Here is a 72,089-nt window from a genome sequence, read left to right on the forward strand (position 1 = left end):
GATGTATTCACATTTCTATGTTTTAAAGTGTTTGAAATCACACACACACACACACACACACACACACACACACACACACACACACACACACACACACACACACACACACACACACACACACACACACACACACACACACACACACACACACACACACACACACACACACACACACACACACACACACACACACACACACACACACACACACACACACACACACACACACACACAGAGTTTCTGTGTATGTGTGGTGTTGAGAGAGAGAGAGAGAGAGAGAGAGAGAGAGAGAGAGAGAGAGAGAGAGAGAGAGAGAGAGAGAGAGAGAGAGAGAGAGAGAGAGAGAGAGAGAGAGAGAGAGAGAGAGAGAGAGAGTGTGTGTGTGTGTGTGTGTGTGTGAGAGTATGTGTGTATCCACTAGAGGTCAAAAATAAAGTAGAAGACAAAAATAAAAAGCAGTAGCAATCTTGTGATTGTGAGAGATACATACACTTGAGTGTCTCATTAGGGGGCATCTCCAAAGTTAGAAATTTACCAGAGGAGTTCACCACAATGAGGTTTTTTGAGAAAATTTGAGTAAATCTACAAGTCTAGAAAAATATAAATGTATTGCATTAGCACACCATGGTGGGGTTTTTTAATGAACTTTAGACCAATTTACAAGGTTACACATGTAGAAAGCAACGCTTAATTTTCCCCATGTATTTCTAAGTAAAGAAGGGCCATTTTATTATATCATGACAAAAAGGGGTGCATGAAGCACAAGAGCATGGCCCTTTTGCTATGCAAACTATTTGGCAAAATCAAGCTCTAATAAGGCAAATTTCAACATTCCTAGGAGGCTCTACGTCAGGTTGATTGAAAGTCTCAGAATGAGTCTCTTAACTCAAGTATAATAGGGTAAATTTTTTAATGAAGATCAACCATGCCAGCATAGAATGCTAGTACCATATAGGGTAATGGAAAAGCAACTCTTCAATATAGACCCTCATGATGGTAGGCTTGTCCAAGTTATTCTCTGGTGAGAAAGTAGATGTATGTAGAACATATGGTCTCCCAGTAATTCTACGAGCTAGTTCAAACCTATGTCTTACATCTCTTGATCATTTGAGATGCTGTAAGGAGCATAGTGCTCACTAGAGTACCTATCTAGAGCCGTCTCATGTAGTTTCGGAATTTAGATGACCCATTCGACTTACAAGTGGAATAGAATCCAAACCATTGTTGGGTAGCAAAAAATCATATTGGCTATCATCATAACTAATGATTTCCACATCTTCTACCATTAGGGGTGATGGTTAAGTTCCTAGAAGAAGCTCCATATATTAGGGTTCGTGAAACTATGGTATCCAAATGGGTAAAAAGAGTCTACTAGCCAAGATCAAAGACACGAAAAGCCATGAAGAAAATGAGAGAGATGTTCGAAATGAGCACACAATGCTTTAAGCAAGGCTAACATTAAACAGTAAAAGTCAAAACGCATGTCGCATACAAGGAAATTAACCCCTCCTACGGATGAGAATGCAACCCATCATCTACTCCACCTCCTTTGGACCAGCGGCAATACACACCTTATTCCCTGTAAGACCTTACCAGACTACCGTTGGGTATCCATTGTATCTTAACCTCAAAATGCAGATAGCCGCAAAGAACTGCCCTTGTAAGAGTCGACACGTTAGTATCAAGTGGTAATATCAGTGAGATCCATGCCCGTTCAAAGTCTGGCTTGGGGGCGAACATAATAATCGGATATATGGCACGGGAGGCTTCCAATTTACTTGAGGACAATAAGGGTACATACATGAAGCTTCATTCAGGCAGGCGGATTTTTGAGACGTCTGTGCGGAACACAAAGCTAAGCTGGCGTTGCTGATTATTGTAATACCTATACGGAGAGCCATTAGTACACAAGATATCAGGCGATTACGATCAGAGCTCCGAGCTGTATGTTACATCTTGAATGCCCAGCTGGAAGGTGGCCTTGATGGAGTCAAGGGTGGTGTCGTCGAGGAAGAAGGTCTTGCGGAGGACGGCATTGGGGATGTTGGGCGTGAAGAGGGAGCTGGCTACCAGTTGGAAGCCCGGCTGTTGGCTGTTGAGGGCCACGACAGCGTGGGCGGCGCCAGAGCCGACGTTGAGCTGGAAGTGCAGGAGGCCGCGTGGGAAGATCATGACGTCGCCTGGGCTGAGGACCTTGGCGAAGAGCTTGTTAGAGGTGTCCCGAAGGCGCAGTAGAGGTTGCCAGACAGCACGAAGATGATCTCGCTGGCCCTGGGGTGCGTGTGGGGCACGATCACCCCGCCCGGCGCAAAGTCCAGGCGCGCTACCGACAGCCCTAGTGTGTTCAGGCCCGGAAACTGCTCCACAAGCCCAAACGTGGCCACTGCCAGCACCGGGCTCTCGGTCACATTGGCCGCAGCCTGGGTTAGGCCGTGGAAGATGAAGTCCTCCTCCGTCGCCTTGGCTGCCTCCTTGCACGGATACCCGTTCACGTTGAGCTGCTGCGACAGGTCAGCCACGCAGTAGTCCTGAAGTGGATCCGGATCGGAGGCCTGCACTACCACGCTCATATAGTTATTGTTGCAGGGGCACAGTAGTATTACAGCTATCAAGACCAGGTGGCTGCTGCTGCAGATCAGTCTCGACTTCATCCCTGCATTTCTCCGGCTGCTCATTATCGTCATCATTATCATCATCCACATCAAGTAGTGCTGTGGATACAATTATAATATTGTCTACCAAATACTACTGGATCCCGTGGAAGGTGCAAAGGACTAGCTAAGGAATGAGGGATTGGGTGATTGATACAAATCACACGACGCTGATTGCATACCCATCAGAGACCCGCCTACATATATATATAACTTTCCTCGCACGGGCGAGTACTCCCCGCCTACAAGCTTTCTCATCCTCTTGTCTTTACCGCTCACTGTTACCTTGCCCGATGATCACAAAATGATAACCCGTCTTAATTCGTTCTTTCCACGCCAAAGCTTCTGACTCCAAACAAGGCTGGGACATAAGCTTTCTCACTCCTTGCAGACGCTTTGATGAGCTGTTTTTCCGTAGTGTGACTCTTTACATGCACACATTTACGTGATCGACTGTATACTTGCCCCTTCGCTATGACGTTTCCATGAGATTGCCTGTCAACCGTGCACAATCAGACTCCCTCTTTTTGATGTCGACGCACTCCGACACTACAAGTCTAGCTGCTGGAGAGCTCCCACCCGCCACGCTTCCACGCCAACGTAGCCTACACCCTCGAGTCATTCAGTTAAACGTTATACTCATGTGGAACTAATATACGTTCGAGTTAGCGCTCAAGTAAACTAGATTCACACACTGCTTCAACCGGGATCGTTAGTTCTTACGGGAACACAATAATTTCCTAATGAGTGAAGCCCAACCTTGGACCTTAGCCACAATAGGTGAACAAAATTTTTGGTGGACGTGTTTTCACTCTAAGTAATTGGAAGCTTCAATCTGGCCGTCAACAATCTCATGCAATGGTGAACTCCCTAAACTACCTAGTGCGCATGACAAAATCTAGAGACTCTGCACTTTGAATAAGTAATTTACATGCCCTTGCCTTGAGCAATGTTGAAGGACTATTGGTTTGTAACTGGTTCACAACATTGAAATTGGAATATGATATGTATGGCTTGATATGGGGCTCCCAAGGTGACAACTAGAACTTTTCAATACTTAATTTGGATTACAATTCTCTTTATGTAGCCAAGGAAGCCATGGTTTTGAAATGGTAGTGTTTTACAACTATTTGCGCATCCTTACCCTTATAGATTGAATCTCTTGTTTCAAAGAGCAATGGCTTAACATTGTCTCAATATATCTCTATTGAAAAGTGACAATTCATATGAGCTTGACATGGGACTTTGAGGATGATAGCTACACGTTGTGGGCACAATTCGATGCATGTAGTCCACTACAACATGGAGGGTACACCAATTAGAAATAAGACAAAGATATATGCCAATGTGTTTCAAAATATCAAGCCTTGCCATCGAAATATGGGTCGGTATAAGCTTTGGTTTATGTACGTCGATATGATCGTTGGAACTACCAGTGTATATATAACATATATAACTATGCAAATACTAGTGCATATATTGACACATTGTTAAGGGGGATATATGTCAAACCAACAAACCACAACGGTTCAAGAGGATGGACAAGATGGAAGGAAGAATGGAGACACCGAGAAATACTCACTGTATTACTTTGTAAAATAATTCATACATTGTACACACCCTCTTGGATTACAAACAATCTTTTGATAGCCCAAAGCATCCATCAATAGTAGGCAAGTAGAAGCCTTAAGCAAGATTACCCTATATTAAAACCCTAGGATCAGTAGTCCTTTTGCAATCACATTTTAATCTATCTACCTATCTCTAAGATTGTAGGAGATAAACATGCCCAAGGTCTCTCAAATTGCAAGCAATGTGCCCTTAATGTGTGCTTCAAGGCCTCACAGATTGCTAGCAATGTGTGTCCATGGCATTGAGAAATCGAAGGTGGAGACATGACCAATAGGTGGATGCGGGATCAACACCTGATGGGACCTAAAATGGGCTAGCATTGGCTATAGCACTAGCCGGACCTCATACTCATGACACACAAACACCCTCACGGCCTCGCGGACCAGGAGCGTCAATCTAATGCTAAGGGACACACTGCCCTAAAGCTTAATTCCTGCGTTTATAGATTATCGTCCAACATTTCCCTTAAACTCCTCAGAGGGAGAACCCTTAATACATTGGCAATGCCACGATCACACACATATAGGAGGCACTCCACCGACTAATAGTCGGAGCCCCACTGCAGCTCTCCTACATCTCAGAGATTGGCCCTTTGATGCACTGCTAAATATATAACACAAACGAACACAAACTCCTCTCTTTTATATTTCTCATATTTCCACGAGATATACCTGCATGCTTCCTCACTTCACAGTCCCTTAGGAAACTGACCCTCTACGCTACGGCAAGGGATAACCTCACACTCTCAATCGTGGGTCAAACTCCTAAGAAAACAATTGCTATGCACTCCAAGAGATGTTCCTTCGATACCATGAACCATGCATAGTGCATAATGTGAATGGTTTAGTGCACAACCAATAGAAAATCAGCATTGTGCGTCGTGCGCAACCAATCTTTTCATGATTTCCATGCTAACGTTTATGTATTGAAACGAGGAGAGACACCGAGCCTTACGCTCATGCTGCATTTTCCTTTATTTTAAAACAACGTCCTATAGCCATGATGCAACACATAAATTGGATTTAAGATTGTACTTTGACTCTCAAACTCCCCTCTCACCCTACCGTTTATTGTTTTGCAATCGTTGATAGGTGTAAGAGTCATTTTATGTGTATTTCTTTGTGGAGAAAGTAATAAATACGGACAAAACATAGAAATGAGGGTAAACCAAGGCTAACCTCATGCTCTACCTTCATTATACATTGCACAAACACTTATGTAATTTTCTGGAATTTTCATTTTATCGTTTCCTAATTTTCTCCCATTTAAAACCCATTTTTCACCATTTTTTGATATTTTTCCTCTATTATTTTCAATAAAAAATAACTAAAAATTGAGATTCATTATGGGCTGTGGCCCTTAGGTTCTTTGACATCAAAATTCCAAGTTTTATTGATGTTATATCTCATGTTTCCCCTTTATTTTGCAAAAAAATCCCATTTTGCCTCTTAAACACATGTTTTACGGGTTTTATACCATTAATTTCAGTCACAAAACTTATGATTTTCTGATTTTCTGAGCATAAACCGATCAAACTCATAGCAAACAACAACATAATGCATAATCAGCCCCTGGGAACAAATATTCATGAAGCAAATAGCATAAAACATCAATTTCCTTTGTAAAAATAAAATTACCGTTCTTTGCGGGTTGCGGGTTTTTATTTTCCATGTTTTGGGACTGATTTCCAACAGCCATTAATGTCCATGACAACCTGGAATCAACAATCTACCCTCCTGTTGCATCACGGAGCAATCCCATCTCAATTGGATAAGCATACGTCGATCCTTCTTCTTCCCACATGAATCTGCCTCTAGAGGAGAGAAAGGGAGGAGAGAGAAAGACTGAACAATTGAAGTATCCAGTAAGCCACCCGCTTCTGTGGCTAACATCTTGTAAAATCCTTAGTTTTTTAATGGAAAATTGTGTAACTTTTCTTGCTTCTTGATCAAAAATTTGAAGGGGGGGGGGGGGGGGGGGGGGGAGGGGAGGGTAGGGGGGTGGTTAAAATGTCCCAAAGGGCACCCCTTTTGGTCTTCTCCAATGTCCACCTTTTCATATCTTGACCATTTGTTGGCCATTTCCCCGTCCGGTGTCCAAATCGAGTGCTGTAAATTTCTGCGCGTCCGGCTTGACATCCCGCATTGGCTAGCAACTCTTGACAACCTGCACAGCAATCTGAAAACTTATCAAAAATCAACAAGTGTCGCTCAGGCGCCTTTAAAGCACTTGACGCTTAAAATCATCCTAGCTGGAGCCGCCGCCTTTGACGTTGAATATTTTTCCCTTGATATTCGTAATTTTTAGCTATTTTTAAGCACTTATCGGCATCAAAACTCCATTCTCATTGGCGACCACGAGATAGGGCAACTCAGCCCGTCGAATCCCACAGTAGATCTGCACAAAACAACCAAAGGAAGCATCAAGCTGATACAAAATAGATACATATTAAAACACATCACAATGCTCACCCTACCCCTTGACAAAACCAAGGTATGACATCCACAAGGAGTAGGCCTAGCATAATCTGATACAAGGTCCGAAGCTAGTCACTAACCAACTGTTCCAACACGGCCAAACTAAAAAGAACTATCAACGAGGTTGCCCTAAGTGGTGGTCTGAACTACCTGCCTAACTAAAGACAACACAACTAGGAGCTCCTACTAGGCGAGGACTCCTATAGCCTGATCAAGAAGTATTTTCTTTGACACATTGCTTCTTTTAGGGTTTTTATGTTTTATACTCGGGTATGTAAAAAGGAGGGAGCTGAGCGTAGTGACCCAAGGAGAACAGGGCATCGGCCTCAGGTCCTGTCTCAGCACCCAAGGACCTACCAAGCCCTCGCAAGGCGACACTTAATCCTTTTCTGATGCTCACTTTTATTTTCGCTCCAACCATCCTTAATTTCTTCTTTTCCAGCAAGATGCCTCCCCTAGGAAGACAAGGCATCGGCCCCGGGCCTGACTCGTCCCCAGGAACCTACCAGGCCTTCGCAAGGCGATGATCAACTGCTTATAAATTTTCCTTTCTTTTCTTTTCTATTTTGGCAGGGGTTAGACTTTGTATATATTTATTGTCTTTTGGGATATTCATGGTTTCTTTTCCTTTATCCTCATTTTCCTTTTTCGGCAAGCTTCTCTAACTGCCTCACAACTAACAAGAACTCCTGGAATAGCTGCCTAGCAGGCTAGCAGAACAGGGTCACTAGGACCCCCTTCTAAAACAGGTCTTTCAATGCTTGACAATGTCTTTATGGGAGGCAACGACTACTCAGACCTCCCTTCAGACATACTTAACCTAAACCTGGGACTTCATGCCTTGGACGCCGTCCCCAACAAGAAAAGAAAATTCCCCAAAAAGTACACAGACACATATAGCAGAAAAACATGGTACTCATAAAGGAGAGATATCACCTGGATAGGGCCATGAGAAGCTTCCGCACAACAAAAGGCTCCTTCCAAGCTCTTCTTCAAACCTGTCTAGCACAGAACTACAACAAGAAACCATTAACCGCACCCGTACTAAACAGACAAATGGCCCTCTTGGCCTAACGAAATCTAGATGTAATATCCAAAGCAGCTAGCCTTCCTAGCTTAAAACTAGATAGGTCATTGTAGTCCACGTAATATTGATATCCTTGGCATATACATCACACCCTATCAGACTACCCAAGGTGCCAAGGATAGCATATCATAGGTCGACTAACCCCATGCTACTCATGCAAGTTAGCTAAAAGCTTGATCTTGTATTTTTTGATCTTAGGTTTTTTTTATAAAAAATTTAGAGATACAAGTCCAAGCCTTTCCACAAATAACTCATCAATAAGGCCGATCCCTTCTTCGGCACTACGAGCTGAATGAACGGCCTCCATGGGCTCGCATGTCCCACATTTATTGTCAGCCGAATAAACTGGTCGTTCAAGCGGCTGAGTGGCTCCTTTGGCAGAAAGAATCATAGCTTTGTACTTATTCGAACCGCCCCTATATGGGTTTTCACATAAATCAGTGCTGCGACCCAAACTAGGTAGAGCTTCAAGCCTAGGCAAATCACATGGGTGTATCCCAAGGCAGTGTATATTGTCAGATGTATATCTAGTCTTATCCTCTTGGGGGTTCAACAGAATATATCTAGATGGGATCCTTGGCCTTGCATCTGACATTCCTGCCACACTTTTGGAGATTTTGGGTCTCCAAACCCATCTCACATCTCCCTTAATATTCTTGCACTCCCTCCATTTGCTGCACTGGTCTAACGAACTCAATGCAAACTTATCCCTATGGCCAAATGGCCTCACATCCTTATGACCTTTGTGAAGCACAGGTGGACTTTTAGCATTTTTCATCCTCTTTACAAAAGATGCCTTTACTTGTTTACGTCCATACTGCAAATTTTTCCCCATAAGAACCATGCTTTCACTGAAGGGAACAACATCCACCCGGAAGCATGATTCCAATACCAAAGGTCTCTCAAGAGCCTTACTAGCAACAAAATTAGAACCACACACAGAATGCTTATCAACACTCACAGGCCCATTGGTTCTATCCATGTTGCCATCACAACCACTTCTCGTGGAAGTGTTGCAAGCCCTAATGGGACTTACATGGGTTGGCACCTGTTCACTGAGAGGCATGTCATTACTACTCATAGGATGGCCATTTTCTGCTTTGAGATTTTGGCCACCAAGTTTCCCCTCATAGGCTGCCTTGGTATCAACAAGTGAGTTGTCTCCTTGCAGAAATGATTGGAAGCTAGGATGCACTTATACTGAGCGGGGAGAACTCCAAAAGTTTTCCTAACATCTCTGAATATGACCCTCATAATCAATGGCACGCATTTTTGCTTCCCTTAACGACTTAAGATTCTGCTGTTCCACTTGGATTTGCGTATTAATCTCTAAGCCATTCAGAAAGAGCTCACATAGCACATCATCCGGTAGTGCATTGGCTCTTCTTGGCCAAAGCCTAAGAGTATTATCAAAGGCTCTAGCATACTCTTTAACAGAAAGATAAGACTCCTATCTAAACTGCATAAGGTTCCCTAAGACCTGAATCATAGGGAGCTTCTTTTCATACTCATCTAGAAATATATCACAAGTCTCCTCAAATGATTTGATCGACCCTCTTGGGAGGCTCCAGTACCATTTCCTTGCCTCTCCCTTTAGGGTACTTGGGAATACGAGCATCCGATGTATATCGTCAAACCCACTTGCAATGCAAGTTAGGTCATATTCTCTTAAATGAATCATTGGATCCTCATTTGGCAACCCATAAAACACTGGGAGATCCCTATAAAGAGGAGGACATTTAGTCCTCCCTTTTGGGATCAAGACTGGGTCATTAAAATCTTCGTATTCCTCTTGACCTAATACCAGTGTGTTAGGGTCTTTAATCTCTTCCATTTCCACCTTTACTGGTGTGGAAGAGTCACTAATTCCATGAACTTCCCTTTCTGCCAACTCACAAAGTGGTTTAGGGAGTCCAACACTATGCAATAGGGAATCTATCCCATCATCTGCTAGTGGTGGTCTAGTAAGGCTATTCTCATCTACCACCACTTTGCTAGAACTTAGGATAGGTCCTAATGAAATCTTCCTTACTAACAATGGTTTTCCACACACATGGACATCATCCAATGATTTATGGATCTTGGCAATCACACTATGGTAGCCAACTGCGTCGGGCACTAGCATTGGATGTATCTTTAGATCATAATCATCATGCCCTCCTATGTGCATATTAACCATCATTGTCAAAGTCTTTTCTATGACATTATCATCATGAATGATCATAGATGACTGTGTCATCTTAGCACTTCTTTCACTTTCCCTTTTCTCTAATCTCCATGGGCTGTTAATCTTAGAGGTAGCTTCATGGGTGTTTTCCCATAGTGACCCAAACTCAAGCATGGTATCACTTTCAGGGCAAAGAGTAAAATAGTCAATCACCCGACCTGTCAAAGATCCCACTAGACTGTTCAAGATAGACAACGTATCCTTTGGGTGTTGGGGATTTCTTGGATTGACCGTCATACTGATGACCAAGGTTTTTATCAGACTAGCTTGATATCCACCACTTCAAGGCCGCTATCGACCAATAGAATAAGACTAATAGGTCCCTTATGAGACCAAGATTCAGAGACCGCCACTTATTGGCAGCTCCCAGCAGACACACCACTGATGGAACCTAAAATGGGCCGACACTGGCTATAGCACGAGCCGGACCTCATGCTCATGATACACAAACACCCTCACGGCCTCGCGAACCAGGAGCGTCAATCTAATGCTAAGGGACTCACTGCCCTAAAGCTTAATTCCTGCGTTTATAGGTTATAGTCCAACATTTCCCTTAAACTCCTCAGAGGGAGAACCCTTATACATTGGCAATGCCACGATCACACACATATAGGAGGCACTCCACCGACTAATAGTCGGAGCCCCACTGCAGCTCTCCTACATCTCAGGGATTGGCCCTTTGATGCGATGCTAAACATATAACACAAACGAACACAAGCTCCTCTCTTTTATATTTCTCGTATTTCCACGAGATATACCATGCTTCCTCACTTCACAGTCCCTTAGGAAATTGACCCTCTACGCTACGGTAAGGGATAACCTCACACTCTCAATCGTGGGTTAAACTCCTAAGAAAACAATTGCTATGCAGTCCAGGAGATGTTCCTTCGATACAATGAACCATGCATAGTGCATAATGTGAATGGTTTAGTGCACAACCAATAGAAAATCAGCATTGTGCATCATGCGCAACCAATCTTTTCATGATTTCCATGCTAACGTTTATGTATTGAAACGAGAAGAGACACCGAGCCTTACACTCATGCTGCCTTTTCCTTTATTTTAAAACAACGTCCTATAGCCATGATGCAACACATAAATCAGATTTAAGATTGTACTTTGACGCTCAAACTCCCCTCTCACCCTACCGTTTAACGTTTCGCAATCGTTAATAGGTGTAAGAGTCATTTTATGTGTATTTCTTTGTAGAGAAAGCAATAAATACGGACAAAACATAAAAATGAGGGTAAACCGAGGCTAACCTCGTGCTCTACCTTCATTATACATTGTACAAACACTTATGTAATTTTTTGGACTTTTCCTTTTATTGTTTCCTAATTTTCTCCCATTTAAAACCCATTTTTCACCATTTTTGGTATTTTTCCTCTATTATTTTCAATAAAAAATAACTAGAAATTGAGATTCATTATGGGCTGTGGCCCTTAGGTTCTTTGACATCAAAATTTCAGGTTTTATTGATGCTATATATCATGTTTCCCCTTTATTTTGCAAAAAAATCCCATTTTGCCTCTTAAACGCATGTTTTACGGGTTTTATACCATTAATTTCAGTCACAACACTTATGATTTTCTGATTTTCTGAGCATAAACCGATCAAACTCATAGCAAACAATAACATAATGCATAATCAGCCCATGGGAACAAATATTCATGAAGCAAATTGCATAAAACATCAATTCCCTTTGTAAAAATAAAATTACCATTCTTTGCGGGTTGCGGGTTTTTATTTGCCATGTTTCGGGACTGATTTCCAGCAGCCATTAATGTCCATGACAGTCCAGAATCAGCAATCTACCCTCCTCTTCCATCACGGAGCAATTCCATCTCGGTTGGACAAGCATCCGTCGATCCTTCTTCTTCCCACATGAATCTGCCTCTAGAGGAGAGAGAGGGAGAAGAGAGAAGGACTGATTTCTGTTCTCTTCATCCAGGCCACCACTGGACGGGCGAAGACAGGCGATAAGATCGGCCAAGAAGGAGAAGATCAGCCCCAAGATTGGTTGTATGGGGTACTCACAGCCTGCCATCTCCATATCCATCCATGGAGGCGCCAAAAAAATGGCGTGAAGATGGCGCCCTCTTCCTCCATTCTCTCTCCACGTTTTTTCATGCTTCTTGATCAAAAATTTGAAGGGGGGGTTAAAATGTCCCAAAGGGCACCCCTTTTGGTCTTCTCCAATGTCCACCTTTTCATATCTTAACCATTTGTTGGCCATTTCCCCGTCCGGTGTCCAAATCGAGTGCTGTTAATTTCTGCGTGTCCGGCTTGACATCCCGCATTGGCTGACAACTCTTGACAACCTGTGCGGCAGTCTAAAAACTTATCAAAAATCAACAAGTGTCGCTCGGGCGCCTTTAAAGCACTTGACGCTTAAAATCGTCCTAGCTGGAGCCGCCGCCTTCAACGTTGAATATTTTTCCCTTGATATTCATAATTTTTAGCTATTTTTAAGCACTTCTCGATATCAAAACTCCACTCTCAACACCAATAATACATTCTTCAAGGCCTCTTAGATTGCACACCTTGGAGATGTTCAATCATGAAAGAGAGGGACATGACGATGGTGATTGTGCCCTAATCTACATCTCACTACTTCTTTGCATGACTCTAGCACATGTCTAGCCCATATTGTTGAGGACAATGGAGATGGACCTATTGATGATGATAAAAATTGATCCTCAATTTATTAAGGAATCCAACACATGAGAAGTGGTACCTAGTGTGAAGGGCAATGGTGATTATGGATTCCAGAGGCTCAATGTGCTAAAATATTTGAAATGTCATCAATCGTGAAGCCAATCTTGCTCGCAAATGGTAGTAGTGAAACATTAGAGGCCTAGAAGAACCAAATATTGAAGAAATTAAAGCTTGTAGATCTATTGCTATGGTTGCCTTGCTGTATTTTAGGGTTTTCAGCCAAGAGAATGAAGATCAGGGCTTAATTCTTGCAAAAGCTTGTTGTACAAGTTTCCCACTGACTGTTTCAAGGTTGTTTGACAAGCATGGAAGAGACTGGGAGCAACAAGAGTATGAAATTAGAGCAACAATGGCATTTTTGAGCACTATATATTTTATAGATGATCCCTTTAGGACTTCTCCATTGTTTTTTGGGTATCTGAGACCGTTTGGGCCTTGTTTTAAAATCACAAGGTTGCGAACAACAGTTTTAGGGTATACTGTGATTTTTTCGGCTGTATCGACTGAAAGTGGATGGAAAGGTTGTAGATCTTGAATTTGTAATTTTTGAGGCATTTTCTAGAAATAAAACATAATTTTTAGATTCAAACAGGTTTTAGATTACATGTATTGTTGAGTAATCAATGAAAAAGGTTTCTTGTGTATTATTGTGCACTTGTTGTGAAAAGTTGCAAAAGACTTGCTTACTATTTTGTATCATTTTTTGTGATAATGGCAGAGAAAAATGAAAATCCCATCATTAAGAAGCTGGACAAGAACAACTACCCTTCATGAAAGTTTTGTGCGACCAACTTCCTCATTCGAAAGGGCCTTTACGAGTTCATTTCAAGTGAGGAAAAGGACCCTATGACTCCAAATGAATTAAAGGCATGGAAAGAATGGAATACAAAAGACAAAACAGTGATGTATTGGATATTCACAGTCATTGATAATACTATGATGGGATATATCATGAATGCAGAAACTTCACTTGCAACTTGGAAAATTTTTGAGAACATGTTTTCAGTAAATATGAAGGCACGAAAGATTCAAATCAAGAAAGATTTGAATACCTTGAAGAAAGAGAAAATGTATGTGAATGAGTATGTTTGAGGAGCATTGTAGATGCTTTAACATCAATTGATACAATGCTTAATGATGATGATTTGGTTTCAACTACTTTGGGTGGCCTTATTAATGAGACGATTTGAAAATCATTTGTCACTTTTGTATATGTAAAAAAGCCATTTCTAGATTTGGATGAGTTGGTCTCTCTCATAATTACCAAAGAGATCAATATGCAAGGTGACTCATCTGAAAGAAATGGTGACTAGGTCCAAGCATTTTACTCAATTTCAGGAAGGAGGCGTGGTAGATCCTCTTTGAGAGGTCGTGGTATGGGATGTCATGTTGGTGATAACCAATAAAATAGGTTAAATTAGCAATTTGGTGAAATGCATGTTTTAGGAGGCCATGGAAACTTTAGGGGCAGGGGAAGCTTTAGAGAAAGACTGCAAAATAGAGGTTCTAAAAGTTTTGCTATTGTTTGCCATTATTGTGGAAAAATAGGTCATATTGCAGCCCATTGTTATGTTAAGAAGGATGATATTCGCAATGGTAAATTACATCAAGGAAACTATGCATTGTCTTCACAATAGAATGAAAACAAATATGAGGGTCTGTTTGTTATGCAGCATATGTTAAATGCTATCATAGGAAAAGGGACACATGATGATGTATGATATGTTGATTCAAGTGCATCTAATCATATGACGAGTCGTGTTGAATGGTTTGGAGAGATACATGACTTACAAAATGCAGGTTATGTGCAGACGAGTAATGATTCATGCTACCCAATTTCACACATTGGAAAGGCTCCCTTGTTCTTGCATGGTGACCAAATAAAGATTCTATTAGATGTATTACATGTGCCATCAATCACAAATAATTTAGTGTCTATTGACCAAATGATAGAGTAAGGGTTGCAGGTTCGATTTAATACAAAAGGTTGTTTTGTTGAAGACTTAAATGATAAGTAGAGGTTGATTGCAAAAGGAAGTAGAGTTGGCCGCATGTTCACTTTAGCTGCTAGAATTCATGCAATGAATGCTACTATGTATGCTGCAAGAAAAGGAGTGGTTGTTGCAAATATTGAAATATGGTATAAATATATTGAACATATAAATGTGAAAAGGCTAAAATTAATGCAATCCAAAGGATTGGTTACACGGTTGCCTGATTTTAGAGTTGTAGAATTTCATAAAGTGTACTAGCTTGGTAAGCAAGCAAGACAACCCTTTTTGTATGATAGGGATGCGAGGAATAAATATACTTGATGTTGTGCATACAGATGTTTGGGGACCTACACGGAATGTATCTCTTAGTGGCAGCAAATACTTTGTTACGTTTGTTGATGATTGTTGAAGAAAGCTACGGATATACTTTACGAAGGAAAAGAGTGATGTATTTAAGCACTTCAAATCTTTCAAGGTGGCTATTGAAACAAAAATATGCTTGAAAGTTAAGTGCTTGAGATCATATGGAGGGGGAGAGTATCTCTCTAATTAGTTTAGTGACTTCTTGAGGTCTCATAGCATAAAGAAATAGTTTACTTGTAAGTATATCCCACAGCAAAATGGAGTTGCAAAAAGAAAAAATAGGCATATTGCAAAAGTTGCATGGACATTAATGGCTAAAAAGAATATGCCAATTTTTTTTTATATGAAGCTGTTCATACTATTATCTATACTATGAAAAGAACTCCCACAACTACAACTTATGGGATGACCCTCAAAGAATGCTTTTACAGGCAATAAGCATGATATATCACATTTAAAAGTGTTTTTTTGTATTGCATATACTCATCTACTAGATGAGATGTTAAAGAAACTTGATTCAATGGCTAAAAAATGTATTTTATTGGATACTCTTTAGAGCAGAAAGGGTATTGTTGTTATAATCTTGTCATAGGTGAGTTCAAAGTGAGAAGGATGGTATTTTTTATGAGATGAGTACTTGGTATACATCTACTGGTGATATATTAGATTATGATAATGGTCATGATAGCCATGTGCAAAAAGAAAAGCAAGAATCATGAAGTAGTAGTGAACCAGAAATATCATTTGGTACTACACCTATAGTTAGCCCTTGGAGTGGGAGACTAGGGAGTAGCCCCACATCTTTAGGTGAATCTACAATTGTTGCAGGTAAAGACAAAGGAAAAAAGAAAGATTTGAATGGTAATGATACATCTACTAGTCATTTGGGATTTGATGGAGATTCTAGTGGCTTAGAGAGTTTAGATGATGAGCTTGGTATTCCTTTAGTCAGGACACTAGGTGTACATTGAGCAAATAGTAATGTAAAGGCTCCATTGAGTGATCTAGTGGCATATAGGTCTAGTAGGGTCAGATACCATGTTAAAAGATTTGATTTTGAAGGTTATGTAGCTCACCATTATGCTTATATGGTGAAGGTAGTTGAGGATGTTGAGTCCATTTGTTTTGAGGATGTTGTTGGTCATGCTCATTGGAATGCAACAATGGATGAGGAGATGGTTGCATTAGAAGCCAATAAAACTTGGGATTTGGCACCTTTGCCTAAGGGCAAGAAAGCTATTGGATGTATGTGGGTTCTACAAAGTCAAGCATAATGTAGATGGTTCAATTAGTAGGTATAAGGCTAGGCTGGTTGCAAAAGGCTATGCTCAAACATATGCCATAGATTATGAAGAGACATTTAGTCCAGTTTTGCTAGGATGTCAATTTTTAGATACATGATATCCTTGGTAGCAACAGCCAAAGGTTGGAGTTTGTAGCAAGTGGATTTTAAGAATGCCTTCTTACATAGTGAATTGCAAGAAGAGGTGTATATGGAGCAGTCAACAGGTTATGAGGATTTAGAATATCCCACATATGTGTGCAAGTTCAAGAAGGTGCTCTATGGTTTGAAGCAAGTACCTAGACATGGTTTGACAAGATTGGAGAGTATCTTGTCAATATTAGCTTTTATATTTTCAATGTTGATCGCTCATTTCATGTGAGAAAGGGAGATGTAAGTTTGGTCATCATAGTCATCTATGTGGATGACTTGATTATTATAGAGGTGATAGTGAGAATGGGATTGCTAAAGTTAAGGACTTCTTGAGGAAGAAGTCTGAGATGAAGGGTTTGGGTGAGCTGAGATACCTTCTTAGTATTGAGGTGATCAGATGTGATGGTGGTACATGGCTATCCCAAAGGCAGTATGGCTTGGATATATTATTCAAGTATGGTATGACAGCATGTAAGTCTCTTTCAATACCCTTGGAGCAAAAGGTGAAACTGAGTGCTAACGTTGGGGATGAGATAGAAGATTCTACTATGTTTAGGAGGTTAGTAAAGAGTCTCATTTACATGACTATCACAAGGCTAGAGACTTGAGCTATGTGATTGGCCTTGTTAGTCAATTTATGCAGATGCCTAGAAAGCCTCATTTAGTTAGAAGCATGCTGAGGTATGTAAAGTCCACTTTACATTATGGACTTTTTTATGAGGTAGATAAGGATGTACATGTGTTTGGATATATAGATGCGGATTAGGCTTGTAGCATGTCAGACAGAAGATCTACTAGCATATTCATGTTTTCCCTTAGTGCAGCAGCTACATGGAGCAGCAAAAAAAACCTACAATTTCTTTATCGAGTACAAGAGGTTGAGTATAGAGGTATTGCTATGGCAACATGTGAGGTGGTATGGCTACAAAAGTTATTGGGTGATATGGATGTGCATGAAGATGGTCCACTTGTCATTCATTGTGACAACATGAGTAGCATACAGCTAGCTAGGAACACCTTGTTCCATACTAGGACAAAACACATTGAGATGCACTACCACTTTGTGAGAGAGAAGGTACTTGCAAGAGATATTGACTTGGTATCCGTCAGCACACATGATCAAATAGTTGACATTTACACAAAGGCATTGGATGTAGAGAAGCTTTGAAAGTCTTAAAGCTTACTTGAAGTTGCAAAGATAGAGTTGAGATTGAGAGGGAGTTTTGAGATAGCAAGCTCAACAGTTGCGGACATTGATGATGGACCACCTGGCTAGATGGAGTCGCACATCTACATTTAGCACATCAATGGTCATTATGATCCTTACATGGCCACTAACTTATCACTTATTATATTTAGTTTGTTGCACCTACCTATAGCTGGCATAGTTATAGTGCCAGTCCATTAGTATAGTCAGTTATTCACTGTATGACTTAGTAGGCCACTCTCCTTTATGTTGTATCTTATCTATACTTTGTGTACATTATATAGTGTGTGGAAGAAGAAGAAAAAAAAACAACAAGAAAAAGTTTTTGCCTCCATTTCTCTTTTTGTGTTCTTGAGTGAGCATCCTCTTGTGTGTACAGTGTGTATTTGGTGAAGCAGCTCAAGCAAGTCCCCCCACCACACAATTCCTGAGTGAGCTTCCTCTTATGTACAATTTATATTTGGTGAAGCAACTCAAGCAAGTCCCCCCACCATGCAATTCATAACAAGTAGCGGGCTAACCTGTATTACTGTTCCTCTTTGAACTTAAATAAACCAAAGCCTATATATGCCATAATATGTAATTCAATTAGAAGCTATCCAGATCTTATCTCTTTTTAGTTCTTTTTTCCTTATTGCTTAGTTTTTGCTTCCGTTCATAGATGTAAAAGAGTCTTGTTGTCATTTTTTGTATGAATAAGCAAAAAATGCATACTTTTCACATATCAATGGAGGTAGTCTAAGATAAATCCTCATATCTTACCCTCATTATACATCCGTATACACTCTCTTAATTTTTAATAAATTTTAGCACACTAAATTTAAATTTTCCCTTTTTCTCTCTTTAAATATATTTTTTAAATTTTTTTCTTTTATTTGAATATAAATGGTTGATTTTTCTTGATTTTTGAATTTATATGATAAGTATGGACTATGTTCCATTAGCATATCAATTACTATTCCATGCAAACAACATTGAACCCTCAAAATCTAGCAAACTTTTTATTTTTGTATTAAATCTCACATCTCAAATTTTTATTTTTAATATTTTTAATGTGAATGACTAAAATTGAGTAGGTTTTTTATGTTTTTAGGCATTGGCAAACATAAATCAACCATTTTACAATAGACCTAAGAGATCAGACATACAATGCAATAAATCCACACTTGCACTAAATCTTATATAGGTGATCCATTATATTTCAAAAAATAGATCCACTCATGCCTTCACACAGTCATTGATACTCACCTTCGAGCTTCCTCACTCCATTTCTTACATCTTGCCATGAACTGTCACCCATTGCCTCTCATCCTCTCAACCCATACAAACAGTGATTATGGCGAGAGAGAAAGAGGAGAGAGAAAGACTAGATTTTGATATTTTCATTCATGCATCATTTCTCTTGATTCTTGCGGCAAAATAGAGTAAAAATTAACAAGAAGCCATAGCTAAGCCTGATCCTTATGATTCAACTAGTCAGAAAACTCCCAAATCCTCTCATGAAATGATGTGTCTAAAAATTGCAACCCTTCTCTCCCAAATCATGAGTTTTTAGTTGTTTAAAGCTTCTTAAGGTTAATTACTCAAAAAATTGGTTCATATCCTTTGAGTTTGCACTATTGGTGGCAAGTGATTGCTTAAATTGAAGACCCAAACTAGTTCGAAATTGAAATTTGAAAACACAACCATGTTCTTGGCATGGAAAACTACTGAAGGGAGCTCTCTTGCTTAACCCCCAAGACCTATGGACTGCTTATTGGTCAAGCATTTCAAGCCGACCGGCCATGGCTACCTCTCACATTACCGATGCACTCTTCCTATCTATGGGGTGTAGTAAGCTTACCTTGATGCTCGATCGAGTACTCTTCTCTTTCCTGCACACCGGTAGCTCCACAATCCTTGAGGCAAGCTCAAGCAACGTCAATCCCTCTTCGTCAAGCTCCATCCTCCATAGTCATGCAAGACAAGAGAAGACAAGAGAAGAAGATGAAGAGAGGAGATGGGGAGCTTCTTTTCTGGATCCCTCACTCTCACACACTCACTCCCTCACTCCCTCACACTCTCACTCAAGCACAAGCAAGAAGAAAACAGAAGAGAATAAGAATAAGAAGCTTTTTGCCACACACCAAGAATGAGAGTTTCCATTAACTTTTTGGCTTATATACATGTCCTTTTTCCCTTGGGCAGTCATCCCCTTTTTACATGGCCAGCCTTGGCCAAGGCTCTTTTTTCCTTTGCCCTAACTTCCTAGCTTAGTCCTACTGCCGATCCATGGTTACAAATTGCACAGGAGGGAGCCTGGCGCTCTTTTACAAAGATTTTGGTTGTGCCTTTATATTTAGAGGTGTTCCTTTTCGCTTTTGGCTCTTTTGTAGATTCCCTAGTTGCGCCTTGGACTCTTGTTGGTTGTTCCCATGCTTTTGGATTCTTTTCAGGTCCGTTCCCTTGTAAGGCGTTTTTTTTTTCCTTCACCTTGCCCTTGTCAAGATTGTGGGAGAGAAGGAAGGAGTCTCACTTGTAGCTTTCTTGCTTGCAGAATGGGGGAATACACACAAGGGTGGAGGCTGAAAACAGTTTTCCTCTTTCTTAGTTGTGTAAGCCAAAAAGAATTCTAATACAAAGAAATAGAAGAACCCTATATATGGGTCTCAAACCAAACTCAACTAACTAAGGTGGCATACTAACTGAGCCACGAACTAGAGTAGATAAGGATAGCTGTCATGTAGCTATTATTCATGGGCGGTGTACCAACCGCATCTGCAACTGACAAGTCGGTGACATAAATGCACAACGGTTACCCTAGCATATCGCGAGTGGAGCTCGATATCTCAACACTCCCCCTCGAGCTCAATCCCAATTCCTGCACACCAAGCAGGTCTCTGAACTTGCGCAGCTTCTCTGCGCCCAATGCCTTCGTAAATATGTCAGCTACCTGATCCTCTATGCTGACATAAACTAGATCAATAAGACCTAGTAAAACCCTCTCCCACACATAGTGATAATGCACCTCAATGTGCTTTGTTCTAGCATGATAGACTGGGTTATTTGCCAAGTGTATACTACTCATGTTGTCACAATAAATGACAACTGGTCCATCTGTAGACTGATGCATATCATAAAGTAGCTTATGCAACCAAGCTACCTCACATGTAGTCATTGCTGCATCCCTGTACTCAGCCTCTGTGCTGGATAAGGCAACTGTAGACTGTTTCTTGCTGCTCCAAGTGACTGCAGCACTCCCAAAAGAGAACACATATCCACTGGTAGATCGTCTATCAGAAACGCTACCAGCCCAATTAGCATCAGTGTATCCATGCAACTGTATCTGAACCCCAGTCTCATAAAATAGTCCATACTGCAATGTGGACTTCAGATACTTGAGTATGCGTCTAGCCGCATCCAAATGCGGTTTCCTTGGAGCCTGCATAAACTGACTTACCAATCCAACAGCATAGCTCAAATCTGGCCTGGTAATAGTCATATAAATCAAACTTCCTACTATGCGCTTGTACATAATAGGGTCTTCCAGAAGCTCACCTGCATCTATGCTCAGCTTCACATTCTGCTCCAAAGGAACTGAAATAGGCTTACAGCTTGTCATCCCATATTTGGACAGCATGTCCAATCCATACTGCCTTTGCAAGAGCTGTATCCCACTTGGTGATCTAATCACCTCAATGCCCAAGAAATAACGCAACTCTCCCAAATCCTTCATCTCAAACTTCTGCTTCAATAGCATTTTCACATGAAGGATATCTTCATCACTGTCACTTGTCATAATCAAATCATCAACATAAATGACAAGTAGCATAATACCTTTCTCTGTTTTTCTCACATAAAGTGAGAAATCTGCCTTGGAAATCTGAAAGCCAATAGTGACAAGATACTGTCCTATCTTGTCAGACCATGCTCTAGGTGCTTGCTTCAAGCCATACAAGGCTTTCTTCAACCTGCAAACAAACTCAGGATGAACAGCATGCACATAACCTGGTGGCTGCTCCATATAGACCTCTTCTTGCAAATCATCATGCAAGAAGGCATTCTTTACATCCATCTGATGTAAAGACCATCCCTTTGATGCAGCCATAGCAATGACTGCTCTTACGGTTGCCATCCTTGCAACCGGACTGAATGTTTCTTCATAGTCAATGCCATATGTTTGTGCATACCCCTTGACTACTAATCTTGCCTTGTATCTGTTCACAGAACCATCTGCATTGTGCTTCACCTTATAAACCCACTTACAGCCAATTGCATTCTTACCTTTAGGCAAAGGTACCAATTCCCATGTAGCATTTGCTTCCAAGGCATCCATTTCTTCATCCATGGCTTTCTCCCATTTTTCTTTTCCCATGGCTTGCTCAAAAGAAGTGGGTTCTGGTTCCTATATCACTTTGACCATATATGCATAGTGAATGGCTGTAAATCCATCATATTTCAGCCTATCCACAGGATACCTAGCTCTCGTAGACCTGCGCAAAATAGGTTCACTCCCAGGTGCTCTCAAAACATCCCTGGTCTTCCTTACTCCAGGTGTAACAATAGAAGGAATACCCAACTCATCATCAATGCTCTGTTCTGAGCCACTGGATTCACCATCCACATAAGAGTGACCTGCATTCACATCAAACATGGGTTGATCAACCTTCTCTTTTCCTTTTCGTGATACCTGCATACCACTATCTGCATTGCTTTGAGAAGATTCTCCTGATCTCAATCTGTCTGTCCATGGCGAAGAATATGAACCAACCTTCTCTTTTCCTTTTCGTGGTTCATATTCTAGCAGTGGTTCATATCAATATCTGCAACTACACCAGTCCCATGTGCAAACATTGCTGCACTCAATTCAAACATGTCTGCATCCAATGTAACCATTCTGCCCTTCTTCTTTCCTTTTGCTATCAAGCGACCTTTATTTTTCATATCCTCAACAAAGTATCCATGAGGATTAAATCTGACCTGCAAGCCCTGTTCAACCATTTGACCAACAGAAACTAGATTCTTGGTGATATTCGGGACATGAAATACATCGGACAGGTATTTCTTTTTCCCATCCTGCATAGACAAAGGAATTTTTCCAATCTGCACAATAGGATGTGCAATATCATCACCAGTCTCCACAAATCCTGGTTTTTTCATTTTCCTTGCATCCTCCATCCATTCTGCATGACCTGTCATGTGGTTTGATGCACCTGAGTCAACATACCATACATCGTTGCTTTCTTCTGCACTTGTCACAGAATTGTTCATGTGCTGCACCATAAACAAATGTTCATTTCTGTCATCACCCTGTCTACTAGAAGATGCATAATTTCCTTGTTGCAGTTTTCCATTCATGATGTCATTTTGCTTTTTATAGCAGTCTTTAGCCATATGACCCATTTTACCACAGTAGTAGCATTCAACATTGCTGTTTGCATTTTGACCTCTTTGCCATCCACCACGACCTCTTTGGCTCCCCCTGCCTCTAGAGTTACCACGTCCTCCTCCATAGGACTGGTTTTCTTGAGTTTGCTGCATATTCTGATTTCTACCACGGCCTCCAAATCGCCCTCCTCTACCTCTGCCTCTACCTCTTCCAGCATTTGAGTAGAAGACAATTTCTTTTGAAGTTCCTCCTGAAGAAGATGCACCACCATTTCTTTGCTCCTCAGAAATTAGAAGAGCAATCAACTCCTCAAAATCAGGAAATCTTTCACGAACTGAAATGGATGTCCGAAACTATGCATAATCCTTTCCTAGACCATTCAAGGTCACAGAAACTAAATCATCATCTTCCACTGGCGACCCAATGGAAGCAAGTGCATCTGCAATCTTCTTCACCTTCATGTGGTAGTCATTGATGCTCATACTTTCTCTTTGCACATTATGCAACTCTTGCTTGAGTTGCATTTTTCTGGCTTTCGTATTTGTGCTATACATTTTTGACAAAGTATCCCATGCCTCCTTTGGCGTACTTGCATCTTGAATATGCACAATCATAGAGTCTGAAATGCTGATAGACAGCCAGTACATAACTTTCCTGGCTCTCTCATGCCATGCTTTAAATGCCTGCATTTGCTGTTGATTGGGAACATCAGGAAGAACTGGTTCTTCTTCATTTCCTGCAACAAATTCCCAATATCCTTTTCCCATAAGGAAATTCGTCATTCTAAACTTCCATGCTTGGAAGTTGTTCTTGTCAAGCTTTTCAGTGACAATCTGTGAAAGAGAATCAGACGCCATTACAGAACATTGCAAAAAATTCTGTCACTGCAAAGAACACAGCTTCAGCCTTACAAGGGCAAATCTGCAAAACTAGCAAAAGTGGTATTTGACCACACAATCACTTCCTAGTGACGATTTTGCATATACAGGAACCAAGGATGATTCTGTAACTCCCAATGTCTCTGCACACGAGTATACGATGTAATATCTGTGGTAACTTTTCACCGACCTGTAGAACAGTGGTCGCACAGCATAAAACAGGGCTTTTTCCTGAGTGCGTGCAGAAAACTTCCGCCTCCAAAACACGCCCCGAAATGGCCTCAAATAAAAAAAACAGGGTCGCCGAGGGCTAAAGACCTCACCCGCAGCATATACTGCCCTCTTGCTTCACCATGAAGGGCATCTCAACCTGAGACAATGCACTCTTGCAATTTTCGGCTGTGCTGCCTGCAGAGATCTGCTCCCAAAACAGAAAAATGAAAGCAACACTGCTCCTCTTACCAGAACACCGCGAGCTTGGCTTGCTTTCTTGAGCTCCTTACCACGAACAAGGCTCTGATACCATGTCAAGATTGTGGGAGAGAAGGAAGGAGTCTCACTTGTAGCTTTCTTGCTTGCACAATGGGGGAATACACACAAGGGTGGAGGCTGAAAACAGTTTTCCTCTTTCTTAGTTGTGTAAGCCAAAAAGAACTCTAATACAAAGAAATAGAAGAACCCTATATATGGGTCTCAAACCAAACTCAACTAACTAAGGTGGCATACTAACTGAGCCACGAACTAGAGTAGATAAGGATAGCTGTCATGTAGCTATTATTCATGGGCGGTGTACCAACCGCATTTGCAACTGACAAGTCGGTGACATAAATGCACAACGGTCACCCTAGCATATCGCGAGTGGAGCTCGATATCTCAACAGCCCTTTTCCTCTTGATGCCTCTTTTTCCACTTTCTCTGATCTACAGTAAACATTACCCCCCTCGTAGCCGATTGCCAGTCCCATGGCACTGCAAGGTTGTGAGTTGGACGGTGGTGATGGGGTAGGTGGGCGGCTTTTTGAGTTTATATACAAGTCTTAGTTGAGGATGTGTTGGAGGGATTCATGCTCGGAATCAAAGATGGTGTTGGAGTGAGTCCCTCCGGGGATCTGGTTGTGGTGGAGGTCTACCTTTGAAATTGACGATTGTGTTAAGGCAAACCCCCTTCTTAAGGTTGGCCATGGGTGGATCTATCCTTGATTAATGATGGATTTGGGTGGATCCTCCTTGGAGAAGCCGAAGATGGTGGACCTGTTTTGGAGGTTGAAGATGTTGTTGGATGGGTTTTCCTCATTGCACCCTCTCCTTGATTCGACATGATCTTAACCCGCACGACAAAGTTGTGCACTTCCTAAGGGGTGTGTCTACCTTACCGTGTAGTGCGTGGTACACGTGCTTGTGGAACTGGAAGATGGGTAAGGCCTCGGCAGTGTCCCATACTTGAGGACCTAGTTCATGCATGGTTGTAAGTGCGGTGCGTTGCTTAGGGAGACAGGTCCTGGAAATGTCCTCACTGTGGGGGATGTGGCTAGGTATAAAATCCTAGATGCAGTGATTGTGGCACTCAAGTTGTTTTTGGAGGATCCATTGTTTCCACTTTTTCATTCTTTGTCTTTTTCTCTTCTTTTTTTAATTTTTTCTTTTTCTTTTTCTTTTTCTTTTTTTTCTTTTTTTCTCTTTCTCTTTTTTGAGTGGATGATTATAGCTCGCATTTTGATGCAAGGGGTGCTCTTAGGCTCTACCCCAATCTTCCTTGGGATGATGTATCGCAAGGAAGTCTTAAAGACTTAATAAAAAAGGCATAGCTTTGCAAGTATTCCTTCATACTAGCCTTTACATTCAGAGGTGTGGTTGACAAGAAAGGATGATTGCACCTCGTAAAATGGCTATCGCTCATGTCCTCAAGGATCTTTATACAAAAAGAGGGAAGCAGGGTTGCCCTCATCATGATCCTAGCCATAGCATAGCTATCTATTCCTAGGTAGTGTCAAAAAAGAGTGGGGGAAGGTGGGCTTCTTCAATTGTTGGTTTTTTCTTAAGTAAAACCCTAATGGTCTTAAGGTAATTACAAGTAGTTATGATGGTTTGGCCCAGGCAGAAAGAGAAATCCTCAAGGTAGCGATTGATGGATGGGTGCAAGTCCCATACTTTGAAGCTTATAGATCTTTGGAAAGTCATATCTTCCATACACCTCCTTGTCATAATTGACTCTGTGTTTGCAGGGGTAGGGCATATAGATAGGATCATTTCCTTCCTCTGGGAATGTGCTGCAGAAGGCCGTCCAGGCATCAAAGTTGGTATCCCAAATCCTCCTCTACCACTTTGGTTGTGCCTCGTAGCCTCGGACCCAAACTTGGGAACCTGATAGACCTTGTCCTGCTAGTAATCCATGGGCTTCCACCTCCATTACATGATTATAATGCTCCGCTCCTCAACCCATTGGTTTGCTAATGTGTTGGCGAGATGAATGATCCTCTCCACTACCTCCAAGGGTAGGACTCGGTCCAAGGCTCATGGGTAGAGGAAGGAGAATACAAGGGGTCTAGATTGGAGCTCCTGATGTTGCCAGATAGTTAGTTCTTGCGGCCAATTGATAGGATGGTGATCCTCACGTAGTGGCATGGGCTCATCATGAAGCTGTCGTGGCCGTGCTTGCACTCTTTGCTGGGCTTGCTCCATAATTCATATTTTCTTCTTCTGGTAGTAACGATGCACTCGGTTGTTGATAAATATGACATATCCTAAGTCATATCTTATGGTTGTATGTATCTAAAGTACAAGCGTATGTAAAGTGTCCTAAAGTTTGGGGTATCTATCTTTTGAGGATACCATTTTGTGGGTGTGAACTGTTAGAGAAATAGAGAAGAATAATGGAGGAGAAGAAGACATTGAGCTCCTGACTTCTCATCCGATTCATCTCACGAACTCCCTCCACTTCGATTTTATGATGGTATTAGAGCCAAGCTCATCCCTCAATAGTACCATAATGTCCATGCTTTGATGCAACCACAGAAATCATCATCTCTTCATCCACTTCTTCTTCTAGCAACATATGGTGGTGTGCACATGATACAGACATCAGATTTGAGAGAAGATAAGCAGCTGATACTACCGCTTTAAGGCGCACTTCATCGAGGACATACAAGCACCAATGCTCGTGGATACCGTAGGGTCGAAATGACATGTTCTCTCCATTTTGTTCCAAGAGCTGCTGAATAATAGGAATACCAAAGGCAAGTGTTTTTCCAGTTCCATCCTAGCCTGTCCAATTATGTCAGACTCGGCAGGGGCAGGCTTAAGCATTGCTTCCTGAATCGAAAGCAGATGAGCTATTCCCCTTCAAGACAAGACTAATACCATGATCGAATATGTCATTGATCTTTTTGATTGCTACCTTCTGTCATGTATATGTATCAATGGCTGAGCACACCAGGACATAGCTTCCTTTGCCAATGACCTCCTGGATTTGGTAACGATTTGCTTCCGCACACTCTGTGAAGAATTCAATCTTTCCCATGCTGTGGGCTCGACAGCCCACATATATTCATCCACTAGAGATGCAAGCTTCCTGCCAGACAGAATCAAGGCATGAGCACGCTACTCACAGGGAACAAAAAAAGTCAATGTCTGATCAAGTTGTGAGGAGCAGCCGCCTCACTAGAGTCAAAGGTTTATCAAGCAAAGAAAATGGATACAATCAATCGATAGGATGGATAAAGTCTGGTAGATCTCACTATGGGGAAAATGTTAATGCTCATCATTGATGGAATATAGAACTGGATGCTCAACAGACATCATATGGTGAAGTTTCTCGCATGCATTCTGATGCAAATTATATCAATATACTCATTGACTCTCATCAAAGGTCAGGACAACATAAAGGCTCAAGTCAATCATCTAGAAACTAGTCAGAATATAATAGAAGTTGCATTCCATCTCCCAACTATCAAAAAGTGACTAAACACTACTGGTCCTCCCCCAGATAATGGCTTGTTCTTGTCTAAGCAGGAATATAAGAGACAATTACAACTAGCACCACCTGTTGGAGAATCAATTAAGGCGTGAAAAGATGACAGCTTGCAAGTGGGAATGCTAGACCTTCCAAACTTGCAGAATGAAAAGGCTAGACCTGCAATGCAGAACAAACATGAAAAGGGACAAGGTCTGACCAACATAGAGTAAAATGCACCTTTTATGAAGAGACAAATAAAGAAGATGAGGAAGAGTATAATTTTGATTGTGCTTGGCAAGTTGTAACCAGTTGTATAAGAGGCATATTTAAGCAAACATCAAAGATGCGTTGTTGTTGGGTTCAGAAGTATTTCTGGCCTTTCTGCAATGAGCCAAAATAGTTGCAAGCAAAGAGAATGCTGCCCTTTCTTAAGTCTCTGGGACTGCTGTCATTGGTGATGCCATGATGCATTTTGGATCATACAAATAATGTTTGGGATCCAAATTGGATGTTTCTTGTTGGAAACTGAACGTATGACATGTTGGCATCATGGATGGATGTATATGACAGATTTTGGACACATATTGGACCATTGATGTTCCGGATTGGGACATACTACTGAATACCATTTTTGGATAATTTGTATTGTCATAATGTCTGACACGAAACAGATCACTCAGATCATGGGAGACAAATAGACCAAAGACAACTATAGTGTTTGGTCTTACATGATGGAGAATTTTTTGATGGATAGAGGTCTATGGGACCTCATAATAGGTGATGATGAATGTCCATAAGTTCCTGAACATCCACCTGAAGAGCAAAAGAAAGCATACAAGGATTGGACAGGGAAGAACATGAAGGTTTTGTATTGGATCTCCATATGTATTTCAGAAACATTGATTCCTCATATCAAAAAGGCAAGTACTTGTAAGGAGGCATGGGAAATCATAGAAAAAATGTATGGAACATGTACAGAGGCTCGTAAGATACAACTCAAGTAGAGATTACATGGTGCATGGAGAGGCAATCGCAGTATCATTGACTATGTGGCAGAAATCAAGCAAATTGCAGAAGACCTTGCATCCATTAATGCACCTGTTGATGATGATGATTTAGTGTCAGTGACACTAAATGGACTTGGACCAGCTTTCAAATCTTTGGATACTTCTAGTTTAGTTAGAGGAGGCTCTATGCCTGACTTTGAGGAGCTTATTAGATTGCTACTTACAGAAGAAATCAAGTTGGGATTAAATGCATCTAGCAGTGGCAAAAGTGCAGGTGGAGACAGTGTTTTCTATCACCAAAGAGGTCGTGGCAGCTCATCTAGAGCTAGAGGCTCTTCACTTGGTCATAGTAATTATGGTTTTTCTCGTGGAAGAGGTAACTTTGGTCATGGTGACTTCATGCATAGAGGCAGGGGGAGATCTTTCCCTAGAGGTAGAGGACGGTCTAGTCCTTCTTCACAAAGAGATGGCACTTGTCATTATTGTGGGCAGTTTGGTCACTTTCAGAGGGATTGTTATCAGAAACAGAATGCCATGTCTAGGGTTTGTGGAAGGACCCAATATGGCCACTATGTAGGCACTTATGATAGTACAGGTTATGGGCCTAGAGGTGGATCACCTAGAGGTCACCTATTTGCTATGGAGCATGTGCTTGGGAGCATGACTCACCCTCTTTGTGAGAATGATTGGTTTTTGTATTCAGGAGCTACAAACCACATGACTCATCATGCTGAGTGGTTTGATAGCAAGTAGAAAATGCAGAATGATGAATATGTTGCCACTGGTGATGATACTTTACACAAAATTACGCATATTGGTAGTGTGCCACTTGTTACTAAAGATGGGATTGAGAACAAGCTTGGTGATGTACTTTATGTGCCCACAATAACTAAGAACTTACCATCGGTTGGAGATCGAGGATTGTAGGTGAGATTCAATAAGTTTGGATGCTTCGTTGAAGAGTTCCATAATGAGAGAACTAGCAGGGTGATTGCTCGTGGTAGAAAGAAAGGGAGATTGTTTGCTTTGGATGCAGGTACTCCAGTGATTCAAAATTCTATGTATGTTGAGAGAGGACATGAGAAAGATAAGGATGTGGAATTATGGCATAGAAGGATTGGTCATGTTAATTTGCAAAGATTGAAGCAAATGCAATCAAAACAGGTAGTCTGTGGTCTACCGCATTTTGGATATGTGAATTTTGATCATGCATGTGAGGCTTGTCAATTTGGCAAGAAGTCCAGATTGCCATTTCCAAAGAGGGGGAGAATAAGCAGCTATCCTTTGGAAATAATACACTCAGATATTTGAGGCCCATGTTAGAATGTTTCCATGAGTGGAAAATGTAGATTCTATATCACTTTCATTGATGATTTTAGCAGAATGACTTGGGTATACTTTATGCAGCATAAAAGTGAAGCATTTGAAAAGTTCTTGGAATTTAAATCTATGGCTGAAAAGCAGTTTGGATGCTACATAAAATGTTTGAGGTCAGATAATGGTGGAGAGTACATGTCATATGAGTTTTGTGACTTCTTGAGAGATCATGGTATCAAAAGGCAATTGACATGCAAGTACACACCTCAGCAAAATGGTGTGGCTGAAAGGAAGAATCGGATTATTGCTGAGGTTGTAAGGGTAATGATGAACCAAATGAACATGCCATTGTCATATTGGGCAAAAGCAGTGTACACTGCAGTTCACATTATGAATAGAACACCTACAGCCTTGGCTCATAATATGTCACCATATGAGAGAATGTATGGCAGGACACCCACTGTTGCATACCTTAGAGTCTTTGGATGTATTTGTTATGTTCATGTTTCAGATGATTTGTGTAATATTTATGCACGAAATATTAATGACCCTAGACCCCTCACATCCCGCACAAGAGCAATTTCGAGTGATCTCCTGCAACAAAAAAAAACTTTGGGCTAAGTGCTCCCTCCACGTGCATCAACAAACACTAGCCCCGCATCATGTATAGGAAGCCATGGCTAAAAACCATAGCCCACATCGTAGACGAACATTAAATGATGTCCGAGTTGTTGCAATACATGAAAAGGATTTATGAACCTTGCAAATTGCATGCGATGATAATTACATTTTAGGTTGGGATTAAGCACTAAATGAAGGATTAAATCAATGATGGACTCATGGCATTCACTCACACATGGAGTTCTTTTATCAAAGTTTGAATGCATCTTCATTAAAATATTAAAGCTTTGAATTCGATGAATCAATGTACGGTTTATAAGAGTTAGCTCTGAATGTCAATCCTTTATTTGTATAAAGGCAAAAAGGTTTATGTTCTCGAAATTGCATGGAATGATGCATCTCACCTATCTTGCAGTTACTTAAATCTTTTAGGGAAAAGTCTTGCAAATTTAGAAGAAAGTATTTGCATCTCTAAAAGGGAAGATCATCTTAAATCGTGGGTTGATTAGATCAATTAGGTAATTCGCGTAAATGAGTAGCCTATAAGAAATTTATGATTAGTTAGCATATGTTGGTCACCTCAATGCGCTAGGTAGGGTTAAGCTATGTTAAAATTTTGCCTAGCATCGCACTTAGGATGCCGATCTAATATTTCCAATCTCAAAGGTCCTACCCACATTCTTGAAATGTTAAGACTATCTAATCACCCGTGCAAGAACGATCTAGGGTTCTCACCCTAAGGATTAGTTAACCAAATGCTAGACTTCTGCAAGGAATCTAGGAACCCTAGGGCCAAAACATTTATCGGCCTAGTACGGTTAGATTTTGGATTGGGTCAATAGGATTCCCAAACCCTACAACGTGATCAAAGGTATTTGTAACGTGTCCCCCTGTCCGCTTGTAGGACGCGTCTTAGTAGCCCATTGGGAAGAGAAGAGAGTGTAGAAAGCGCCGCCTGGCACTCACAAGGAATGTCGTAGGGTTTGCGATCTAGGTTTTCCCGAGTCTGCCATGAAGCGGAAGCATTCCGTCCGTTTTCACTTAGGACCGACCTGAATCAGGGTTTTCCTAATGGTCAAGTTCCTATGAGGTAGCTAGCGATGATCCCTAGATGAACCACTTTGCGTAGAAACGTCAAAGTCAAAGCTGATTTATACTGCACTTGGTTCAAGGATAATGGGAAACGAGAGGGATGCGAAGCTTGACCTCTCTGCCCATAAGGCATAGTCCCATTTTGTTTCCTTAAAACAGCATAAATCTAGTTCTATAGATTCTAGGTCATTGTTACCTCGATGTCAATTGCTTGGAGAAAAGTTCCCGGCCAACCTTGACACTCTTCCGTAGGACGGACCCAGGGTCACATCCATTGCACTTTCCTTGGGTTGCTTTAGTTATCTAATTGCATACCACATTTAGTTTGACAAGCAAAAACTGCTTCCTTAATTAACCAATTAATCACTGGTTCCTTCACCTAACTAGGCACTAACATAGAAAAACAATGTCAAACAAGTTCCTTCTCAACATTTGATTTTTATTTATCAGTCTTTGGAATACATCAAATATCCAGCCCGAAGGCTATTCCAGCAATCCTCAGGGATCGCTATTCTAAGTTCCGCTCGTTGACTAGTATGCGAGCTTTGAGATCCCATCTCGAGTCACATCGGCCTCTTGTACAGGATCTGGAGGCAAGGGATTTACGGCCAGAGCCTCCCCTGGCACCCAAGCATCCTCCTACTCCAAGTAGCACCCACGGAGAGACCTCTCACAGCGGGTTCGGTCCATGTACCCGACGCGTCTAACAACCCCCTTGGATAGAGTCAGGTAGACAGTCGGAGGTAACTGATACTGCCTCTCCCTCCAAGCTTTTAACCTGAAGCATTAGTTATTTTTCTGACATTAGTTCCTTGAGCAAGAAGTACAAACAATACTCCTAAGTGTACAATCACAAGCATTCCAGTGGTCATTTGTACGGCCAACTGCTAAGGTGTAAATCCTTCTCTCTGAATACATCTAGTATTCGATCCGGGATCAATCGCGACTTGGCAAGATCCCCAAGGGTTTCGTAAGCTGAGTTGCTTGTTTACCCTTTTTCCTTGGGTTAGGGTTTATATCTTGTTGACCCAAATTGTCAATACATTAGCTTTTCTTATATTAAGATCAATAAATCCTGGGCAGCCTCGTCGCCCTAACTCGGTTGTTCAACTGCTTCCTTCGCAATTCGTAACTGCCCTAGCTTGGCAAATCAGCCCCAAGGAAGGGTGATGTAGCAGGATGACTACTCATAACACAATATTTGTGAGTTTGGAAATCTCCCAATTCCCATTTTTTGAGTACTAAAAAGGTGGAACCCGAATAACATGCCCATAAGTGGAGGATCGAATGCTAGGAGGAGAAGGAAGACGAAGAAAAGCGGAGGGAATTGCAGTGGATGAGGGGGACAACTATCAAAAGAGCTCTGAAGGTGATGATTAAAGGGACCATGATGAGGGAGACGAGAAGCGACGATCAAAGTAGAAGATCAATCAGCCTACTGTCATGTACTACTTGTCTAGCTCAACTATTATAGGCGAGGTATTAGCCGGAGAAGCACAAGAATAAAGATAAAGATGAAAAGCTTGCAAAAGGTGACATGACGAAGGAGAAAAGACTGGAGTGGTCTAAGTTGGGTCAGAGGGAAGGAAGATTGGGATTATGAAGAAGTAGACAAAAACTATAGCTAAACGAAGTTGATAAAGAAGTAATGACGATGTCAATCCAACAAAACCTCCTCCGAAATTGTCGCTATTTCCAGAGAAGTGATTTGGTACATAATGGGTAGAGGGAATTTGGATGCTCCATTGTTTCCATCATGTGGTTGACGAAGTGTTGTTATAGCTGCTGCTTTTTTTTTGGACTTTCAACTCTCAGCAAATGCTTTGGGTGATTCGACTGTCACTATAGCAGATGTTACTTCTCATGTTCCACCTGAAATTCCCCTTTCACCTAATGAGGAAAGACTGGTGAAGCTGTTTGAGAGAACAACATACTCGGTGGTGAATGTATTTAATGTGACGTTACGTCCTCAAGTTAACTGATCGGCATCTGTTGAGGTTCCTGAAGGAAATGGTTCAGGAATTGTTTGGGATCGCAGTGGTCATATAGTAACCAACTATCATGTGATTGGAAGTGCTCTATCGAAAGATTTGAGCCTTGGTAAAGTGGTTGCACGAGTCATGCTTCCCACTTTTGACGGAACGCGAAACAATTTTGAAGCACAATTAATTGGGGCTAACAAGGCAAAAGATTTAGCTGTCTTGAAAATAGATGCACCTCTTGAGTTACTACAACCTATTACTGTAGGACAATCATCAAAAGTGAAAGTTGGGCAGCGATGCCTTGCAATAGGAAATCCATTTGGATTCGATCACACATGACTGTAGGCATAGTTAGTGGGCTGAACAGAGATATCTACAGCCAAACTGGTGTTGTCATTGAGGGGGGCATTCAAACAGATGCTGCTATCAATCCTGGAAACAGTGGTGAACCTTTGTTGGACTCTGGAGGAAGGCTAATTGGCATTAACACGGCCATTTTCACAAGAACATGAACTTCTGCTGGAGTAGGCTTCGCTATTCCTGCAGATGTGGTATCTAAACTAGTACCTCAACTGATGCTTTACAGCCTGGTGTTAATGTTGAAGCAGGCTCATTTGCTATGGTCCATGTGCAAACTGCTTTTAAGGAGATGTTGCAAGTTTTAACCAAACAGAGTGATATGTTGAGTTCACTTCTTCGATGTAAAGACAAGGATTGCCAAGATTTGGATATAATGGGACTGGAGCAGCTTTCATGCTTAAGCCGGTTGATTGTGGAGGATCATGAGTACTAATGGGTTGGTTATTTAGTGCCATATAATTGTGTTCTACATTTTTCAGCAGAATGCTTACTCCTTGGTTATTTTCAAGGACTCTCTCTCACTCTGAGGTAGAGTGGGATTGCAACTGAGGCTTTACTTCTGTAGGATCACATTGCCCATACTTGTTGCAATGTGTATAGCAAGAGTCTAGTTTTCAGCATACAGATTATCTTGGTGCTTCCTATACAGTACTGATCAGCAAACAACCTGCAGAGTGTTTCTTTCTAAAATAGCAAGAAGGGACGTGAAGGACTTTAGTTTTTGAGCAGCTAGTTTATAAATCAGATTTGTTTCCTTTATGAAGCTGAAGCTGTTGATGTTGAACAAGTTGATTGTAGGGCCATTATCTGAAATTGAGGTGACCTTCTTTCAAATTGAATCGTGATCTTGCTTGATTGATCTTCTATCCTGAAATTAGTCAAGGTCCTCTGTGGTCACGACTTTGCTTTTGAAAACCCTTCGACATCTTTGGTGAACCCGACGTGAAAGCATCGCATTTAAATTTCAGGATGGGAGATACTTCAACATCCATTTCAGCATCTTCTACGATTCCTGCTTTGTCCTCTACTTCAGCTCCATCATTGACTGCTGCTTCAAGTACTTCAACGAATGATTTAAAGCAGATTTTGCAGAATATGTCTATGTATATGCAGCTTCAAAATCAGTAGACACAATTGTATATGCATCAACAATAGTTGTCTCAGTAAAGACAACTATATTCGGAGCAAGAGAATGCAATCAGTGTGACTAAGGCAATTGAAGCAATTGAGAATGAAAAGAAACTATTTGATGGCTGTAATGTATCGGCTTATTTGATGGCCGTAATGTATCGGCTTATTTGAAGACATATGAGATCAAGATGGGATTTTTTGGAGTACCAACAGGACTTATGAGTAAATATTTCCTTCGCCTTGTCACACCCGCCTTGAGGGCAAAAGTGACTGATATTTTCCTTCAAAATTCTCATTAGTAAGATTTTAAGAAGGCCTGAAAATAGGAGTATTTTCTTGAGGACTTTGGGATGGCTACATGGCGGTCATTCTGAGAGTGGGTCTACATGCCAATACATCATACGTTCAGAATTTGTAGCTATCCTTGACCATGGAAGTGCAAGTAATTGCAAATACACGACATGCAACTAACTTGTAGATCGAATGAGTAAATAAATTTCCTAATGCATTTAAACTTCCCTACAAGAATTAAAACATGCTTAATGCCTCTTTTCCATGCGGAAATATTTTTCGGAACCTGGGCATTAAGAATTGGGGTATTGTCCACTCTCATACTCGGGGTGGAAGCTCCCACGTGTGCTCCTCTTTCCTTTTGCTTAGGAGCCATTGACACAGTAGATTTCAACGCAGCGAATCTTCCTTGGCTTCCTTGCGCACTTCGAGGTTACTACTCTACTCGGCAACAGTTCCCCTCGCGCAGAAGAATTAGCAAAACACCTAACTGAACCAGAAAGGGTTACATAAACATGAACTTGGCTTAGAAGCTCCAATAGAAGCTTCCAAATTAGAAGCTTCCAAGCTTTTGAAAACAGGGATGATGTGGAGCGAGAGTGATGATTGCGAAGATGACGACGATGTTGATAGTGAAGATAATGATGATGGTAATGATGATGATGATGCACCGCAGTCCCGTCGACGTTTCCACATGAAATATTAATGACCCTAGACCCCACACATCCCACGCAAGAGAAATTTCTAGTGATCTCCTGCAACAAAAAAAAACTTTGGGCTAAGTGCTCCCTTTGCGTGCATCAACAAACACCAGCCCCGCATCGTGTATAGGAAGCCGTGGCAAAAAACGGTAGCCCACGAGGGAACACCCCTTCAAGGGAAAAAAGAGATAATAAATTAAGTGCAAATTTTTTTATTATTAAACCCCCCTCCCCTTCAGCCATTGCATGGCGGGGAGAGGGAGTATGAGTAATGTTGTGGAGGGGCATGGGGAGGAGGGCATGCACCCTGCCACGTGTGTGGCTACCCCCCCCTTCAAGCTATATGAACCCCCCTCCCCAAGCTTGGGGAGAGAGAGGGGGATTGTGGATCTGCTGCCATCGCCTTGTGGATCGTGCTGCCCGCCCGCCACACTGCCACGCCACTAGGACTACTATGCTGCCGCCAGGCTGCTACGCCCATCATCTTCATCACCATCATCATCATCATTACCATCATCATTATCTTCACCATCAGCATCGTCATCATCTTCCCAATCATCACTCTCTCTCCACGTCATCCTTGTTTTCAAAAGCTTGGAAGCTTCTAATTTGGAAGCTTCTATTAGAGCTTCTAAGCCAGGTTCGCCCACCATGCCTTCCCCGGTTTTTTCAAAACTATGTCTGCAAGGCCTAATTCCTGCGTGAAAGAGGAGAATCTCGGACAGTAGTACCCCCGAAGTACGTAAGGGAGCCAAGGAAGATTCGCTGCGTCGAAATCTACCGCATCAATGGCTCCTAAGCAAAAGGTGAGAGGAGCACACGCAGGGGATTCCACCCCGAGTACGCGAGTGGACAACGCCCCAATTCTTAATGCCTAGGTTCCTAAAATTAATTCCCAATGAAAAGGATGCACTAGGCATGTTTAATTCTCGTAGGAAAGTTTAAATACATTGGGAAATTTATTTGCTCGCCCGATTTTCAAAATTTAGTTGCATGTCGTGTATTTGCAATTGCTTGCACTTCCATGGTCAAGGGTAGCTACAAATTCTAAACATATGATGCATAAGTAAAAAGACGGATTTGTGCAAGGGCATCTTTGTTGCATCACGCATAGGACAAGGAATATAACACATAGTGCATAGTTGTGACTCATGATTAAGGAAATCGTAGACGAACATTAAATGATGTCCAAGTTGTTGCAATACATGAAAAGGATTTATGAACCTTGCAAATTGCATGCGATGATAATTACATTTTAGGTTGGGATTAAGTGCTAAAGGAAGGATTAAATCAACGATGAACTCATGGCATTTGCTCACGCATGGAGTTCTTTTATCAAAGTTTGAATGCATCTTCATTAAAATATTAAAGCTTTGAGTTCGATGAATCAAGGTAGGGTTTATAAGAGTTAGCTCTGAATGTCAATCCTTTAGTTGCATAAAGGCAAAAAGGTTTATGTTCTCGAAATTGCATGGAATGATGCATCTCACCTATCTTGCAATTACTTAAATCTTTTAGGAAAAAGAACTCGCAAATTTAGAAGAAAGTATTTGCATCTCTAAAAGGGAAGATCATCTTAAATCGTGGGCTGGTTAGATCAATTAGGTAATTCGCGTAAATGAGTAGCCTACATGAAATTCATGATTAGTTAGCATATGTTGGTCACCTCAATGCGCTAGGTAGGGTTAAGCTATGTTAAAATTCTACCTAGTATTGCACTTAGGATACCGATCTAATATTTCCGATCTCAAAGGTCCTATCCACATTCTCAAAATGTTAAGACTATCTAATCACCCGTGGAAGAACGATCTAGGGTTCTCACCCTAAGGATCAGTTGACCAAATGCTAGACTTCCGCAAGGAATCTAGGAACCCTAGGGCCAAAACGTTTATCAGCCTAGTACAGTTAGGTTTTGGATTGGGTCAATAGGATTCCCAAACCCTACAACTTGATCAAAGGTATTCTTTACCAAGGAATACCGTGTGATGAGAAAAATAATCCCACAAGTTGGTATTGACACCTATATCGTGCAACGTCATATGATTTTGTGTCTAAATCACAAAATAGTATTGCGACTCCTTAGAACAAGTTTGGCAAGTTTTAAGTACAAGTCTAATTTTCTAGATGATGAGTAGTCATCCTGCTACATCACCTTTCCTTGGGGCTGATTTGCCAAGCTAGGGCAGTTATGAATTGCCAAGGAAGTAGTTGAACAACCAAGTTAGGGAGATGAAGTTGCCCAGGATTTATTGACCTTAATATAAGGAAACCTAAGGTATTGACAGTTTGGGTCAACAGGGTATAAACCCTAACCCAAGGAAAAAGGGTAAACAAGCAACTCAGCTTAAGAAACCGTTGGGGATCTTGCCAAGTCGCGATTGATCCCAGATCGAATACTGGATGTATTCGGAGAGAATGATTGACACCTTAGCAGTTGGCCGTACAAACGACCACTGGAATGCTTGCGATTGTACACTTAGGAGCACTTTTGGTACTTCTTGCTCAAGGAACTAATGCCGGAAAAATAACTATTACTTCAGGTTGAAAGCTTGGAGGGAGAGGCAGTATCAGCTACCTCCGACTATCTGCCTGACCCTATCCAAGGGGGGTGTTAGTTGCCCCGGGTACGTGGACCGAACCCGTCGCGAGAGGTCTCTCCGTGGGTGCTACTTGGAGTAGGAGGACGCTTGGGTTCCAGGGGAGGCTATGGCCATAAATCCCTTGCCTCCAGATCCTACACAAGAGGCCGACATGACTTGAGATGGGATCTCGAGGCCCGCATACTAGTCAACGGGCGGAACTTGAAATAGCGATCCCTGAGGATTGTTGGAATAGCCTTCGGGCTGGATATTTGATGTATTCCAAAGACTGATAAATAAAGATCAAATGTTGAGAAGGAACTTGTTTGACATTGTTTTTCTATGTCAGTGCCTAGGTTACGTGAAGGAACCAGTGATTAATTGGTTAATTAAGGAAGCTACTTTTGCCTATCAAACTAAATGTGGTAGGTAATTAGATAACTAAAGCAACCCGAGGAAAGTGCGGTGGATGTGACCCTGGGTCCGTCCTATGGAAGGGTGGTCCTGGTTGGCCGGGAACTTTTCTCAAAGGAATTGACAGCGAGGTAACAATGACCTAGAATCTATAGAACTAGAGTCCCGATTTATGTTGTTTCAGGGGAACAGAATGGGACTATGCCTTATGGGCAGAGAGGTCGAGCTTTGCATCCCTCTCATTTCCCATTCTCCTTGAACCAAGTGCAGTATAAATCCACTTTGACCCTAACGTTTCTGTGCAAAGTGGTTTGTCTAGGGCTCGTTGCTAGCTACCTCATAGGAACTTGACCATTAGGAAAACCCTAATTCAGGTCGGTCCTAAGTGGGAATGGCCGGAATGCTTCCGCTTCGTGGCAAACTCGGAAAGACCTAGATCGCAAACCCCGTGACATTCCTTGTGAGTGCCGAGCGGCGCTTTCTAGACTCTCTTCCCGATGGGCTACTAAGACATGTCCTACAAGCGGACAGGGGGACATGTTACAATTTGAGAAAGAAGATGGAAAACAAGGCTGCAAAAAGCATTTCCATTGGATATCCTGATGACAAGAAGGGATACAAATGCTATGATCCAGTGAGTAAGGAAGTATACATAAGCAGGGATGTCAGATTCAGTGAATATGAATCATGGTACAAGCCCAAAATTGCAGTGGATGTTGATTCCTATGAAAGCAATGATGATGATGGCTATGGAAGGAAAATTTCAGCAAACAATAAGGCTGAAAATCAGCATGTGGAAGATGCTTCAAGACCTCAAGAGAATGTGGAAAGCAGTGGTAGCTAGAATCCATGGAGTGGTAGATTGAGAAATGCACAAAGGAGTGCAAAAGTTGCAAAAGGAAAGAGACATATGGTTGAAAGTTCAGAAGATGAATCTATAGATGACGAGTATGCCATTCTGCATTTTAAAACACCTGGCATTAGAAGTGCAGGAAAGTATGTGCCACCACATGCTAGATCAGATGAGACACATGGTAGTGCACCTCAATTGAGAAGGTCATAAAGGGTAAGGTATCTAGTTGATAAATTGACTTATAATGGGTTCATGAAGATACATTATGCATACATGGTTTCTTATGTGCAACATGTGGAGCCTACTTGCTTTGAAGAAGCAATAGAGATCAAAGAGTGGAGACAAGCAATGGATGAAGAGATGGATGCACTAAGGAAAAACAAGACTTGGGATTTGGTGAAACTACCTCATGGCAAGAATTCCATTGGATGTAAATGGGTTTATAAGGTCAAATGTAAGTCCGATGGTTCTCTTGAAAGATATAAAGCAAGGCTGGTTGCAAAAGGATATGCACAAACTTATTGTTTGGACTATGAAGAAACATTCAGTCCAATAACTAAAATGACGACAGTGAGATCAGTAATTGCTTTGGCTTCTATCTATGGTTGGAAGCTTTTTCAAATGGATGTGAAAAATGCATTTTTGAATGGCAACTTAGAAGAGGAAGTGTACATGGATAAACCAGAGGGCTATGTGGATCCAAAATACCCACATTATGTATGCAGGCTGAAGAAGGCTTTATATGGACTGAAGCAAGCACCAAGAGCATGGTGTGATAGAATCAGCAAATTCTTATGCAGTATGGGATTTCAGCAGAGTAAAGCTGACTATTCACTCTATGTGAGGCATACAAAAGATGGTATGGTTGTTGTGGTCATCTATATTGATGATTTGATTATTACAGGTACACTTGAGAAGGAGATTACTGAAGTCAAGCATGGGTTACATAAAGACTTTGATATAAAGGACCTTGGTTTGTTGAGATACTTCTTGGGTATTGAGGTTATTAACACACCTCATGGTATATGGCTGATACAAAGGCAATATGCATTGGAGATGTTGGAAAAATATGGCATGAAAGGATGCAAACCGGTTGATACACCATTGGATCAAAATGTTAAGTTGATGGATGATGGATCTTATGTTGAGGATGTTACTATGTTCAAAAAGATGGTTGGTGGTCTTATCTACTTGACCATTACAAGACCAGACTTGAGTTATGATGTTGGATTGATAAGTCAATTTATGTAGAAACCATGCAAATCACATTTGGATGTAGTGAGAAGAGTTCTTAGATATGTGAAGAAGACAACTGGATTTGTCTTGTTTTATGAAAAAGGAATCAAGCCTACATTGTTTGGATACTCAGATGTAGACTGGCTAGGTAGCTCTATGGATAGAAGATCTACTAGTGGCTATGAATTCTCATTTGGATCAGCCATGGTAAGTTGGAGCAGTAAGAACCAACCTACAGTTGCTCTATCAAGCACTAAAGCAGAGTATAGAGGCATTGCATTGGTAGCATGTGAGCACACATGATTGAGATTGATCTTATATGACATGGGGATAGAGATTGATGGTGGAGTCATTATGTATTGTGACGATGTTAGCAGCATTATGTTAGCAAAGAACCTAGTCTACCATGCAAGGACAAAACACATAGATTTCATTAGAGAAAAAGTCATTAATGGAGAGATTGACTTGGTCCATGTGAAAAAAAATGACCAAGTTGATGATATCTTTACCAAAGCATTAGGTAAAGATAATTTTGAGTTCTTCAGGAGTGCACTTGGAGTCTTATGTGTGCAAGCTCATTCTAAGCTTGATGGGGAGTGTTGATAAATATGACATATCCTAAGTCATATCTTATGGTTGTATGTATCTAAAGTACAAGTGTATGTAAAGTGTCCTAAAATTTGGGGTATCTATCTTTTGAGGATAGCATTTTGTGGGTGTGAACTGTTAGAGAAATAGAGAAGAATAATGGAGGAGAAGAAGACATTGAGCTCTTGACTTCTCATATGATTCATCTCACGGACTCCCTCCACTTCGGTTTTATGATTGGGGACATAGACACCTCGGGCTCCTTTGGGGGTAGGTTAGGCAAGGGTGGACTGGGCTCTTTGGGTTGTGGTTCTTCCTTGAATTCTTGCTCGAAGTACGGACCTTCCTTGGTATCATGTTCCATCTTGGGTTGGAGTCGGGGTTTCTCCTGTTCTTTGAATCCAAGTTCCCTGAGCTCATCAGTGGGGGTAGGTTAGGCAAGGGCAGACTGGGCTCTTTGGGTTGCGGTTCTTCTTTGAATTCTTGCTCGAAGTACGGACCTTCCTTGGTATCATGTTCCATCTTGGGTTGGAGTCGGGGTTGCTCCTATTCTTTGAATCCAAGTTCCCTGAGCTCATCAGTGGAGAGAGACCAGCTTGTCATAAGTTGCTGCATTGCTACTCCTTGGTTATGCATGTGCCAATTGGGAGTGTGCATTCTTGCACGGCATACTTTAAGGCTCTAGTCATCAATTCCAGCTTTTTTTTCATTCTCTCCCCTGAATCCTTGCCTTCAACTTGTGTGATATGAAGCATTGTGCTAAAAAAATCTTGCCTTTGAGTGTCTAAGCACACCTCTATAGCTTTTGCCCTAGATTCAACAAGCGCTCTTGCATTCTGCCACGACCAGGTGCTCTCTCAATCCTCGCACTCTTTCAAAATTGCGCCTCTCCCACTGTTGCACTTTCTCTTCCAGATCTTTCTTACCTTTTTCCATCTCTCCTGAGACAACATCATTACCACTATTGATACTCATTCCACACTTCCAGCATTTGGGTCTTCTCTTTGTCTTGGCGGTTTAGTTGCTCTTTGTCTATTCTTCTTCCATGATCAACCATGGTGAGCTACGTGTGGGTTTCAACAAGCCTTTTGTGACAGTTCTTCGTTGACTTGCGCTTGGCTTTGTAGTTTTTCTTAGTGCAGCCTTCTTTCATTCATGGCCATGGCCATCAGTGCCTCCACTTCCTACTGGGCATTTTTCAGGTTCTCTTGCGGGCTCCTGGTAGCTTCCTCAATTGCCTCTTCCTTTTCCTACACCACGGCTTCCATCTCTCTCCTCTCGATCCTTCCCTACTCCTCTAGCTCCATCATCAACCTGAATTCCATGGCATCGTCGTGCTCTTGGCATTGTTCTTTGGATGCCTGGTCTCTATCGCATTGGTTTTCTTGCAATTCTACATTCATCTCTTCCAGTTTTTGCACCCTTAGCCTGAAGTTCATCATATTCGAGGATGAGCATCTTGTGGCTTCGCTTCTCGGCCGTCAAGTATTGTGCCTCATCTTCTAGCCTCTGCCTTAAGCGATCCTCATTCTCTTGAGCCTCCTTTTCCTTGGCATTGAGTTGCTCTTTTAGCTTTCGAATTTCTTTCTAACGTTTTTCTCCTTGCCATGTCATTTGTAGCCTTAGTGCCATAGAAACTTCTCTTTCAGTCTCTAGTTCTGTAGCCGCAGCCTTCTTCTCTTCCTTAGCCTTCTTTAGTTGGGCTAGGATTTTAGCAACATATGCATCATAATCCGCAACACTGTAGAGGATGTTGTGGTGGTGGATGCTTCCAACCTTTGCCTTTTTGTGTCTTGCCTAGACTTCGTGTCTTCTCCTGCTAGCGTTTTGACTCCTACTTTTGGTACCATCTCATGTACTTTCGTGACTAAGAACTACATCATGGATGTGTTCCATGCGAGGAAAAAAACAATTGAGGTGCACTACCACTTTGTGATAGAGAAGATACTTGCAGGAGAGATTGACTTGGTATATGTCAGCACACAGGATCAGATAGCTGACATTTTCACAAAGGCATTGGGTGCAGAGAAGCTTTGAAAGTTCTGAAGCTTACTTGGAGTTGCAGAGATAGAATTGAGCTTGAGGGGGAGTGTTAAGATGGAAAGCTCAATACGTGCAGACATTGATGATGGACCGCCTGGCTAGATGGGTCCACACGTCTACACTTAGCACGTTGGTGGTCATTATGACACTCACATGGCCACTGACTTATCACTTATTATATTTAGTTTGTTACACCTACCTACAAGTGGGAAAGATATAGTGCCAGTCAATTAGTATAGTCAATTATGCACTGTTTGACTTAGAAGGCCACTTTCCTTTATGTTGTATCTTATCTATACTTTTTGTACATTGTATAGGGTGTCGAAGAAGAAAAAAAATCAGGAAGAAAACATTTTGGCCTCCATCTCTCTTCTTGTGTTCTTAGGTGAGCTTCCTCTTGTGTGTATAGTGTGTGTTTAGCACCACAGCTCGAACAAATCCCCCCATCATGCGATTCTTGACAATGGTTACTTGCACCTTACAAGAAGATTCCTTTATTTTATTTTCAATAAAGAAACTTCTCAACCTTTCAAATTTGGAAACGAAACACACATACACTTTAAGGTCATGACTTTATAATATCTAGTCATACCTTTTACAATGCTTATCTTAATATTTTGCAATGAAGTTACAAGGTTAAATTATCAAACTACAGAAGATTTTCCAATAAAGATCATAATTTTGTGCCTAAATTTACACAATTTTGGGGGTTTATCACAATGCACGAGTCATAGAAGATTGGGGCAATGGTTTGATCTTCCTAGGCAACCAAATGGAAGAGGTGAGGGTAGATATGGATACTTGGAAGACTACACAAATCAACCTAGACACCAACTCATCCATGTTGAAGGGAAATGCTTGGATTAGAGAATATTACAAGTCGCTGACTAAGTATATCCCTTGGCTCGAGGAATCGTGATTGGATATATGTGTTAGCCACAATCGATCTACCGTTCTTGGATAATGAGAAGCACGAAAAAGATTCCAAGTTAGTTGGTGAGCCCAAGAACAAACCCTCAGTAGTACACATCTATATGATGGCTAGAAGCTCTTATAACGATGCCCACCCCCATCACGTTCCATGTCCCAAATAATAAATGAGAGCTCCACAAGATCTTAGAGCACATAATGGATAGATTAGCTCGTAACCTAGACGCAAATCTTAAACCACTCAAGGATCTCTTGGACAAGACCAAGTGGTGATGGACCAAGGTGCACGATCTGAATTTGATGTACAATTGCCCTTAGTCACTAACGACAAGCTCTCTGATCATTTTGCTTCTTGTAGCAATCCTTAACTACATGTTTGTATTTGCCACAATAATGGCAATCCTTATTTGCATTTGATTGCTGTCCATGACTCATTTGAGGCTATTGCCAAGTGCCTCTTCCTCTAGGTGAATAACCCCCTTTTCCACAAGCATTTGAGGCACCTCTATTTGCTTGAGGCTGTCTATTTTTCCATCCAGTAGCTTGATGTCCAACCACGGGCTGCATATGCATTTCCAACACCTCTTCCTCTAAAGTTTGATCTTCCTCTTCCACCTCTACCCCTTTGATTGGAGTAGAAGACACTGTCCCTCCTATTTTAAGACCCACTAGAACTTGTATTGAGTCCAAGTTTCACTTCTTCATGCAATAGAAGTGCCACAAGTTCACCAAATTCAGGCTTCTCTCGACGCACTAAAATGGAAGTATCAAACTGCTTATACTCCTGTCCAAGTCCATGGAGGGTAGTAGCCACCAAATCATCATCGTCAACTTCAGCTCCAATTGAGCCTAGTTGTTCTGCAAGGGATCTTATCTCACTAACATAGTCTTCAATAGACCTTCCATTCCTGGATATGTGGCTAAATTTTTGCTTCAGCTATGTCTTTCTTGCATGAGTGACATGCCCATAATTCTTCATCAATAAGTCCCAGGCAGCTTTTAGAGAAGTACAGTTTGCAATTTGCATAGCCTTTGTGTCTAACACACATAACGACAACCAATGCAAGACCTTACTAGCCTTTTCAAACCAAGTCGTGTGTGCCTTTAACTGATCCTGTGTTGGATTTCTATCCTTCGATAGCTTGGGCTCATCTTCAAGACCTGTGACTAGGTCCCAATAGCCTCTTCCAATTAAAAAATTAGACATCTCGAATTTCCATAGAATGAAATTGTTGTAGTTCAACTTTTCACCACTATTTGAGTGATAGTATCCTTCTCTCCTGTGTTTGTCATTTCAAATTCTTAAGCTTTCCAAAACCAATCAATTTCTCAAAATGCCAGCAGGAAATATAATTCAGTGACCATTTAGTGCCATACTACCAACATCTGTAATCAACACCTCTCAACTCCACAAAGACATTCAATTCCAAAAACTACACAGATTTCAACTTATAAGACTGCATAAGATCCAATACATGTAGGAAATACACCCTAAAAAATCCTTCAACTGCTCACTGAGACACCATGATATTCTATCACAGAATGATCACATAACCATGAGTGCTTTACTCCAAATTGTTGATTTCACCATGCATACCTTGCTGATCAAAAACTATTGTAGAGATAGTTTTTACAAGCAACAAACACCAGACTCAAATTTAGAGTGCAGGTGCCACCTAGAGCTGTAAACCTACAATTATACTTCAGCCTGCCTTTAAATTCAAGAATGCCAAAGGCCTCCAGTTACATCTAGAATATCTCTTTAATGCTGATAGGAAATCAGATAAGCAGGATGAAGTAGTCTCTATACATATCCTCTGCTGAACACCTGCACAAGACGTAAGATCACCATCAACAAAACTAATCCATAGATGCAAATCAATAGCCTCTTATTGATCACTAAGGCAACCATTCTATAGCCTTGCCATTAAAAACAGAAGTTGTAAATGTAGCTAAATAAGCCTAGCGACAGTAGGTAGCCTAAACAACATGGGTGGCTTCAGTTGTGCCTTGTCTCCTCTTACAGTCGATCCAATTGAGCTTAGAGCTGGTATGTTTGAACCTGTTCTTGAGATGAAAGTTGGCCTTTCAAAAACAATCTCAGTGTCTGATTTTCTACATAAAATTATTACTCAATTTCCAAGCTTACAGCAAATCCAAATGACTCTAGATGCTTAAAGCAGTTGTCTCATCTTTGACCATTGCACATTGAAAGAGCTACATCACCCTCCAAAGGCATGACATGCATACAATATTGCTCATCTCATAATGTGGTAGCTTTTTACAAATGACATAAAATGGATTACCATTCTGCTTTCATAGAAAAAACATCATATGGATGGGAAGCTGACCTTAATCTGATCAAAATGGAGATTAGGTACCTCATCATGAAGCACCAGTAACCAATAATAGCACAACCTTTGCATTTCAGGATGTTTCAGTTAATTCATGGGATGATGGTAAAAAAAATAAGCCATTAAGTTTAGCAACTGGCCATGCTCTAGCAGATAATGCTATTACATTCACAGTGGCTGACCTTATGAAAGCTACTGATAACTTCTCACCATCGCTCCAAATTGGGCAAGGAGGGTTTGGGACAATGTAGAAAGGGAGGTTAAACTATGGGAGGATTGTTGCAATGAAAAGGGCAAAGAAGATTGCATATGACATGCAGCTATTGGCAAAGTTTCAAGTTGATAGGGTATGCTGTAGAAGGATCTGAAAGGATTCTCATGGTTGAATATGCTCCCAATGGAAACCTGCATCTATATGCTGACAGATCTATCATCCACCGTGACATCAAGTCCACTAACATCCTGTTAACTAGCAACTATTGAGCTAAAGTTGCTGATTTTAAATTCTCTTGTCTTGGGCCTTGGGGTCTTGATTCCACCCATGTCTCTACACAAGTGAAGGGGATTGTCAGTTACCTAGATCCGGAGTATCTCAAAGCTTACCAGCTCACACAAAAGAGTGATGTCTACTCCTTTGGGATACTGCTTGTTGAAATGCTTACAAGCAGGCATCCCATTGAGCAGAAACACGAGTGAAGTGAGAGAATAACTGCAAAATGGGCATTTGACATGTTCCACGATGGCAAGGCTCTGTAGACGTTGGACCCAAAACTCGAGAAGAGTCCATGTGCCAGTTTGATGGTGCACTCTTCTTATTCATCATCATCATCTTCACAAAAGCCTCTTCTGTAGCTTCTTTAAAGCTCTGATACCCTATTAGAGTTCAAAGAGAAAGAGATGGAGACAAAGGCACAGGCACCAGGGTAGCACACATGCTCCCTTTAGTTCATTCCATTCCATCAACACAATCTCAAAAGTCAACTGTGTACAATACACACTAAAGATCAAAATGACCTAGATCTAACCATGGTTAAGTCAGTGGGACTTAAACTTATTCAACTAAGGTAGAACTAACTGACCAAAGACTACGAGATCTCAACAAAAACCAGATGCATCCTAGGCACGCACAATTTCTTTCACAATTTAAAGATTGTTTTGCTATTGACTTACCACCTGGCTTACCACTTACACATCATGAAGATCATAAAATAAACTTAATTCTAGGTTCTCAACCATGATGTAAAGCGCCTTATCGACATAATCAAATTGAACAGAAATAAATTCAAACCCAAGTTGAAGAATTATTAACCCGAGGACTCATTAGGCCTTTTGGTGCACTTGTCCTATTAGTGAAGAAGAAAATAAACACCTATATGATGTGCATTGATTATCGTGCCCTAAATAAGATCACTTTCAAGAATAGATATCCAATCCCTAGGGTAGACGATCTCATGGATAAACTATAAGGGGCCACAATATTTAGCAAGATAGATCTTAAATTTGGATACCATCAAGTACGATTGGACATATATGACATTTTCAAAATTGCATTTAAGACTCAATTTGGACATTATGAATTTCTTGTTATGGCTTTTGATTTAACTGATGCACCATCCACATTCAATAGTATGATGAATCACATATTTTTGAAGCATCAACATTGTTTAATTGTTTTCTTTGATGACATATTGGTTTTCAGTAAGAATGAGAACGAGCATTATGAACATTTATCATTGGTTTTCAATTTATTGAAAGAGAATCAATTATATAATAATCTTGAAAAGAGTGAATTTTTCCAAACCCACATTGAATATTTAGGACTTATTGTTTCATCTTATGGTATTAAAGTTGATCCTAAAAAGATAGAAGAAATTTTGAATCGACCAATACCTAGAAATGTGCATGAATTACATTCTTTCTTAGGTCTTGCTAGCTTTTACAGAAAATTTGTGAGAAATTTTTCATTGCTTGCATTGCCTTTGACAAAATTATTAAAGAAAGGTATTGTATATCATTGGTCTGATAATCAGCAAAAGTATTTTGATTTACTGAAACATGCCTTAACACATGCCCCTGTGTTGCAACTATCTAACTTTAATAGACCATTCTTCCTAGTAGTCACTGATGCTACTGGATCTTGAATAGGAGTTGTCCTTTTGCAAGATTCACATCCCATAGCCTATCTAGCTTCAAACTTAAACCATCTGAACTCAAGTATTCTACCTATAATAAGGAATTGCTAGCAGTAGTACAAGCTTTACGTCAATGGAAACACTATTTAATGAAATCTGAATTCATGATCAAAACTGACTAACAATGTATCAAACATCTCCTTAGTCAGCCCCAAATCTCTGACCACCGTCATATTAAATGGGCTACTTTTATTCAAAGTTTTTATCCACTTATCCAATATCACCCCGAAAAAGAGAATGTTGTTGCCGATGCCTTAAGTAGAAGACCAAGTATCCAGTTATATCTTTTGATTCCCTTATTCCTATGAAAGATACCTATGACGAAGACCCCAGTTTTCAAGACGATTGGAATAAATTAGTTGAAAATAACTGGATTCCAATAGATTCATTGTCTTATTCTGATGGATTTATGTTTTATGAGAAAAGATTGTGTGTAACTATTCCATTTCAATCATTTGTGTTGCACAAAATTCATTGTCCCCCATATCAAGGCCATAGAGGTATTATTTCTACTTTACGTATGGTTGAAGATTTTTTACTGGCCACAGATGGAATCTAATGTTTCTAACTTTGTATCTGAATGTTTAATTTGTCAAAGAGTTAAGCAACACCATGGTAAGCAATATGGTTTATTAATGCCTTTACCGATTCTTGAATGACCATGGGAACATATTCAATGGATTTTATAACCAGTTTACCTAACACCCAAGCTAATCATGATATGATTTGGACAATTATAGATTGATTTAGCAAACAATCATATTTCATTCCATGCAAGAAAACATTAACTGTATCTCAAGCTGCACAATTAATTTTGAAGACTATTTTTACTAACCATGGTTTGCCAAAAGTTATTATTTCTGATTGTGATTCTAGATTTTGCAATAATTTTTGGACTATTTTGTTTGCTAATTTAGGTATAAAGATCAAATTTTCATCTGCATTTCATCCTGAAACAAATGGGCAAACAGAAGCTACTAACAATACAATTTTAGATCTTTTGTGTGCATACAAAATTTCAAAACCACAAACATGGGATACACACTTGCATTTATTTTAATTTGCATACAATAATACACCACATACAGCTATACAAAAAGCACATTTTGAAATCATTTATGGACATAGATTGCCTACACCTGTTACATCATTGTCAAACAAAGTTAAAGCTACTGATGATATTGCCAATATGCATGCTACTATTTTTGCTGAAGTCAAATATATGATTGCAAAAGCCCAACAATCATACACTAAACAAGCTAACAAGAAAAGAAAAGCTATGAGTTTCAAAGTTGATGATTATGTTTGGTTACGCATTGAAAAGAGAAGATTACAAAGTGTTGAGAAACACCCTACTGTTAAGTAAGCCCCTCGATTTTATGGACCTTTCAAAATCATTCACAAAATTAATGACAATGCATTTAAATTAGAATTACCCCAACACTAGAAAATCCACAATATTTTCACATCAGTTTGTTACAACCTTTTAAAGGGCAATTACTTGTTCACCCTGTCTATGAAAACCCTCCTTTGTTAGAAGAAGAAACTGAAATCCTTGAACCTAAAACTATTCTAAACACTGACTTTATGACCACTAGAATAGGCCATCGATATTCTAGATATTTGCTTAAGTTTAAAAATCATCTAGTTGAAGAGGCCTAATGGATGCACACCCGCGACCTAAGTGCTTACCCCTCAGTGCTCACTCCACATTGAGCTAATAGCAATTGAGGACAATTTCTATCCCCGAGGTCACGGTGAATTCCGTGAGACCACGGTGGATTCTGTGAGTTTTGTGGTGGATTTTGTAAAACTATATTTATTTACCAGGGCTCGTATACAAGGTAGATTCCTTATGCGAGAAGTTGACGGGGACGCCTGTCCTTTTCGGGTGTCATGTTAATTTAATGTGCACATGGGTGACTCCACAACAGGTGATTCCGAAAAATACATATTTAAATTAATGGACGTGTATGAGTTTAGAGTGCACTCGTATTAAATTAAGGTTAGGACAGAGTTTTAACCTATTTATTTATTTTGTAGCTGAAGATTGCTAGGCATTCACTTTTGTCAGTTTAGCTTATTATTTTTTAACAATTATGAATGCTTCAATTGATGTGTAGAGCAGGCGGCGGTGGCATTGGGAAGCACTGGGCGATAGCGTGTATTCAAATTATCCAGAATAAATTACCTTTTTTTATGGGCGCGCGTCTTATTATTAAAGACATGGCACTAATATTTATTTAGGCACGCTTATTTATTGAAGCGCTTGACAAATATTTATTATTTTGTAAGCGCATGGATACACGATTTATTGTTTATTTGGACAAAAGCAAACACAAAAGCTAAAGCATGCTTACTGTAAAATTAGGCTATTTTTTAGCTTTGAGATGAATTAATTTATAAGTACATACCTTGTGAAGTACTCACACAAGGCATAGGGGGAGATTGTACCCAATTGGTCTTTTTGCCTCTTGTCGTGCAAGTCTATTCTCTTGCTTTTTGAGCTTAAAGTAGAGTTCTTTGTTCTTAAGGACCTTCCGGCACTCACTACGCATGCATCCAGCATCCGATTTGTGCACCAATAATGCATGATTGATATACACTTTTCTTACCATTTACTCAAAGTCTAAGATCACCTAATCAATGATCTCTGATTGAAACTCGCTGAAGCATCATACGTGTTCTATAAACAATCGATGCTTTCGTTTAATTGCCAGATCGCATTGAGAGAAAGGACACGGGACACGCTGATTAAGATATGCCTCGCGATCTTGAACATCACGACCTTCATCATTTTCCATGTGGTCTTTCTACGTTACGAAAAATAGTTTGTTTTTGTTCTCGTTCTCTTTTTGTTTCTTAATTTGTTCGAGAAGGGATTTCTTATCTTGTAACTCAACAAAATCAATGTCAACTAAAGTCTCGGTTTTCTCCCCCTTTCTTTGCACCTTTCTTTGTGCTCTTCATTTTATGTTCTCTCCCTTTCTCTTTCATGTTTATTCTCTCTTTCTCGTTCTCTCTTCCTCTTCATTTCTTCTTCTCCCTCTCTTATTTCCTATATTTCTTTCTCTCTCTCTCTTTCTTTGTTACCCCTCTCTTTGTTTCTCTCCACCTCCTTATGTTTTCTCACTCATTCTCCTCTCTCCCTCCCTCTCTCTCTCTCTCTTTCCCCATTTCTTTGTTATCTTTCATGTTTATTCTCTCTCTCTCTCTCTCATTCTCTCTTCCTTTTCCTTTCTTCTTCTCCCTCTCTCATTTCCTATCGTTCTTCCTCAACGCACCACATTCTCCTCCCTCGAATCTCATTTCTTATCTCGTTTCCTCTCTTTCTCCCTCAATGCACATCATTGTTTTAAAAAAAATAAAAAAAGAAGAAATCAAAGAACAAGAACAAACCCTCTCTTTGTTTTTCTCTACCCCCTCGTGTTTTCTCATTCATTCTCCTCTCTCCCTCCCTCTCTCTCTCTATTTCTCTCTTTCTTTATTATGTTTCATGTTTATTCCTTTTTCTTTCTTTCTTCCTTTCTCTCTCTCTCTCTCGACCCTCGAGGGAAGCGTGGTGGATGTGACCAATTGGGTCTATCCTACGGAAGGGTGGTCTCGAGGGAAGCGTGGCGGATGTGACTAATTGGGTCTATCCTACGGAAGGGTGGTCTCGATTAGCCGAGAGATTTCCTCAAAGGAAATGTTAACAAGGAATGTTAGGAAAGGTCGGATGATGTCCTTAGACAATGTTGGCTAGGACCCCGGTCTTCAGGTCGATCCTAGTGGGAACGGCTGGATAAGTTCCATCACGGGGCAGACTCGAGAGACCCTAGTTGGCAAAACCCGTGTCATTCTTTGGGAGTGCCGGGCGATGTCTTCTAGATAAACCTCTCAACGGGCTGCTAAGACGTGTCCCATGATTTGAGGAGTGGGCACATTATAGAAGGTTTGGTAGAGATGCAAGCTTCTGTTGTTTGGAATGATCCAATAGAAGATGAAGAGGGACTGTCCCAGAAGATAGAGATAGCCAAGCTCCTCAACTGGGCCTTCGGCATAGTACATGAGCAAGATCAAGAAATTTGTTTCATCAAAAGATGGGTAGATGGCATTTAAGGCAAAAATCTTGTTGCTACTATTTTTTATCAAAAGATTATTGCTATTATTTCAAAACTAATGGCCACTAAGAAGGGGCATTATAGCTAGTAGAGGGTGGCCTATTCTGTTGCATCACCTGAGGAATCTATTGCATATAGCAATCTACTGGATAAAAAAGGAGACACCCATGTTGGTACCAAAGAGAAAGTAAGGAGGAGAGAGCTTCATCAAGTAGGTCAAGACATAGCATGTGATCAAGGAGGGGAACCATAGTGACTGCAGTTGGCTCAGAGAGAAAGTTTGAGAGGCACAAGCTTCTTCCAAGAAAAAAGTTAATATCAAACTAGGTGCGTTGGAATGATACATTAGAGAATTTAGTGGTCAAAAGGAGGGAAATAATAGGAGAGAGAAGGAGTAGCGCCTCCAATAGGATGGAGGCCAACGTTATGTTGGATTTTCTCAAAAATTACTCACAAAATAGAGAAAAATACTTGAAAACCTTTTTTGTTTAAGGAGAATACCCTATAAATGTCACTATTATGGGGGCAAGAAGAAGATTTGGAAAAATTATGGAGGTAGGTTTGGGGAGGTTTTGGGAGGGAGGTTTTTCAAAAACTCCCTGCCTTCTTCTAGCTACCGAGACCTTCTCCTCCTTCTAGAGCTCTTTGCACTCTTTCTTTGTTGTCAATCTCTAATGGCTTCCCACCCTCATCATCTAAGTTCTCGATGTTCTGCAGTGGTCACAAACAATGCTACTCCCTTGCTTCACAGACCTTCAACTTCTGTCTTCTCTATATTGGTTCCCATTACCCTTGATGGGAATACATGGACAGAAGTTCTCATCTCTAAGGGATCTTGGGTGCTCATGAAGCCACGACGAGGAAAGCACAAGCATGAGGGAAGTGTCTATAAATGGGCATGGAAGGGACATGTGTGTATTGAAGAGTTGCTTTTCCATTACCCTATATGGTACTAGCATTCTATGTTGGCATGGTTGATCTTCATTAAAAAATTTACCCTATTATAATTGAGTTAAGAGACTCATTCTGAGACTTTCAATCAACCTGATGTAGATGCTCCTAGGAATGTTGAAATTTGCCTTATTAGAGCTTGATTTTGCCAAATAGTTTGCATAACAAAAGGGCCATGCTCTTGTGCTTCATGCACCCCTTTTTGTCATGATATAATAAAATGGCCCTTCTTTACTTAGAAATACATGGGGACAATTAACCATTGCTTTCTACATGTGTAACCTTGTAAATTGGTTTAAAGTTCATTAAAAAACCCCACCATGGTGTGCTAATGCAATACATTTATATTTTTCTAGACTTGTAGATTTACTCAAATTTTCTCAAAAACCTCATTGTGGTGAACCCCTGTGGTAAATTTCTAACTTTGGAGATGCCCCCTAATGAGACACTCAAGTGTGTGTATCTCTCACAATCACAAGATTGCTATTGCTTTTTATTTTTGTCTTCTAGTTTATTTTTGACCTCTAGTGGATACACACATACTCTCTAACTCTCACACACACACACACACACACACACACACACACACACACACTCTCTCTCTCTCTCTCTCTCTCTCTCTCTCTCTCTCTCTCTCTCTCTCTCTCTCTCTCTCTCTCTCTCTCTCTCACAACACCACACATACATAGAAACTCTGTGTGTGTGTGTGTGTGTGTGTGATTTCAAACACTTTAAAACATAGAAATGTGAATACATCTCTAGAATTTTGAGAAGTAGCCCCATTTTAAAATACCTTTGCAATTAATAGCAACAAAGGTTCATGAACACATTAGTAAAGAGATAGGGATCAACATTACAAAGTTTATGGGAAAAGAATTTGAGTAGAAGACTCATAAGTTCGCATTGAATGTCAATGGAGCATAATTGTCCCTTTGAATTTCCTTACTAGTTTGTGTGATGATTCCAATACAATTATGGGAAAAGTCTTAAAAAAAGGCAAGGTCTAGTTTTCTCTCTTTCATTATGTTCTCAAAACAATGGATTTAGTTCATTGTATTGAACTATATATATAGTTATTTCACCAAAATAGAGAAGGAAATAGAATCTAACTTATCACAATTTGTAATCTATCGAATACACTTGAGATATAATATCTCACTAATACCCAAATGTTGTAAACATTTGATTTGTGACATTTCTTTTTTGTTCTAAGTTTTTATTGTTGTAAGAAAGGGATGGCAAGATTATGACAAGATAGTATATGCCTTTCAAAACCATGTGATGGGGAGCAATGCAAGACTTTTGACAGTAAACTCTCTTCGTAATAGTACCTCTAGAGTGAGACACCCTGTGATCGTGATTGGTAGTATGACCTATGAGAAATTTAATGTATTACAAACTATAGATATATACAAAATAATGAAATACTTATTGTACAGCCAATCATTGGATTTTAGTCATATTATTTGGTCATCTTTAAAAAATGTGAATCTGAGAGACCATATTGTACCCTTCGGCATATATATAGACATGCTAATTTGCTTCATCATGTACTTCTATTTAGTGGATAGGACCCAAGGAGCATGAGATAATCAAAGCTCATCTATGGCCAAAGTGTCTCCATCTTGCCTACCTTCTTTAAATCCATCCATGCCCTTGAGTGTCTCTCTTTCCTATGTTATGGTCCCACAGAAAGCTCCCAACATTCTTGAATATGATTAGTATAATATGTACTTGCAGAATATTTAGGAGGTTTTTACTACTAAAACCCTTTACAATTTTGACAAGCTATACACTATTGCCATGATTAGTAAATAACCCAAACTTTTTGAGGAGAGATATAAAACGGATTTTTGAGATTGAGGAATCTAAGTATAAATTTCAAGTTAAGGATCATTTTTGAAATCCAATGCAAGGTTTCAAAATTCTTAGACATAACCTAGAATACACACATATTATAAGCATGTGACCCAACAACCGTATTAGTATAATTAAACTTTCAATTTAAAATATATTGATCATCTCAAAGAACCCCAGAGAGAATATATTGTTCTTGGACTGGACACTGAACCATTTTGGATTGTACTTTGAAATTGTTGGATCAAGTGCCCTATTCATCAGGGTGATGGTGACCCATTCTAGCTTTCCATCCCTCACAATTTGGTACTCATCAAGCTTGAGTACAAATTTCACGAGACCATTACATTCATTGGAGTCACCTCAAATAATTGAACAAAGTATGGATGTAGGGCCTTCAAGTTGTAAAATATATTGTTGTATTTGTTGTAAACCATCGTTTCCCCTAGTGTTAAATGATAGGCATCTTCAATATTAAATGGAGATCCTAGGAGTTGTAGAACTTGATCATTCACTTATTTTCACATTCTTTTGAGTGATATTGAATTTGGAAATATTGATTTTTATCGCTTAGATTTCTTCATCTTCCTGTAAGGAGATTTGTAAATAGTTGTGTATCCCCTACTAGATATATCTACCTCATCCAACAAAGTTTGCATATCACTTGAGCTAAGTGGACTCCCCCTTAGGAAAATCTCAATCCCCTATCCTGCAAGATTTCAATACGTTGGATCCTTCAAGATTTCTTTGATAGCTTCCTTATTTAGAAGCATTTTAAAGTGTTCAATTGATGCCTCCATGCTTGAAGTCGTTTCTTCATTAGGTTGTAGAGTATCTCTCTATTCATAATAATAAATGTTTAGTTATCATAAATTATTTTACAAATACTTTATGAGATGGAGAGAAAAGTAACAAAGAACTTACTTACTTTAGTGCATGTATTCTTTCAAAGTTCCATGTCTTAATATTTCAAAGTTTATTGCATCATTTGTGAACCCCCAATATTCTTTCATTAAGCCTCAATTGATCTCTCTATTTCTCTAGCTCTAAAATAGTCTTTTTGTTCTGTAGTAATTTATGCTTACATTGCTCTAATGTTTTCCTCAAAGAGGCATTCTCCTTGTCTAACAAATCTCTTTGTAACTTATGTACATTGCTAATGGCATCCAAATGTTGAGTATATCCTAAGAGGCTATTATAACAGTTTCCAATGAAGCTTACTAAGGATATAATATCCATGAAGGGAGGCACCAAGTTATGCAAAGGATCTTTTGGATATAGTTTCCCATAAGTCCATAGATCTATATTCCTCTTTCCTTGCAACCTCTTGTGATTTTCCCTAGCATCGTGTCTCTAATAGATATCACAACATGTAACATATGTAAAAGTATTATGGAAGATCGTTGGATACCAATAACTAGCATGCAAAGCTTTTTCAGGAGTAAACCATTGAGAAAAATGATCTGCACATGCTGAATCCTGGCATTTCTCTAAAATGAATGGTACCTCATCAGGCACTATACACAATGATATACCTCATACACTCCCCTTCTGTACAAGACACTTGCTATAATGGAAAATCAAAGTGCTTGTTTCTTAATCTTTCTCTTCTTAGATTCAAAAGGAGAATCTGCAGGGTTGCTTGTGGATAGATTATCAGTAATTAATGCATACCACTACGAGATTGAGGGTGTATCAATCTTGCATAGATCTTCATAGTCACTAACATCAGCCCACTTTTTCTAAGGCTCAACAAAATCTACTAAAAATTCAATAACAGCCTACACTTTTAATGGCTTACTTTGAATTTCGTAGCCAAACTCCTAAAAATAGATTAGTCATTTAGCTAGGTGGTGAGGGGTTGAAGCTTGTTCATCAATAATTATAGACCCTCTACCTTGGTGAAAAACACCACCTTCTCATAAAGAATGTAATGTCTAAAGTTCTTGCTGGTGAACACCGTCGCCAAATTCACTTTTCTAAATAACTATATTAGCACTTTGAAACCCGTAATTTTTGGCTTGCAAAAGCACTTGGATGATACACCTGTGTCTCCTAAATTTGGTATAGGCAACAATTGATACCATGCCTTCTTGTAGCTATAAAGATATAAAAAACCTCACCCCTATTTTGAGCTTTTAGCATTGGAATTTTGGATAATTATAGCTTACCATCCTCAAAAACCATTGCAGAGTGTTCAATCCATTCGAAAACATGGTTGTGTGTGAAGAGATCAACCAATGCATTAATGAGCTGACGATAATATTTCAGATATGAAACAAAGCTCTGAACCTCCCTAGGACTTGCGGGTGGGCTCATGGCCACAATTACTACTACTTTCTCAAGATTAATGGCAATGCCAATTGCACTCACATTATGGCCAAGCTATAATTTGTAGGATATCCTAAATACATACTTTTGAGGATCTAATGCTATGCAATACTCATAACAACACTCAAAACATTTATGTAGAAGCATGAGTTGCCTATCATGGGTTGTGACAGCCACTCTCAAAGTGTCTATAAAATCCTTAAACTTTTTAGGGGAGATATTGGTAAAGGTCTTATCAATCATTCTTTGGCAAGACCTTGGAGCATTACATAGATTTTGACATGGTACACAGAGGTACCAAAGATTGTATTGAACATCACTTTTAATTGATCCTCCTCAACTATGGCCATTTGATTATAACCCACAAAGAATCCATAAAGGAGTGCATTTCTTGCCCTACTAAGTGATCTTAAATTTTTTAAATAAAGGGAAAAGGATAGTAGTCCTTTATTTTCAGCTTCTTTAGCACTTTCAAATCTACACATACGTGATTTTGATTGTTCTTATTTTCCTTATCACAACTAGTGAACACCATTCAATATGTTTCATAGGAAAGACTAGACCTACCTTTCTTAACTACATGAAGTCCTAAAAAAGAGGCCCTCTCAACTCAAAAGGAATTCATCTAATCTTCTATCTTACTACCTTACTGCCTTCTTTCAATGGGATTGTATGCACGACAATAGTAGGGGGAATCCTCTTCAACTCATCATACCTTCATGCAAATATATCTCTGAACTCCTGTAGGTGCAATACATATTTTGCACACTCATCATCAAATAGTATAGTACCGAGTTTGATTAGATGGGGATTATTAGGAATCCCAAGAATCTCCCACTCTATTACATCAACATTGCATATTTGATATTTTGCCCCCATAAGCTCACTTAAGCACACTTGATAGAATTCCTTTGTTGTGGAACCCCCATTAGACTCACTAGAGCTCAAAGTTCAAGCAATAGAGGTTCCATCAAGTGCATCCCATTTTGAAGTTGGAGTGGTGTCCTTTCATTTAGTGGTGGGTGTTCAGGGTAAACATGCAAAATCATTCTCCTTGATGCATGCCCAAAGATCAATTGACTAGTTGGGATGTCTACCAAAAAATCAAAGTGTAATATCCACAATCCTCCTACCAACAAATCATAGCTTGGTCTCCTAGGAAATCGGATAACACGGAAATCACGAACACACTCAATATGCATTATTGTTGCATGTACTTCAGAGACTATTCCTTCTTGCTATCTTAAACTATCGTCAGCCTTTTTTAGTATAGTTGTGACTTCCTTTTGAATGGGTAAACGAAGCCTCTCTAGTAATTCCATAATCACAATGTTTAGATAGAGACAAGCTCAGGTCTACCACAACATTTTCTATCAAGATGCCATCAACATATGCCTGAACTTTAGGGTAGTGCTTCTCCACATGTTCCTACCATTCACTACCCACTCGCTTCGTACTAGCAATTTCTAAAACATAATATATTTTTGTGATTTTCTTGAATTCATTGCAAACTTTAGGTGACAATTGTATTATTTGTAGCAAGCTCACATCTAGTTTGACTCCATATAGAACATTTGCTAGATCCAACTCATGCAAGTTTGCAATAGCATTTTTTTCTTGCCACACCATCCTCTCTTTTGGCTTTCTAATAGCCTTAACAACGTCCTTCACTTTTGACTTAAACTTGCTCTTAGCCACCCACTCCTCCAAAATAACTTCAAATTTAAGAGGACCCATCTCGGTGTTGACATTTGCAACCTTCTTATAAATCGTGATAGACTTAGAGTTAGATTTGCTTATACTAGGGTTATCATTCTGAATCTCTTTCATTTTCTGGCCCTTGGTGACCACTCTTAAATTGTTAGAGGCTACATTTCCATCAAAGTGAAGTCCCTCTACTAGACTAACCCCACTTGGCACTTCCTCTAAGGTGGCTTCTCCCTTTTGCAATATTTTCTTAGGGTCCTCCCCTCAAGGATTCACATCATTTGATCAATGATTCATGTATTGGTCATATGTCCATACTTCTCACATGTATCGCTCTTCACATGAGGGAAAATATGTGGGAGAGGTACTGAATACCACACCACTTACAACTAAATCTTGATGGACCACCCTCTTCAGGGTCTAGACTTCCTATTAAGTTTTACTACTTCTTTAGAATGTTTATATCTATGGATATTTGTCCATATCATTTAGTTAACATGTTAGTATAATGTTTCATCATGTCCTTTACTTTATCAAGAACATTTTATGCACTAGACTCATAAACATAATCATCCCCTTGACATCTCAATGGCTTAACCACCTAGTTAGGTATTCTGGGCTAATTAGTTGGCCTTACATTGGGATTTATCATTTGGCTTCTCCTATTTAATGAGCTTATGTGGCTAGCCATTGGCATGGCAACATTAGGGGGAGCTCGCACCATATTTACATTTTGCATAATGTCTCCTGATCTTGCATTAGGATTTGTTGTGGACTTATCCAAGCTTAACCACCACTAGTTGTAGGTAATGACAAATTATTGTTAGGACCTATACTTGAATAGAATTTTTCCCTCGATGCATGGGATACTTTTATTTGTGACTTTATCTCCTCTACTCGGGCAATTGCAATATCTATATTAGCAAAAGGAACACTACTGAGTTGCACTTGGATATTCCACTACAACAAAAAGGGTTCATAGTCGCGCTTGTAGACGCAATATTTGAATTGTGAAAAAAAATGTCGGGCGCGTTTATTAACACGTCTATTTGCGCGTCTACAAAATCGCATCTAAAAGCGCGCTTATAATCAGAGTTACACGCACACTTAGACGCGCATATAAACGCGCTACGTAAATATATAATCATATTTATAAAAAAGTGGACATATTCATATTGTGCGTCTATACAAGCATGTATCTATGCATCTAAAACCGCGTTCTCTGAAAGTTTTTGAGGAGAATAGACGCGCATTTATCCTGCAATTTAGACGCGCTGATAGACGCCCAAAACAAAGGTATGAAAAAAAACCAGAGAGCATGTGGCTTTGCAAGCCACATGCTCTCTAGGTTTTTTCCCCCCATCAACATCAAATTGTATGCTTAGGGAAAACAGAGAAAGATTATTTCGAAGATTGGATACTGAAAACAAAATAATGTATATAGCACACGAAATTTCATATATATAGATGAAACGTTTTTACATTATGAGTTCTAGTGCTTGTGATGTCATGGTCGCAAGCACTAGCTGAAAGTAATACATATCAAAAATGAAAATTACAAGCCAAGGGGAAGCATGCATGCATGGGGCTCCTCTATATCTCCTCAGAAGAGGCATCATCATCGCTACCACCACCGCTGCCTGTGCCGCTGCCGTTGCTGCCACCGCTACTTCTGGTCCCCCCTTCGCTATCCTCAACTGCATCAAGGTTCGCCTACATAAAGGATTAAGGTATATAAATACCATTACAAACAATAAATTAGAGTTATCTATACTTTTCATGTAAAAAATAAAACATACCTCTTCTGGTGGTGGAATCCTCATGGCACGATTGTATTGCTCCTCCGTGATGAGTCCCTCCTCGTAGAAATGCTGCCAAGTGGACGCCCGGTTATGACCTCGATGGTAGCCTACCTCTCTAGGAGTAGGCATCCTACCAACGATATGATACTACAAAACAATTTGAACATACAACGTATTAAAACACACTACATAATGAAGTGAAACAAATTACAAAATTTAATTTAAAAAAAGAAATCAAATAAAACTTATAAACTCAGCCTCCCATGACTCCCTGCCACCCAATCCATAATGCGACGATCCCATGGTTGCCATCTGGATACGTCGCGCCTCTGCATGCTGGCGACTTGTCATTTTCTCTGCTGCTCTCTTCTCGGCCTCTTTCCACTCCTTGCGGTGGCAATTGGGTGGTTGGCCATATCCAGGGCGCCCCTGCTCTTGTCTCCGCAATGACTCCTTGGCGCGCATCATAAGGTGAGACCTCTTGTTATGAAGCGCGTCTCTCACCTTTGACCGTCCCCAATCATCTGAGAATTGTGAATTCTCGGGATTAGGGTACCTTTTATGTACTGCCCGCAGCACCTCTTGCCACAAACCATTTTTTTGGTGCTTGAAGGAAATCATGCAATCTTTGTATGTGGCATGCACGACACTCCTCAAGTAGGCTATCACTTCCCTCCCCTCAAAGTCATGCAAGATACCACCAACATTAGTGATAGAGTAATACATTTGTGGAGGCTCACCTCTCTCATTTTCCGGTGAGGGTGATCGAGAGCCACCACCTAGGCAACCCCCACAAAGCCCTCGACCTCCTCGTCCTCCCGCACCACTCTCCCTCCTCCCTCGATGTGCACTACCCTCTACCTCACTTGATACACGTGCTTTTGCTGATGCACGTGCTTCGGCCGATCCATTACCTCAGCTGATCCCTATGTAGGCAAAGATGTGATAGGTGTCCCAGACATCACACTGAAAACCTCATCTGCAGTGGGAGGGCGACCAAGATAATTGGTCATCTCCCCCATAAATTGCTCCTTGTTGAATGGGGTGCTGGAGGATCCAGGATTCCACATCTACACAAGAAAAATCATATTACCATGTGCAGATAAAACATATTACATACAGCATCTATACCTGTGTCTCTGTGTGCGTCTATACCTGCGTCTCTGTGAGCGTCTGTCAGCGCGTCTCTGTGGGCGTCTGACGCGGGTCTATTTCGCGTCTATAGCTGCATCTACACTATTATCTGGACGCGCTGACAGACGCGCACAGTCGCACCATTTCTTCTCAAACTTGCTTAAAAAACAAAGCTAAAAAACCTCCATAGATGACAAGATCCAGCATGTGAAGAGAGAGAAGAGAGAGACAAACAAACAGAGAAACCAAACAAGATTGAGAGAGAGAAGAAGAACTCACCTTCTTTGCTTGTTCGAACGGGTGGCGGTGGCTAGGTTGCAAGCTCCTTGTCCTCCTTCTCCCTTCCCTTGGTAAGTTGCTTCAATCTTGTTCTCTTCCTTGATGTTTGGCTCTTGTTCTTTACTCTTTGGCTCTTCTTTCCTCCTGTCCTCTTTTTACTCCTATTTCCTTGCCTCATTGTCTTCATGAAGTGATAGACAGGCACGAGTAGTGATCTCGAGCTCGAACTGCAAAAAACGCACAAAAAACGCAGGAAAGCACAGGTTTGAAAAGAAAGCCACAAATTTTTTTAAATTTTTCTATACTTGCGTGGCGCGTTTGTCAGCGCATGTAATAGCGCGTGTATATACGCAGATAATTCTTGTGACACGCGCTTACAGACGCGCAACAATAATTTAAGAAATCAATGCATGCATTTAGGGAATCAATTGACCTATGTGGTGACATATATAACAAAGCTTGAGGATAAGAGATAACACATTGGCAAGTCAATTGGCACATATATATGTAGTGACTTACTAGACCATCCCACTTACAATTGCATATTATCCCACTTATGTATCAATAGGTGGATAAAGCACGAATAGTTTTTAGCTAGAGAAAGATAATGCAATGAAGGTGTACACGAAAGAGATAGAGAAAGGTATATTATCCATCAATCAATCAAAGATATGTGAGCTATAAGTGCACCTTGACATGATTGGAATAGCTTGCATATGCACAAGCTGCCAACTGATTTACATCAATCTACTCATGCTATGAATTGGCATGCATGGCTAGGTTAAGTGTACAACATTAAATGAGACATGTGAGTGTATTGATTAGTTCTCTCTCTCTCTATATATATATATATATTGCAAATGCACAAATCAACCTTTGATTTATATATACATCCAATCATCATGCCCTATCCAATCACATTTGTATAGGGCATGATTGGATGTATATAGGGCATGAAATCACATATATGTAATTAGCTTTGAATGATTGGATGTATATTTGTAATTAATCATATCCTATTCAAAAAAATACTAGCTGTTAAGAGGTTTGGTCATATTCAGGTAACCTCTTGCTTGCATGATATGTTTTTAAACTACTCAGAATCTTGGGAAATTTAAAGAAAATATAGGATTCTTTGCCACCCAAGCCTACCCTGCTTACTCTATTGTTGCCTGAGAGATTGTTGCAGGGGCTTCCCCCAATTATGAGGTCAATCTTTCCCACTGCATCCACAATCTTAGCCAACTTATCATCAGTAAGATCTCTAACATCATCCTCCATTTGAAATCGGCCTATTTGGAAGGTTTTGTTCCACTAGCTGGCTATTATGTTTTTACATTTATCATTGATCTCCACACTAACAACAGCCTTCAAAATTATACCCAATTTGTGCAATGCCACTTCTTTCCCACCAAGGCTCGAGAATGACAGAGCTGTTAAACCTTCTGAATATAATTCTTTCAGTGGTGAAAGACTGTATGCAATAGTATTGACCTGAAATGAGTTGCCCAATGCATCATACTAATCTGAAAGGGTAGAGCAGCCTCAAGTGTGGTCACGATCATATCCAAGCACCAGCTCAATCTCATGGGGTTCAAGTGGGGCAGCTTGGCCTAGGCTGACCCAAACCAAGTTCCATATTTTGCATGCCAGGACAATCTCATGTTGAAGATAAGAGGGTATCTTGCTTTCTTTGTGGGAAGAAAATATTTTTCTGATCAATCCACATATAGTGCTAGGGGCACCCCGTGTGTTTATGCAATTCAGCTTCTCTCTCAGATCCCATGGGGGCTAATACTTCTTTGTTTTCGGAAGCACCTCAAAGATTGTCATGGGAGCAGGGGGAAGGATCAACCTTCTTCCATCTACTGGAAGGTTATAAACATAACCACCTCAGCCTAAAGCATGCTAAAAAATATCTAGAGTCTGTGAACTCTGGATCTATGCCATTACAATGCCGTTTGATGGTCTCCCACTTTGAATTGGGAACGTTCTCAACATTTTCAAAATAGAAAAAGGGAGGGCCTTCCATCAAACTATTCAATGGTTTTGGCTTGGCTTTAAAAAAGCCAGGAATTCCAAACCCCATGCCCTTTTTGAACTTGAAGGGTGGGATAGAACCTAGATGTGGACGTGATGTTTTTCCATTCATAGATTGAGTCTCAAGCCATAAAACACTCGAGTCTTCACTGGCACTTTTATCCAAGTCTAGAGTAGGAGTAATGCTGATCTTTGTTTTAAGGACCAAGTAAGTGTACGATAGCTTAAGGGCTCTTTCATCTACCCGGTATATATTTTGCTATAGACACCTCGTGAGGGTCCAGCATGTCTAGTTATTTGAACACCTCATGAGGGTCCAGCATGTCTAGTTTGATCTTTTATCTTTTACGACTAGTGCACATTATTCAATGCACTTTGGTGTGAGGGTAAACATCTTCGAACTCAACGTATAGATGAAAAGAGAAATACCCAAGATTGTGGTGTCCTTGCTCACTTCGAGGATGCCAATGGTACTTTGAGTAATTATTAACTCTATTTTTTGATTCAATGATTCAATGTGTATTCTTAATTCTATGGTTTTTATCATGCGCACACGTGCATGCTCAAGAATCAATTTCAGGTGGTTAAATAATTATTAAATTTGGTTTTTTAATTATGTGAATTGTAATTTTAGGTGGTTAAATAATTGTGCGTCTGCTGGCGCGTCTATATTAGCGTCTATTTGTACGGATATATAGACGCACAATTTGCGTCTATTTACACGTACGTTTACACGCACTTATAGACGCTATGATAGACGCGCCCGACTTTGCGCGTCTAACATGCACGTCTATGCCTCGTTTTTGTTGTAGTGTTCAAATCTAATCCACATAGAAGTACTATAATTGGTCAATACATGTGGAATGGGAATAGAGACTTGCAATTTGTGAAACACCTCCTTAAAATTCTTGGAATAAGATCAAGCATTCTCATGAGGCTCTTATTGTATCACATTAAACAATCGAAGTCAATATTGACCAGTGCTCTCAAGGGCAAACTCTCTTCTGAAGGCCGCATAGAATAGATCTATCGTGGTTATGGTTTTGGCTTCAAAGCCATAATACCACACCGCAACACTTCCTTTCAAAGTCATATTAAAAAACATCATAAGATGTCCTTTATCCTAGATTCAACAATTAGACATTAACTTTTGAAATTAACTAATCTAGAGTTTTGCATCCTTCTATGCTAACCCATAAAAAGTGGATAGGAAAGAGCCAAGCTCGGGAAAATTTTCCATTCCTACAAGTATCGCAATCGGTTGCACCATCGTGAGGTTTGGGTCTAGTCTTGGGATTTGTATCGGAGGGGTTACACTGCCACTTACAATAGACTGACTCTTTAGGAAAACGGGAATACTAGAGCTTTCTTCTTCCCGTGATGGATTAAATGGGATATTAATTTGATTAATAAAACTTCTCACTCTCACCAATGTCAAAATATTGTGCTTAGCAGAATACCTCCCAATGATCTCAGTTCTTTGTCTTGTCCTTTTAGCTCTTTCTTGTCATGGAATCTCATCTTGATAGTTTCTATTGGGGTGTATTGGATGTACCTACAAACTTTTTGGCATACACTAACTAGTTGGGTCGCTATTAGGGGAGGTTTGAAAATTGCCACTTATTAGTAGCTCATGGCAAAGCACCACCTATCGGGACCTAAAATCGACCTGATACTAGGTATAAGGCTCTAGCTGCACTCCTATACTCTCCAAACAACCCCCACTGCCCAAGAGCATCTAGATAATGCAAAATGATCTATCTATCACATGATTTAGGAAAATGAGTTTCAAACTATAGTCCAACATATTCTCCATCTTGATTGCAAGCAAAGGGTATGAAAATGGGTGTTTATCTTGGTGCTACTTTTACTAACAATGTGGCAGAATACAATGCCTTATTAATGGAGCTAAATCTTGCCAAATGTGGTGGTATCTGCCAACTATCAGTAAAATGCGAGTCATGACCAGCATTGATGAGTCAATTAAATGGGATTTATATCCTACATGATCCAAATTTGGATCTATGAGATTAAAGAGTCCAAAATTTGTTCTTAGACAACATTTTTCAATCCCATACTTTCCAACTTCTGGTGGCCAAAGGCTATTTGAGAGGTATGGTCTCTCTCATATATTTTTTGTGTTCTTTCTTTCATTATGTTTTCAAAATAATGAAAGTAATTCATTCTATTGAGCTATATATATAGCTATTTCACCAAAATATAGAAGGAAAGTACAATCTTACTTATCATAGTTTATAATCTATCAAACACAATTGAGATATAATATGCCATTATTAACTAGATGCTATAAACATTTCATTTGTGACATTTCTTTTTTTTTCAAATTTTTTCTTGTTGTAAGAGAGAGAGATCAGAAGGTTATAGGAAGATAGTAGATCCCTTTCAAAACCATAGTATGAATTGAAAGAAACTTAATGTATTAAAACTATAGATCAACACAAACAACGAAATAATATTTGTACTTAGTATATGTGGGATGTAGAGAGAGAAGATATTTAGAGATGCGAAAGGAAGAGAAGAGACAAACCATGTATATGGGACACCTTTCGATCAAGTAAAGCTTGGTCAATTTGTTCTAATTGCGTGTCCTCTTGTGAGATCATAATTATTTCTTGATTTGTGCATGTTCGTTCATCTCGTTCATGCCAAGTGACTTCCAATGGGATTATTGGCTCGGGAGATCCTTCCATTGTTCACCCACGAACTCTTCTTATGAGCTGTAATAGGTGCATTGCTTGAAATGGACTGATACCTCTTTATGGACATTTCTAGGGCACATATAATAGTATTAAATTTTTTATCAATTAGAGTTTGACTACAAAGCATGATTAGTACACACTTTCCTCACCATGAACTCAAAGCCCAAGATCACTTAATCAATGATTGTAGATTGAAACTTGCCAAAGCATTGCACATGGTCTATAAATAAGTGATATTTTCATTGAATTGTAAGGTTGCATTGAGTGAGAGGATATGGGATATATTGATTGAGATGTGTCTCTCAACCTTGAATGTGAATGGCCCTCATCATTGTTCAATTTTTCTATATCACGACAAATAATAGATCTCTCTTTCAATTCATTACTCCCTCTCCCTCTCTATCTACATATATCCCCTTCTACTCTCTCCTTCCCTCTCACATTTCTCTCTATCCCTCTCTAACAATTTCTTTGTTTTTCCCTCTCTTTATACACACACACACACACATCTCTCCCTCTCTCTATCCTCCATTTTTTTCTTTATTTTTATTTTTCACTATTTCTATTTCTCTCGCTTCCACCCTCTATTTCTTTATTTCTCTCTCTCTCTCTCTGTGTCTCTCTCCCTATTTTTATTTTTCTCTCCACGTCTCTCTTTTTTTTTCTCTCCCCCTCCCCCCTCTCTCTCTACCTCTCCATCCCTGTGTTTGTTTCTCCTCTATACCTTTCCATCCCTCTCTTTATTTCAATTCCCCCCCTCTCTCTCTCATCGTTTCTCTTCCTCTCCCATATCTCTCTTTCTCTATTTTTCTCTCTCCCCTATCTCTCCCTCTTTGTTTCTCTTCCTCTCCCTTCTCTTTCTCTTTCTCTATTTTTTCCTCCCCCTCTGTGTTTCTCTTCCTCTCCCTCCTCTCTCTTTCTCTATTTTTCTCTATCCCCTCTCTCTCCCTCCCTTTCTCTCTCTATTTCTCTCTCTTCCTCACTCCCTCTCTCTTTCAATGCATCTATCCACAAACAAAAAGAAAGAGTGAAGAGAAGAAAATATAAAATCAAAGAGAGGAGAAATAATATACCTACCTCAAAGGCTCGAATGAGAATTCCTTTGTGATTCTCTTCACACACACACAAACACATACACACACACACATACACACACACACACACACTCTCTCTCTCTCTCTCTCTCTCTCTCTCTCTCTCTCTCTCTCTCTCTCTCTCTCTCTCTCTCTCTCTCTCTCTCTCTCTCTCTCTCTCTGTGTGTGTCTCCTTTTGTGTCTCACTCACACACAGACACTCCTAAAACTTTGAGCGCTCTCCATTTGTCTTTCATTCTTCTTCATGTGTTCATGATGAAAAAGTTGTCTTCCAATTGTCACTATTTTTTTTCTTAATATACCATCGTTATATACATCCCAATATGTGTCACAAAGTGTTGCTGTTTGGGCTCTTATACTCTCCAAACAGTGCCCATGGCCTCATAGCCAAGAGCATCTAGATGATGCAAAATTATCTATCTATCAAATGCATTTGTAGACATGAGTTTCAAATTATAGTCCAATGTACTATCCATCTAAATTCCACGAAAAGGGAGTATCCCATACATATAGGTGATTAACACCTCATTATATAGACAAATACAATATCCCCCAATCAATTATTATGGCTCCTATAGCTCTCCTACATCCTAGGATGTTCCCTCTCAAACATAAAGAACAAATGTGATAAAATCCTCTCATGATACGTATACAATCCAAGAACATTTCAACCTGACATAAAGTCTTTCCAAAGATCAGTGTTCTATCCTACAACAAAGGGAACCTCGCACACTCATTGTAGGTCATAACTAGGAATACAAGTGCTATGCATCCATAAGTTTCACTTTTCATACCATGCTCAAATGAAAATGAAATGTGCATTACTACAAGATATATGCCTTATACTGACGTTTAAAGCGACAAAAATTCAAATAACAAAATTTGCCCCCGTCGTCGCAAAAAGCGTAGTTATTGGCGACGCCATAGAACAATCGGTATCACCGTTGCTATCAGCGTTGATATTGGCAGCGGTATCAGCGTTGCATTTGCGACGCTAATATCGACGCCAATACCGACGCTGATAGCGACAGTTTGCGACATAAATAACGACGCCAATAACGAGGTGAGCAGTAAAATTTGCGATACTAATAGCAACGGTAACAGTGAATTTTTTTTCTGTGGCAGGGCAGCATAGCACTGTGTTCTTTATTAGAGACATACAAAATAGTTTCTGCACTGTGTACAATGCGCTTGCAAACAAAAACAATGTATACTAAAATCATAACACTAATACATGAAATAAATACATGATCGCATAATAAGCGATTGGTACAATCATGACAAGATATCACTAATACATAGAAAATGTCTACATAGATCAGGCGACTCAAAAATAAAGGTGTGTGAGCTCCAGGGATCCAAGGGCGAGCTACATATCCTTGTCCCCCGAAAGCTCATCCCGCCGCAAAGGAGCATCGAACGGACTCTGCAGATAAAGAAACAACACATCAGTTCACCATACAATAATGCATTCTAATTAAACATGGTAACTACGAACAAGAAAGATGAGTGACTTATAGGGCCGCCACATCTATACAATTGGTCAATCAATGAAGTGAGACCATGCCTCTCTACATATCGAATCTCAAGGCCAGTCGGATCGCGATTTGTAATGGAGTGCTGCAAAGAAAACAAAATGCTAACTGTTAGAAACATGATTGTCAACACAAAGAATATTACAAAAAAATAAACAAGAAAAACAAAAGAAAAAATTACAAAGTCCTCCAAATATGTCCTGTGGCCGCCACTCCCAAGATGATGGACCACTCCGGCCCCGAGTAGTGCCCTCGTCGCCTCGCGCTGCTGACTCCAATGTCCTGGAGAATCTGTAGCCTCCTCCCTCAGTTGGCACCAATCGTCTGCATCTAACCACTTGGGCTTTGCAGCCCCACTCTTGATTGCCTTGCATGTGTCGGATTGACTATGTGACATGTATGTACGTATGCAATCCATCATCCAGCACGTAGAGAATCTATCTACTGAGGCTAGCACCGAAAACTCCTCGTGCAAGGATGCTACTATGTAGTCCTTGCTCCCATTCGGTATGTTCTTCCAATGATCCAAGACATTGTGCCGAAAAACTTGTTGGCACAACTCTCTCATGCGAGCCATCACCCTCCTCCCCTCATCATTCATGGTGATGGCTCCTGACCTACCATCGACTAGATATAGAAAGGTTAAAGAGATGGGCGTCTGGCGATTCATCGGCAATGCCTTCTCCAGCGGCTTCTCCTATGGGGATGTGTGACATATGGTTAGCCATGTAGTGTTGTTTTCCCTTCCGTATAACCATGGAGAAGTCAAACTCCAAAAGCAGAAGGAGCCACCAAGCTATGCGTCCTGTAGTGCAAGGTTTATTCACTAGATATAGCAAGGCTTGATGGTCCGCAAA

At 40.3% G+C, this 72,089-nt stretch overlaps 3 pseudogenes; 2 read left to right on the top strand and 1 right to left on the bottom strand.

Moving 5' to 3' along the window:
- Nucleotides 1–1,854: 1,854 nt before the first annotated feature.
- On the bottom strand, nt 1,855–2,681 carry LOC148034256 (germin-like protein 1-1 pseudogene; annotated as a pseudogene).
- Nucleotides 2,682–33,562: 30,881 nt separating this feature from the next.
- Nucleotides 33,563–34,585, top strand: LOC148034257 (protease Do-like 8, chloroplastic; annotated as a pseudogene).
- A 12,537-nt stretch (nt 34,586–47,122) lies between these two features.
- Nucleotides 47,123–48,339, top strand: LOC148034258 (calmodulin-binding receptor-like cytoplasmic kinase 2 pseudogene; annotated as a pseudogene).
- The last annotated feature ends 23,750 nt before the right edge of the window (nt 48,340–72,089 follow it).

This window comes from Lygodium microphyllum, chromosome 6, assembly GCF_053477565.2.
Source record: "Lygodium microphyllum isolate KBCC chromosome 6, Lygodium_microphyllum_v1.1.10, whole genome shotgun sequence".
Taxonomy (NCBI): domain Eukaryota; kingdom Viridiplantae; phylum Streptophyta; class Polypodiopsida; order Schizaeales; family Lygodiaceae; genus Lygodium; species Lygodium microphyllum.